At 44.1% G+C, this 64,821-nt stretch overlaps 1 protein-coding gene and 1 long non-coding RNA gene across 3 annotated transcripts; one reads left to right on the top strand and one right to left on the bottom strand.

The window, feature by feature from the left end:
- Positions 1-7,894: 7,894 nt before the first annotated feature.
- On the top strand, positions 7,895-24,890 carry ube2g1a (ubiquitin-conjugating enzyme E2G 1a (UBC7 homolog, yeast)). The gene is made up of 6 exons (XM_041886672.1): positions 7,895-8,100; positions 20,995-21,097; positions 22,117-22,214; positions 22,440-22,618; positions 23,079-23,201; positions 23,433-24,890. The coding sequence occupies exons 1-5, from the start codon at positions 8,055-8,057 to the stop codon at positions 23,163-23,165; spliced, it is 513 nt and encodes a 170-aa protein (XP_041742606.1). The 5' UTR covers positions 7,895-8,054; the 3' UTR covers positions 23,166-23,201; positions 23,433-24,890.
- An 18,437-nt stretch (positions 24,891-43,327) lies between these two features.
- Positions 43,328-57,043, bottom strand: LOC121574083. 2 transcript variants are annotated; one of them, XR_006002140.1, is made up of 4 exons: positions 56,961-57,043; positions 43,965-44,090; positions 43,759-43,835; positions 43,328-43,564 (listed from the first exon to the last, which is right to left on the bottom strand). It is a non-coding gene; the product is annotated as an uncharacterized LOC121574083 (long non-coding RNA). The 2 variants fall into 2 exon arrangements; XR_006002141.1 differs by lacking the exon at positions 56,961-57,043 and adding an exon at positions 56,857-56,921.
- Positions 57,044-64,821: the final 7,778 nt, after the last annotated feature.

The following is a 64,821-nucleotide window of genomic DNA, read 5'->3' on the forward strand; positions in this document are numbered from 1 at the left end:
GAACAGTATAACCTTATGTTGTCTGTTTCTCTGTAATGTGTCTGTATCTATGTAATTGTATATGTATTTATGTAAAACATAGGGACCAAAATGGAAATAAGTCCCCGTCTTTATTGTGCAATCCCAGTCACTTAAAAAAATATTTGTACTGTGTGTATATGTATGTTTTTTAACTGACAAATAAAATCAATCAATCCAAACTGTGCAGCAGCCATTTGATGAATGGAAAGAGACATTTGTTACAAAACACCAAAAACGTTAATGACATTCAGAGATTGTCAAGCCAAGCCTTCGATACTGGGTAGGCCTACAAGGTAGGGAGGTATGCATGTTCTGTTTGTCGAGATTGACATAGTCTATTTATTGTGGTGTTGAAAACAGAAACCATGATATTAAGGCGCCCGAAGTCGGTATGCTTTGTTTATTGGGTGTGTGGTGCATTAGCACAGAAACCTGTTGGTGGAAAATCCATTGCATATATTTTATATAATTATAAATATGGCATCAAATGTAAAAAATCTTATTTTCCCATAGCAGATCATTGTCTGCAGCTGGCTCTGATAATAGTGTAGGCCTAATGAAACAGGCAGGAAAAGTGAGCTCGTCTGTGGTGGTCAGCAAACCCTCAAACTTCTGTCCCGTAGCCCTGCGTGGCATCGACTGTGCCACAAAAGCATGCTGAAGTGGCAAAGTCGATATTCACATTTATAAACACAGGGTCGCTACAGTTATTGTTATTTGTGGTCGTAAACATTATTTAGAGTATATTCTATGAGGAGGGAGGTTGTGCAATTGTTTTTATAGTACAAGGGGAGGGTCATGTGAAGAAGAAAAATTATATGTTGGGGAGGGGGGTGCATTTTCTTTTAGGACACCGGGAGTTTGATCACCATAGTCCCCTCCAAACTCATCACCAAGCTAGGGACCCTGGGACTGAACCCCTCCCTCCACATCACTAAGAACTTAACATTGTCCACACACACCTGCACAGTCGTGAAGAGGGCACGGCAGCACCTCTTCCACCTCAGGAGGCTGAAAAGATTTAGCATGCCATGGTCCTCGGATCCTTAAAAAGTTCTACAGCTGCACCATAGAGAGCATCTTGACTGGCTGCATCACCGCTTGGTATGGCAAATGCACCACCCTTGACCGCATAATGCTACAGAGGGTGGTGCGGACAGCCTATTACATCACTGGGGCCGAGCTCCCTGCCATCCAGGACCTCTATAACAGGCGGTGTCAGAGGAAGGCCCGAAAAATTGCCAAAGACTCCAGCCACCCAAGCCATAGACTGTTCACTCTGCTACCGTCCGGCAAACGGTACCGGCTCTCGGAACAACAGGCTCCGAGACAGCTTCTACCCCCAAGCCATACGACCGCTAAAAAGCCAGACTGCTAAATAGTCAATTAATGGTACCCAGACTATCTGCACTGACTCTATCTTGCACTGACCCTACGTACACTCACTAGACAATATATGCACACCATATACACACTCACTCACACACACTACATTGACACTCCCACACAAAACCCACACACATTCACATACACTACATGCACACACACACACACACACACACACACCTTTACACTCATCATTTGCTGCTGCTACTCTGTTCTTTATTTTACTCTTAATATTATCTATCCTGATGCCTAGTCACTTTACCTTGCCTTCATGTACATATCTACCTCAAATACCTCAGACCTCTTCACATTGATCTGTTTTTGTGTATTTTATTTTATTCTTCGTATTTTATTATTATTTTTAAACTCTGCATCATTGGGAGAGACTCGTAAGCAAGCATTTCACAGTAAAGTCTACACCAGTTGTATTCGGCGCATGTGACAAATAAAATGTGATTTCATTTGATATTTTTACTACATTCTGGGAACGTTTGTGACTTAAACAATGTTCTCAGAACTTCCAGATAATGTATGGTTCTCTTTTATGTCAGTTCTTGGCATTCTGGGAATGTAAATTTTTTTTTTTTTTTACACATTAACATCAATAAGCTCTTTAAATTCTGTTCTCAGAACATTAAGAATAGTTCTGTAAAAACCACAACAAAACTTTTGTAACGTTCAGAGAACGTTCTAAGAATGTTGTTTAAAAGCATATACATTCTGTTCTCAGCATCAACAAAATTCCCTTTATTCTCTATCTTGTTAAGTGTGTTCAGGTGTGTCGGCCGCGCCCACTAGTTGGCTACACCTGATCTAATGAGTGCTTGTTTCCTTTGAAATGAGGTCTGTTTGAATAGACTAAAATGAACAACTTTGTATGCGCAAACAAACATGGTAAGCTAGCTCCATCGTGGTGGTGCAGTGGACTAATTTCATGGTTAGAGAACAGAAGATCATAGGTTAAAATATAATTGACTCTAGGTCACAATAAAAAAATTAATGTGTTTGCATGATTAATAGCTAAGGAAATGTATTTCCATGTGGCTCAGTTGGTTGAGCATGGTGCTTGTAATGCCAGGGTTATGGGTTTGATTCTCACGGGGGACCAGTATGAAAATGTATGCACTCTACCGTAAGTCGCTCTGGATAAGAGCATCTGATAAATGTTCCTGTCTGTAAAGTTAACCCCAAAAAGCTAGCCATGTTATTACAAGTCTTATTGAAACATTCAGTTATTCAAAAACCTCCAAATAAGCTATGATTTCCGTTCTCAGAGCGGTAATAAAACCTCCCAGGAAAATTTTAAAGGAACCAGACTAAAACGTTCTCAGAACCTCCCTGCAACCTAAAAATAAGCGTTCCCAGAACAGGCAAAATGTTCCCTTCTGTTCTCATAATGTTTAAAAAACGTTCTGTTTTACCGGTCAGGAAACGTATGGCTTCGCTCCCACAACCAATGTCAAACCAAAAACATACGTTCCCACAACTTCCAAGGAACCAGCCTGAAGGGTTCCCACTTGCGCTGCCTAATAGCTAGCGTTTTTCGTGGCACAACTGGTAAGATGCTTCTGGAGGGTGGTCATGTGTGCTAGCAAAGCAGAAGTCCTGGGTTCGAGCCTCTGTGTGAGCCAAATCAGGAAAGAAATTGTACTTGCTAAGCAGGCAGCGTGACATCCTTTACACCTGTGTGACAGAGAGCAAGAGCAGTAGATATTCTCTCTGGTTGATTACTTATATTTTGTGTCTGTCTCAGCTCAATCCCATCCTGGGTTCCCTGGGTCTGCTCCTGCTGGCTGTGCTGTGCCACAACTCCCCACAAGGAGCCTCTGATGCCCACAGAGGAAGCAACATAGAGCACTCCTCGTACCTGGAAGACGTCAAGTACCTTCTGAAGAAGTAGGAGTAAATGAGATCTATGTCCATGATTGAATACTGTTTCTGACCAATACATAGTTATCCTCTCTTAAAGTTGTAATGCAGTTACAATATCTGATGATGAAATCATTTCTGGGTAACAATTAAGTATGTGATGTCACCAGGCAGGCCAAACTCCATCCCACCGAAACAGGCTGAAATTTCAGGCTGTCTTTTCAAACCGCTGTTGTGGAAATTACCACCAGGGACACCTGAAGTCAATATTAAATTAATCATTCTTTATTATCAGCAAGCTGGAGAGGTTCCAACAAACTTAATGCACCATAATACACGTTGGTCGGGAGCTCTGTCGGGGCAGTCCCGTTAGTTCTCTTATACAGTGCCTTCGGAAAGTATTCAGACCCCTTGACCTTTTCCAAATTTTGATACATTACAGCCTTATTCTAAAATGGATTAAATAAAAATAATTCCTCAGCAATCTACACACAATACCCCATAATGACAAAGCGAAAACAGTTTTTTAGAAATGTTTGCAAATGTATTAAAAATAAAAAACAGAAATACCTTATTTACATAAGTATTCAGACCCTTTGCTATGAGACTCGAAATTGAACTCAGGTGCATCCTGTTTCCATTGATCATCCTTGAGATGTTTCTACAACTTGATGTGGTAAATTCAATTGATTGGACATGATTTGTAAAGGCACACATCTGTCACAGATCTGGGGAAGGGTACCCAAAAATGTCTGCAGCATTGAAGGTCCCCAAGAACACAGTGGCCTCCATCATTCTTAAATGGAGGAAGTTTGGAACCACCAAGACTCTTCCTAGAGCTGGCCGCCCGGAAAAACTGAGCAATCGGGGTAGAAGGGCCTTGGTCAGGGAGTTGACCAAGAACCCGATGGTCACTCTGACAGAGCTGTAGAGTTCCTCTGTGGAGATGGGAGGAACTTCCAGAAGGACAACCATCTCTGCAGCACTCTACCAATCAGGCCTTTATGGTAGATTGGCCAGACGGAAGCCACTCCTCAGTAAAAGGCACATGACAGCCCGCTTGGAGTTTGCCAAAAGGCACCTTAAGACTCTCAGACCATGAGAAACAAGATTCTCTGGTCTGATGAAACCAAGGTTGAACTTGTATGTATGTATTATAGGTACTTCATTTTATTGGTTGTAGGCCTATTAGTAGTTGTACACCTTTTTTATGCTTTTAATGTAATTTTTATTATTATTATTTTATTATTATTATTGGGCAGTAGTTCCCATATTATTCTTGTTATTAAGTAATGTTTGTTTTTTGTTTTTTTAAATCATTTAGACACTCTTGAAAACGAGATGGTGCATCTCAAGAGATTTCATCCTGCAAAATGTATAATAAACTAAACAAATTGTCAAATGGCTCTGAAACAAACCACACTGTGTCACTGCCCATTAAATCACTTCAGGAACTTCAGGCATAACGCCCACACCTGCTTTCATATATGGTTTTATCACTGACGGCTGGTTATTACAGAGACGGAAGAGGAAACGAAACATCCCATGCCCTCATTTATTCTGGTTCATGAACTAAGCAGACCATACCCAGCTGCTAATGCATTTGTGCCTATGGGAGAGCCACCCCATTAAGCAGAACCAATGTTGTTTTAATGGTAAACAGCCTGAGTAGGAAATCTTCATTTATCCACCATCTTTGGTTTTTATAAATTTTAGATGTTCACCACTAATTATAGTCCCCTGGGAAACATGGTTCCAACTCTGTCACAGATATTCATGAAGACCTTTCGATCAGGGCAGTGGCACTGATGAGCTTAAAATCATTTGTGTCTCAGAGCAGACAGGATGTATTGTATGAGGTGAAACAGATGGGGGTATTTGTGATGTTCCTCTGGGTACCAGCTCATGTGGGAGTAGAGGGGAATGAGGAGGTGGATGTTATCGCCAAGCAGGCTCTTAAACATCCTAATGTTGAGATGGAATTGTCAATCAGTAAAGCCAAAGCCAAGGGGTTACTAAGAACAGTGACTAAAAACAAATGGCACGAGTTGTGGAACAGGGAGAGAAAGGGAAGACACCTGTAAAAGATCCAGGAAAAAGTTGGGGCAGCAAGGTCCTCAGGCTGAGAGAGAAGGGAGGAAAGTGTAATCACAAGGCTGAGACTGGGCTCAATAGTACATTGGAAGTGGTGGGGAAACATCTGACTGGGAGGTGTGATCATTGTCAGGAGGAGATGGAGACAGTGGAACATGTTCTATTTCAGTGCCAGAAATATGGGAGGGATGGGGAGCGATTGTTTTTAGATTTGAGGAGTAATGGGGTTGAAGAGCCAGGATTAAGTTTGATTTACTTGTATTTTTAGGGGGTGCTGCAGCACCCTCAGCGCCCCTACTTCCCGCGGCTATGTTCAGGGGATGTACTATTTAATGATGTCATTTGATTCCTTAGGGAGACGAGAATATTGGGTAGGATTTAGACCTTCACTGTCTGGTCCACACTCCAGTCCAGTTGGTGGCTGTAATGCACCTTAAACTTGGTTGCCAACCGCCATATAAAATCCCCAAAAGAAGAAGAAGACTAAGAAGATCAGGGCTGTGCACAGACCTTTCAGCAGGGCAGTTGTCGATTAGGGCCTTACACAGACCTTTCAGGGGGCAGGTGCTCCACCTGAAAAAAATGTTCATAATTCATATCTAAAAAAACTGCCTCTAGTGAACATTTTTACTTTTTTGAGCATTGAAGTGTTGCAACTGTGGTGAAAATAAGGTTCCGACCGTTAAAGAAGGTGCTGTCACAAGTGCTGTTGCGCGCACTGATGATTGCCCTCAAAATAAGTGCCTTCACGCGGCTTTACTGGGGAGAGTAAAAGGGTTTGGATGTAATTTGAAGTGCGAAGGTTGATCGGCAGGTAGCGAAGAAGGACCGAAGTTGATTGCTCATATTTTATCGAAAGCGCTATGAATAAGTGTAGAAAGGGAGAGTAGGAAGGTAAATGGAATCAGATGTATGTCAGGAGAATGGAGGGAAAAAGAGAGGCAGAGTAGGTCTAAGAGAGAGAGGGAGGAAGACTGTGAGCTTGAGTGTTAAAAATTTTTGTTAATGAAGAATGGTAGGAAATGTAAGCAAAGTGTGCTGAAGACAGGAGGAGAAATGGAAGTGAATGAGGGTGAAGTATCGGAGGTGGAAGGTGTGGTGAAGTACTCAGAGCCCGAGGATTGCACAGAGGGTCAGGATGAAGATGAGTCTGTGACAGTAGGAGTGACGTTTTTGGAAATAGTGGAGCCTTGCCTTTTGGCTGATCCATTTGTGGTTTCAAGATGGGTGAAAAGAGCGTTGGGTAAAGTGGAATCGGTGAGAGTAACCAGAAGTGGTCTAGTGATAATTGTTTGTGTTTCTGTTGGTCAGAGGGAGAAGGCGCTCAGATTTAGACAAATGAGGGAAAGAATTGTGAATTGTTTCGTTCTCAAGAAAAGGGCGCCATTGAAAGGAGTGATTAATGGGGTAGCAGTAAATGTAAAAGTGGATCAACTGAAGGAGAAGATTCCTGGTGTGTGTGATGCTTGTCGTTTGGTGCGACACAAACAGGGGGGCGAGAGTGGGGAAACAGAGGAGTCATTGTCTGTTCTTTTGAGTTTTGAAGATGAGTCTTTGCCTGACAAAGTGAAGTTAGGATATATAAGTTATCCTGTGCGAGCTTATGTGCCGAGTACATTACGATGTTACAGGTGTCAAACTTATGGGCATGTGGCAGCAGTGTGTAGGAGGGAGGTCCCAAGGTGTGAGAAGTGTGCATGAGACAAAGGAATGTGTAGCATTGGGGAAAGTAGTGGTATGTGCTAATTGTAGGGGTGCCCATGGGGCTGGGGATCAGAAATGTCCTGTGCGAGAGAGGCAGGTTGAGGTTTCCAGGGTAAGAGTAGTGAAGAAGTTGTCATATGCTGAGGCAGTGAAGAAAGTAGAGGAAGATGGGTCAAGGGGGAGGAGTGGGGAGTAGAGTGGTCCTCTGTAGCTCAGCTGGTAGAGCACGGCGCTTGTAACGCCAAGGTAGTGGGTTCGATCCCTGGGACCACCCATACACAAAAAAAATGTATGCACGCATGACTGTAAGTCGCTTTGGATAAAAGCGTCTGCTAAATGGCATATCATATCATATCATCATATCATGTACCAATGCAGAGGGATAGGACAACAAGTGATATATGTTTCAGTAAGATTAGATTTTTTGCATTTATAGCAATGGTTATTAATTGTACAGCAGGGATGGAACGTAAGTCTAAGAAAATTGAGGTTGTGGTGACAACTGCAGAGAGGTATTTGGGTGTGCAAGACTTGACATCAGAAGAGTTACAGGGAGTGTTAAGTGGTGATGTTCCATCATCTCAGGGTGAGGGCATGAGGTAGGAATGAATATATTTAAATAGTGGAGCGGGGTGGTGTTAATTATTAATAATAATTTTGAATTTGTGAGTGTAGTGTTAGATGGTAGGGTATTTCTTTATTTTTCAAGCAAAATATAAGGGAGTTGTACACCAGTCTAGTAGGTGGCGGTAATGCAACAAATTGGATGGCAACCACCGTTAAACCTCATCGAAGAAAAATAATAATAAGAAGGCTTTGCTGGGGTTTTTCGTGCGCATGTGCGCCAGAATGAGAATGTTGAGCAAAACAGACTAGAAAATAAGCACTGGCGTTATTTATTGAAAGTTGCTAGCGAATTCTCTCTCCTCGCAATATTAGCTAACTAACATTTATCATTTTAGATTCCAAATTGTAAAAACATGACGGAGCCTCAGGCAGCACTGTTACTCAGGAGACAGCTGGCAGGTAATTTATAAACTGGTGGCTAACGCTCTGATTGCTTTTCGGGTTGCTATGCTAGCTAGCTAACGTTCGCCAACTAATCTTTGTTTCGGCTTTTACTTTATCTACTGTCCATGTATTGTGTGAAATGTTACATCTTTGCTTACTATAGTTTGATAGTTGAATATAGTAAAATAACATCTTAAAAGTTAGCTAGTTACGTTTCGTCTAAGCTCCCCACTGTCCTAACGTTACTAGCCAGCTAGTTAAATTAGCGAGCCCACCAGTGGCAGCGAGCTAGGCAGTTACTTAGCTAGCTACAGTAGGTAACATACAATATTTTGTAGCAATGTTTCCACTAAGTTTCGGGTGATAAAATAGTTCGGTGGCTAGCCATCTAGATGTGTGTTTGGGTAACGTTTTAGGAACGTCTACATTGGTTTTGTTTTGTGGACGCGAAACGATTCACCGGTAGCTAACTAGCTTGCTAACTAATGTTTGTGCTACCCCTTTGTTTTGAACGTCGTTTGGATGTCTAGCTAACGTTAGCGGATGCACAATTGTCAGACTTTATATTAACGTTATCGAAGGCGGGGCCGTGAGTTTAGCTGAACCACCCGTTAGCTAAATGTGTTCATTCTGGCAAGTATTTGACTTGCAGTACGATTCTTCTTTTGTACATGGCCTGGGTGATTCCTCACGAAACTAGAACAAAACAGGACAATTGTTTTTTTGGATTATCACGAAATTGTATCCATGCAAGGGACCTTTGGAGGAAGTATTTTTGACATGACATTTGTATCATAACGCATAATTGAGAAATCATTAATTGAAGTTGGAACATTTGACATTTTGGCCTTACCCAGGCCTTTAAACGTCCACACCAAGACGATTGCCAGAGCTTACCCATGATGTTGCACAACTATTTAAATCAATAAGTCATCGTTTTAGTCAAAGTATGATATTTGGGCTTGAAGTGACAAATCCGAACTGCCCACTTCGTGCAAATCAGTCTGAATGCGTTGTCTTTTCCTATGATATGACATACACATTATTTTCAGCCTATATTTCGTTTCAGGGTTATATTTGAATGTTGCCACCCGCATGGCATTGGGGAAGGGAAAGGGGATACCTTGTCAGTTGCACAACTGAATGCATTCAACCTAAATGTGTCTTCCGCATTTAACCCAACCCGGGTGCGCAAGGGCAGATTTAAGTTGTTCCTCTTCGTGACTGAGATGAGCCAAACAGCCTTGTGTCCACTTGGCCACCTGAACCATGGAGCAAATAAAAATAGGGGGTGCAAACTTAAACTAAAAAACTAGCAGAGATCCCACTATTGAACATTGATATGCCTGTAGAGTATATTATGTTAAACTATATATAGAAAAATGAACCCAATCAAAAATTGTATATTTTCAATATTCATGTTTATATTTTTCAATATTAATAAATGAATGTAAGAATTGTTATTGAAATCAAAATACTACTCATATTACAGAGAAAGCGGTAACGCTTCATATGACACCACAATTTTATTTGTATAATAATATAATAATAATATGCCATTTAGCAGACGCTTTTATCCAAAGTGACTTAGTCATGTGTGCATACATTTTTACGAATGGGTGGTCCCGGGGATCGAACCCACTACCCTGGCGTTACAAGCGCCAAGCTCTACCAATTGGGCTACAGAGGACCACACACCATTTGTAGCACATACAGGTGAAACATTATGGCGTCTGACTTAATTTTTTATGTAAATGTCATGTTATAGAAGGGTCCATACACTTTTTAGCGATTTTACTTGGTTTTGAGAAACTTAGACCACCCGCAATAGACTTCCTAATTGCTTGTTCTGCAGTATGGAAAAACATGAACAGAGCCCCTTTTAGAAACGATGAAGCTCTCATTATAGTAATACAGGTCTTTAGCTGTTGTACACATGAAATTGTGTAATTCCACATCTAAGATGTGCCAAATAAATGATCTCCAGTTCACGGCTCCAGCTTTGCATTTGGTTTGCTAACTTGCTAACTTTAGCTAAAAGTGATAAAGGGAAAAAATCGATACAGTTACATATCACATTTTATTTGTCATATGCGCCGAATACAACCGGCGTAGACCTTACTGTGAAATGCTTACTTACAAGCCCTTAACCAACAATGTAGAGGTAAAAAAAAGTCAGATAAACTTGCTAAATAAGCTAAAGGAAAAATAGTAACACAATAAAATGGGTACCGGTACATAGTCAATGTGCAGGGGTACGGGTTAGTCGAGGTAATTGAGGTAATATGTAGGTAGGGGTAAAGTGACAATGCATAGATATTAAACAGAAAGTAGCAGCAGCATGTGTTGGAGTGTCAGTGTAGTTTGTGTGAGTGTGTGGTTAGAGTCCAGTGAGTGTACATCAAGCCTGTGCAAGAGAGTCGGTGCAAAAAATGATACGAAATAAGAATAATATAAGGGGGTCAATGCAAATAGTCCAGGTAGCCATTTGATTAACTGTTCAGCAGTCTTACGGCTTGGGGATAGAAGCTGTTAAGGTGCCTGTTAAGGTGCCCGTTAAGGTGCGCGCCGGTACCGCTTGCCATGCGGTAGCAGAGAGAATAGTCTATGACTTGGGTGGCTGGAGTCTTTGACAATTATTAGGGCCATCCTCTGACACTGCCTGGTATAGAGGTCCTGGATGGCAGGGATTTCGGCCCCAGTGATGTACTGGGCTGTACGCACCACCCTCTGTAGCGCCTTGCTGTTGGATGCTGAGCGGTTGTCATACCAAGGGATGATGCAGCCAGTCCAGATGCTCTCAATGGTGTGGCTGTATAACTTTTTGAGGATCTGAGGGCCCATGCCAAATCTTTTCAGTCTTCTGAGGGGGAAGAGGCATTGTCATGCCCTCTTCCCCCTCAGTGTTGGTGTGTTTGGACCATGATCAAATCACATTTTATTTGTCACATACACATGTTTAGCAGATGTTATTGCAGGTATAGAGGAATGCTTGTGTTTCTAGCTCCAACAGTGCAGTATATCTAACAATTCACAACAATACACACGATCTAAAAGTAAAATAATGGAATTAAGGAATATATAAATATTATAAATGTTAGGATGAGCAGTGTCAGAGTGGCATAGACTAAAATACAGTATAATAGAATACAGTATATACATATGAGATGAGTAAAGCAAAAATGTGTCAACATTATTAGTGACTAGTGTTTCATTATTAAAGTGGGCAGTGATTTCAAGTCTATGTATATGGGGCAGCAGCCTCTAAGGTGCAGGGTTACATAACCGTGTGGAAGCTGCCTAGTGATGGCTATTTTAACAGTCTGATGGCTTTGAGATAGAAGCTGTTTTTCAGTCTCTCGGTCCCAGCTTTGATGCACCTGTACTGACCTCGCCTTCTGGATGATAGTGTGGTGAACAGGCAGTGGCTCGGGTGGTTGTTGTCCTTAAAGTTATTTTTGGCCTTCCTGTGACATCGGGTGCAGAAAAAAAAAAGTATACACTCACTAACTGTAAGTCGCTCTGGATAAGAGCGTCTGCTAAATGACTAAAATGTAAAATGTGCTGTAGGTGTCCTAAAGGGAAGGTAGTTTGCCCCCTGTGATGCGTTGGGCAGACCGCACCACCCTCCGCAGGGCTCTCCAGTTGCGGCGGTGCAATTGCCGTACCAGGCGGTGAGACAGCCCGACAGGATGCTCTCAATTGTGCATCTGTAAAGGTTTGAGGGTTTTAGGTGCCAAGCTGTTGCGCCTTCTTCACCACACTGTGTTAGTGGACATTTTCAGATCGTCAGTGATCTGTACGCCGAGGAACTTGGAGCTTTCCACTTGCTCCACAGCGGTCCCTGTGGATAGGGGCGTGCTCCCTTTGCTGTTTCCTGAAGTTCACAATCAGCTCCTTTGTTTTGTCGACATTGAGGGAGAGGTTACTATCCTGGCACCTCACTCCCTTCACCTCCTCTCAGTAGGCTGTCTCGTCATTGTTGATAATTAGGCCTACTACTGTTGTGTCGTCAGCAAACTTGATGATTGAGTTGGAGGCGTGCATGGCCACGCAGTCATGGGTAAACAGGGAGTACAGGAGGGGGCTGAGCACGCACCCTTGTGGGGCCCATGTGTTGAGGATCAGCGAAGTGGAGGTGCTTAATGATGAGCATGGAGGGTACTATGGTGTTGAATGCTAGGTATTCCTCTTGTCCAGATGGGATAGGGCAGTGTGTGCAGTGCGATGGCAGTAAGCAAATTAAAGTGCGTCTAGGGTGTCAAGTAAGGTAGGTGATATGATCCTTAACTAACCTCTCAAAGCACTTCATGATGACAGAAGTGAGTGCTACGGGGCGATAGTCATTTCGTTTAGTTACCTTTGCTTTCTTGGGTACAGGAACAATGGTGGACATCTTGAAGTAAGTGGGGACAGCAGACTGGGATAGGGAGAGATTGAATATGTCCGTAAACACTCCAGCCAGCTGGTCTGTGCATGCTCTGAGGATGCGGCTAGAGATGCCGTCTGGGCCGGCAGCCTTGCGAGTCCTTAATGATGTGGACACCGAGGAACTTGAAGCTCTCGACCTGCACCACTAAAGCCCTGTCGACGTGAATGGGAGCGTGTTCGCCCTCCGTTTCCTGTAGTCCACGATATGCTCCTTTGTCTTGCCCATGTTGAGGGAGAGGTTGTTGTCCTGGCACCACACTGCCAGGTCTCTGACCTCCTCCCTATAGGCTGTCTCATCATCGTCAGTGATCAGGCCTACCACTGTCATGTCGTCGGGAAACTTAATGATGGTGTTGGAGTCGTGTGTGGCCACGCAGTCGTGGGGGAACAGGGAGTACAGGAGGGGACTAGGCAACGAACCCCTGAGGGGCCCCCGTGTTGAGGGTCAGCGTGGTGGATGTGTTGTTGCCTACCCTCACCATCTGGCGGTGGCCCGTCAGGAAGTCCAGGATCCAGTTGCAGAGGGAGGTGTTCAGTCCCAGGGTCCTTAGCTTTGTGATGAGCTTGGAGGGCACTATGGTGTTGAATGCTGAGTTGTAGTCGATGAACAGCATTCTCACATAGGTGTTCCTTTTGTCCAGGTGGGAAAGGGCAGTGTGGAGTGCAATGGAGATTACGTCATCTGTGGATCTGTTGGGGCGGTATGCGAATTGGAGTGGATCCAGGGTTTCTGGGATGATGGTGTTGATGTGAGCCATGACCAGCCTTTCAAAGCATTTCATGGCTACAAATGTGAGTGCTACGGGGCGGTAGTTATTTAGAAGAAAGGTTACCTTAGCGTTCTTAGGCACAGGGGACTATGGTGGTTTGCTTGAAACATCTAGGTATTACAGACTGGGTCAGAGTACCCATCCTGGTAATCTGTCTGGCCTTGAAACCTTGTGAATGTTAACCTATTTAAAGGTCTTAGCCCTAGCCTTGTGTGGATGTTGCCTGTAATCCATGTCTTCTTGTTGAGATGTATATGTATGGTCACTGTGGGGACAACGTCGTCGATGCACTTATTAATGAAGCCGGTGACTGATTTGGTAAACTCCTCAATGCCATCGGATGAATCCCGGAACATATTCCAGTCTGTGCTAGCTAAACAGTCCTGTAGCTTAGCATCAGACCACTTCCGTATTGAGTGCATCACTGGTACAACCTGTTTGAGTTTTTGCTTGTAAGCAGGAATCTGGAGGATAGAGTTGTGGTCCAATTTGGCAAATGGAGGGCGGGTGAGAGCTTTGTATGCGTCTCTGTGTGTGGAGTAAAGGTGATCTAGAGTTTTTATCCCTCTAGTTGCACAGGTGACATGATGGTAGAAATAAGGTCAAACGCATTTCAGTTTTACTGCATTAAAATCACTGGCCACTAGGAGCGGATGAGCTTTTTCTGGTTTGCTAATGGCCCTATACAGCTCGTTTAGTGCCTGGTCCGGGAAAATCAATGTCTTTCGCCTCCGACTCATTGAAGTAGACGTACTCGTCCAAATCGATGTTAGTGATAGCTGTTCTGATGTCCAGAAGCTCTTTTCCGTCATAGGAAACGAGAGGGAGAAACATTTATGTACAGAAAAATTAAGATAAGTGCAAAAAAACACAATTGGTCAGGAGCCCGTAAATCAGCCACCATTCCCTCCAGCGCCATTTCTAGCTATTCAGCACTTTAATTTCCATGACTGATCAAAATTCATTTCTCATGATCTGTCTCTCTGTAGCAGACATATAGAGAGCAATATGTTTGGAACATCAAATCACAATAAAATCGCATTATCGAATCAAATCGAACCTACTAGCCAAGTGGCTAGCTTTAGACCTAGACAACCAAGTGAGGGGATTCCTTACTAATCAGTGACGTTAATTCATCAATCAAGTCCAAGAGAGGAGTGAAAATCCGTAGACACTCGGCCCTCCGTGGAATGAGTTTGACACGTGCTTTGGGGTGTCCACCCACTGCCCAGCGTGGGTGAAAACGCACTTTGGTGATTAAATTTTACTTCCTTATGTTATACATGTTACCAAGACACATTATAATGTTCTAAATCTTTCAGTGTGGTCTTTCTCTAACATATCATTAAAATGATATCAAAAAAGTCGGATTTCGTAACCTAATACATCCGATAATAAGCACCAAGCTCTGTTGACATAGCGGCGCAGGGTTCTCGTAACAACTTTTGAGGATTTTACATTTTGTGGTTGTCTTCAAAGAGTTTTCCACAGGTCGCAAAAAGTAAAATTTAGCATGACAGTGTAGTGTTTTCCCATCCCTGAACTAAATGTATTGAAAATTAACTTGAACAGAATGTATCAGTGATTCGTAGGTCCTGCAACTTTTTGAAGAGGCAATGAGAATGCCCCCGTCTGTGTGTGTGCGGTGCGCATGTCTACCACTTTGTGTTAGCGAGGATGCTAATGAAAACAGTCTTCTGGTAGATGGAAAGGCTTTCCCAAAAACCTTCTCAATTAAATGTTAACTACAAAGTAGCCAATGCTTACCTGGCAGAATGATATTGTGATTATTTTCATCAATCCAGTGGGTATTTGCTTTGCAAACTCCACCATCACATGTTCACTACAAAAACACTGCAAAAAACAGCCTCTTGCTAGGTGTACACTTGAATTAAAGGGTACCTACAACAACAACAAAAAAACATCTCAGAATTTTCCCAGACTGCAAAAGTGGTCTCCTGATGTGGTTTAATAATGTTTGTGGACTTAGAACATCAAATGTTGTTTAAAAAAAAAAGTGACTTCATTTTTCTGTTTTAATAAAATACATTATTTGAAGAACAAACATCATTGTGGCAATTCATATCTTGCAGTACAACTGCAAATAAGACTTTAATCTCAAGAGAAGACAAGTTAAATGTTAAAGATGTAATGTTTTTCTTACTTAGAAAGTAGTCCTGCTCATATAGGCCTAGACCTAGACAATATCCAAAACAACTAACACACTGAATTCATACATTTTCAGTGATTTAAATTGTAACATCTTTGAATTAAATGTAAAAGGCTTTGAAAATAAAAAGCTTGGTATACGCTCTGTGCTCCGTTGACATTCCAGAGATATGCTTGTTTTTGTGAGAAATCTTTGAAAAAGTTATGAAAAGCGTATACTAAAATATCAAAATCGATATCCATCTGTATTGTTTTATGTCCTGCGGATTCGATATGAAAGATGAGTTAACGGGAACGTGAGCCTGTCAGGTAGCCAGTAGCCTTAATTCTTGCACAGAATCCAGCCTGGCTGACGCGATGTAATTTTCCTGATTTTTGACCACTTCTCTGGCCTCCGTTCATTTAGTCACCCTAATTCTGGCCCTCCTACAAGGGTAGAAACTCCAATAACTTTTGAACGGATTATGACTGAGACAAACAGGTTTAGACAATTTTTTTTTTTAGAGAATTATCTACACAATTATATACACAACATATTATTTTACCCATTGGACACCTTTTTGTTTGGAAACTGTACTAGCTTGCAAGATCAAGCTTCTTGGTAACAACAGAGACAATCAAATCCACTCCTGGAACATGTCCCTGCTGCCTAAATATGCTTTGTGCGTCCACATTTAAAAAAAAGTTTGGAAAGAAATAGCACCCATTGTGTGCACTTCCAGTAGGGCTGGGCAGTTTACCGTATTTTACTATACCGGTATTGATCCATGGACCGGTTTGGGTTTTTACTCTACCTTCATTAACTGTATTTCAATGTTTAATTTGTTAATTGTGATACGAAACTCTGGCGCGTGTAATGTCCATTTTTATAGTTTACTCCATTTGCTACTTCTTTCTCCCCTCCTGCTGCATGCCGCTTCCCACACCAAGCCCTGCCCCCTGTCACTCAAGGAGAGAGCAGTTGCTCGATCACGGAGTCACAAGCAGCACTTTCTTTCCTTTCACTCTGCAGTTTTTATGGTCAGATAGATGTGACATGCTGCTTTCCACAAGCAATCTATAACTACACTATTAGTTTGTGTATCTTACTGCCTGCAAACTACTGTCTTTGCTAGTTAGTCTTTTTTCGCAAGTTGGGTAGCCGCTAGTTAGCTGGCTAGCTATCTTGCTAAATGTACTAAGTCGGTGCAAACGTAGCTGACTAATACAGCCTGGTACCAATGTTGGTGTAGGCCTAGAAAGCATGTTGTTTGTGCAACGGTATCTAAGACAGAGAGGAATAGGCGAAGCATGAATATGTCAGCTAGCTACATTAAAATTTATTGGAATGTTTGCTCTATCCAAAATTACAACCAACTGATTGCAGCATTACAACAAAAATGGAGGAGGCAAGTGGAAGGGGGAGAAGGTAGGGAACTTGTTTGTCTGCCCTTTATTAAAGATTGAAATTGGCCAAATAAAAAATCGACCAATACACCAGTTTCATTTGAGGACCAAAATGTTGATAGCGACACCTTACAGGTTGCAAAATGTTCCTTGTTTCTGGTAACAGGTTCAGGAGTGGCTAAAACATCTCATATACCTGAAACTAACCCAACAAATGGCACTGTTCCGAGATTTGGAAAGCCATAGTCAATCAACAATATAATAATACTCTTCATACAAATATTTCTTTAATTTACAATCTGTAGATGCCATGTGATTTAGAAAGGTTCCAAATTTGTGAAACAGCACAGTTAAATAAATATACTGAACAAAAATAAACGCAACATGCAACAATTTCAAAGATTTTACTGAGTTACAGTTCATAAACTCAGCAAAAAAAGAAACGTCCTCTCACTGTCAACTGCGTTTATTTTCAGCAAACTTAACATGTGTAAATATTTGTATGAACATAAGATTCAACAACTGAGACATAAACTGAACAAGTTCCACAGACATGTGACTAACAGAAATTGAATAATGTGTCCCTGAACAAAGGGGGGGTAAAAATCAAAAGTAACAGTCAGTATCTGGTGTGGCCACCAGCTGCATTAAGTACTGCAGTGCATCTCCTCATGGACTGCACCAGATTTGCCAGTTCTTGCTGTGAGATGTTACCCTACTCTTCCACCAAGGCACCTGCAGGTTCCCAGACATTTCTGGGGGGAATGGCCCTAGCCCTCACCCTCCGTTCCAACAGGTCCCAGACGTGCTCAATGGGATTGAGATCCGGTCTCTTCGCTGGCCATGGCAGAACACTGACATTCCTGTCTTGCAGGAAATCACTCACAGAACGAGCAGTATGGCTGGTGGCATTGTCATGCTGGAGGGTCATGTCAGGATGAGCCTGCAGGAAGGGTACCACATGAGGGAGGAGGATGTCTTCCCTGTAACGCACAGCGTTGAGATTTCCTGCAATGACAACAAGCTCAGTCCGATGATGCAGTGACACACCGCCCCAGAGCATGACGGACCCTCCACCTCCAAATCGATTCCGCTCCAGAGTACAGGCCTCTGTGTAAAGCTCATTCCTTCGACGATAAACGCGAATCCGACCATCACCCCTGGTGAGACAAAACCGCGACTCGTCAGTGAAGAGCACTTTTAGCCAGTCTTGTCTGGTCCAGCGATGGTGGGTTTGTACCCATAGGCGACGTTGTTACCGGTGATGTCTGGTGAGGACCTGCCTTACAACAGGCCTACAAGCCCTCAGTCCAGCCTCTCTCAGCCTATTGCGGACAGTCGAGCACTGATGGAGGGATTGTGCGTTCCTGGTGTAACTCGGGCAGTTGTTGTTGCCATCCTGTACCTGTCCCGCAGGTGTGATGTTCGGATGTACCGATCCTGTGCAGTTGCTGTTACATGTGGTCTGCCACTGCGAGGACGATCAGCTGTTCGTCCTGTCTCCCTGTAGCGCTGTCTTAGGCGTCTCACAGTACGGACATTGCAATTTATTGCCCTCGCCACATCTGCAGTCCTCCTGCCTCCTTGCAGCATGCCTAAGGCACGTTCACGCAGATGAGCAGGGACCCTGGGCATATTTCTTTTGGTGTTTTTCAGTCAGTAGAAAGGCCTTTTTAGGTTTTCATAACTGTGACCTTAATTGCCTACCGTCTGTAAACTGTTAGTGTCTTAACGACCGTTCCACAGGTGCATGTTTATTTAATTGTTTATGGTTCATTGAACTAGCATGGGAAACAGTGTTTAACTCCCGTTGTCCTAGGGTCAAAATGACCCGCCACTGTGTTGAACCAACTTTATTTAATTTGTATATTTTTGGGATCATTTGTGAGAAGGAGGCAGTGAGACTTTAAAGAATGTATCACTGCCTCCTTCTCACAAATGATCCAAAAAATATAATTGTCATTTTTGTCCTAGGGTCATATAATTGTCCTAGGGTCATTTTGACCCTAGGACAACGGGAGGGTTAAACCCTTTACAATGAAGATCTGTGAAGTTATTTAGATTTTTATGAATTATCTTTGAAAGACGGGGTACTGAAAAATGGACGTTTCTTTTTTTTGCTGAGTTTTATAAGGAAATCAGTTAATTTAAATAAATTCATTAGGCCCTAATCTATGGATTTCACATGACTGGGCAGGTGTGCAGCCATATGTAGTCCTTGGGGGACATAGGCCTACCCAATCAGATTGAGTTTTCCCCCCACAAAAGGGCTTTATTACAGACAGAAATACCCCCCCATTATTTCCATGATTCCAACAGTTCACCAACCAATTAACTAGGCCTAGATGTGTTGTATCATGCAGCTCTGAGTGGCATAGTGTGGAAATTATAACAGAAATGCAGAGATGGTTGAAAATGCTGAAAATATTTTTTGTTTGAAGTTGGATTGAACAGTATAAAGCAATCAGAATGGACAAAGCCCGATTGAAAGCACTTATAATGTATGTGTTGCCACCGTATGGTCATGAACTACTCATAAAGCATATTTATAACTTTTGTTATTCAGAAACATAAAATACCTTCACACTGTCCAAAATGTGAAAGATATTGTGATTATATTTTGGCCATATCGCCCAACTTCCGGTAATATCATATACCCAGGTATGGTACAGTAACGGCATGAAGGTATAAAAATCTAGATACCTCCCGACCCTACTGTAGTGCCCTGTAAAATCTGCGATACGAAGAACACGGACAGAATCACGGAATCCAGACAATAAAACGGAATTCAACAATATTCAAAAATATCTAGAACTTAGTAGGGAGTCAACTAAATGTATTGAAAATTAATTAATTTGCCCAAGTTCATCATACGACATGAACATCAGTGATTTGTATTTCCTGCAACGAGAATTCCCCATCTGTGTATGTGCGGTGTGCCCAGCTACCACTGTGTAGCCATTAGCGATGATGCTAATGAAAAATCTTCTGGTAGATGGAAAGGCTTTCCCAAAAACCTTCTCAATTAAATGTTAACTACAAAGTAGCCTAGGCTACCTGGCAGAATTATTTCATGATTATTTGCATCAATCCAGTGTGTATTTGTTTTTCAAACTCTACCATCACATGTGTGCTACGAAAACATCACTAAACAACAACAGTCTCTTGCTAGGTGTGCACCGGAATTAAAGGGTAACTACACCCAAAAGTCTAAGTTTCTCCGTTTTCCCAGACCTCGTCTCCTGATGTGGTTTAAACATGGTTGTGGACTTAGAACATCCCATTTAGTTTTTTTTCTATTATAACAAGTGTGATTTTTAGAGCGGAAACCTGGGAAAACGAAAACGGAATCAGGCAAACTCTCTGAACCTATGACCTCATTGACCTGCTCATCTGGATCGATTACCGGTCATGTGACTTAAAAGCGCTACTCGTATTTACCCATTTCTCTTCTGCATTGGTGGCACACTTTCAATGCCTCCCTACTTGACAAATTCTGGAATACTTAGAATTGAACTAGATAAACTTGATCTGGTCTATGCAAAATAATGAAACATTGCCTGAATAAATGTGTTATGATTTGAAAAGTAACTAGGAAAACCTAAACACACTTGTCAGGGTTGCTGTTCAAAGGGGGTGTAGCCTACTACTGCAGTTGCCGTTTGACTCCTCACTCACCCCCATCAACAGCAGTAGTGGTCACTGCTCCTGTGCTTTGAGTTGGAGGTGGAGGTTGAGTTGCACAAGGCCTGATCAAGTTAGTGAATATTTGCTTTGCACTTCTTCACTAATTACTTACACAGTTAGAGGTGCATTATTGGGACCATTCACGTCTCTTTTAGTTGACTTCACTTTTGAGATGGTTGTTTCGAGAGGAAATGAAAACCACACAAAGTTGATTATTTTAGGACCAGAGCCCATGGTGTGACAGATTGGTGCAGTCCTTTGACTGTGCTGCTGTTATAGCACAGCAGGGGACTGGCTGCCAGTGTGACAGCACATCTAAACCACAGTGAACTTTTGAGTTAGCGGTTTAAATGTTTGAGTTGTTTCAATTGCTACTTAGGAAGCTGTTTATTTATAATGGTATTATACACACCATTTTCTATTGAAAAACCAAATGATGTTAAAATGTTTTCTCTTTATTTCCCAGAGCTGAATAAGAACCCAGTGGAGGGATTCTCAGCAGGTTTGATAGATGATAACGACCTCTACAGATGGGAAGTCTTAATCATCGGCCCACCAGACACATGCTAGTAAGTCTGCCAGCACAGTTTCACTCTGATTTTGCTGTGTGGGTGTGTTGATAAGCCAGCTGGGGAGTATGTGGATGTGGGGAGGAATTTGCTATTTGTCATGTACAACAGTTGTCCGTTCATGTCAAGATTTCGGGATCTTTTCAACTATATTCCAATTAGTGTGAACGTTTAAACGAAATTGGGATCATAACGTTAAGGGAAAAAATTAATAAAAAATATCTCCACACTATTGAATTCAAAGGGCAGTTATCTCAAAACTACCACTAACAGGTACCGATCATCATCATCATCATCATCATAAAGGGAAAAATAACAATTCAATAAATTCCTAACGCAACAATGCTCTAACGTAATTTAAAAAAATTTTTTTGCTACTTTATTAACCGGAGCCATGCAGTGTGCATCTGTGAATGATGAGGGGAGCAGGGAGGGGGAGAGAGGGCTAGTTATTTATCATCTCATCTGATTATAGTATCTGTCTTGACTGCATCAAACTAAGAGAAGCTAATTTAGCTAGCTAACGTTAGCTAGACTGATTTGAGACTACATAACTTTAACTGTGCGCTTTCTCCCCTTCCAACTCCAGATTATTAAGTAGCAGCCTACCAGTTGGCTCTTGGTGTCGTATGTAGCCTGTCCTTCTCATTACACTTTTAGTTGTGTCATTTGAATTCCATCTTTCATTGATTAGCGTAGATATCTCCTAATAACCACACGGAGGCTCTAGCTCTGACTGTAGCCTAGTGCCGGTTTGATGACTTGTGATTGGACGACAACAAGCTACACGCACCACTCCCGTGAAAAGCAAGAGCAGCAGCATAAATTATACAATTTTCTCTAGACCATCTGCATTGTGATCATCACTGGAATTATATGCATTTTTCTTATTGTTTTAATGAAAAAAATACGATTTTTAAAAATGGCTGTTTAAACATTTAACTTTTTCTATTTGTCACATCCCTATATTCCAACCCCTGATATTTTAGCATAATGAAACACATTTCTCTCTGTCACAGTGAAGGTGGTGTGTTTAAAGCACATCTCACGTTTCCCAAAGACTACCCTCTCAGGCCACCTAAAATGAAATTTATCACAGATATATGGCACCCTAATGGTAAGTATGAGTGTAAATTCTCTTGAAATTATGAGCACTTTTTGTGTCTGTTTACTGTTGGGGAAATGTAGGCTATCCCTCAGGAGGATCAGTAGTGTTTCTCAGTAAAGTAATGATTTTTTGGAATGCACCAAAATCTTTTGCTCTGGCAGTTGTTTACACGCATGCACACAGAAACAAGTAAATCAATCTGTTCTAATTTCATGTCTCTTGTCCTGTTTGCAGTTGACAAGAACGGTGACGTATGTATTTCTATTTTGCACGAGCCGGGTGAAGACAAGTACGGCTATGAGAAGCCTGAGGAGCGCTGGCTGCCCATCCACACAGTGGAAACCATTATGATTAGCGTTATCTCCATGTTGGCGGACCCTAACGGAGACTCGCCTGCCAATGTAGATGCTGCAGTATGTCTCTTTTTTACCTGAGGGGCCAAATCAGGGGTTTGAACTCACTCTGATTAGGGTTCTTTATAAATCAACAATCTGTGGATGGTTATTTAGGACACAAGGAGTTAAAGGCACAGTGCAGTCAAAAATGTGATTTTTCCTGGGCTTTATATACATTTCCACACTATGAGGTTATAATAATATTGTGAAAATGCTGATGATGCCCTTTTTCTATAAGAGCTGTTTGAAAAGACCCTCTGAAATTTCAGCCTGTTTTGGTGGGATGGAGTTTTGATACTTAATTGTTACCTAGAATTGATTTGATATTGAGTTTAAAACGACTGCATTGGGCCTTTAATGGTATATTCCATCCTGTAGTGCACAGAATTCTGAATGTTCCAGGTTCCCAAACATCAAATGTGCCTTTGTGGAGAGCAGAAATCTGTCATCTTTCAACTAAAATGTTTTCCCCCTGCAGAAAGAGTGGAGGGAAGACCGACATGGGGAATTCAAAAGGAAAGTGGCCCGTTGTGTAAGAAAGAGCCAAGAGACTGCCTTTGAGTGATATTTATCAAACGGCTTCTAGCTTCACTTTTTCAGGGTAAGTGTAGAGGACCTTTGCCCCTTAGATCTTGTAAAAACCAAGTGTTATGATTTTGAGGAGGTCCCAATGCTATTATACTGCATCTCTGAGTAACTTATCACGCTGTTCACACTTCAAATCATATCTGTGGATGGTTAATTCATACCTGTTGCAGTCACTGAAAGACTGCTGGAATTGTATTACAGTATATCCAATATGTGCTAAGTTGCCTGTTCTTGTCATACACAGGTCTCCAATTGAGAAACAACATGGCACTGTTTTCCTGCACTCCACCAACCTATTGCTCGGCTGGTCTTCATTGACTTTGTCAGAAACCGTCTGGCGACAATAGGCTGCAATAGAACATAACAGCTGTTACCAGATCCTGACCGAAAACTGCCAAGCAAGTGTCAACTGAAAAACAACAACAAAGCAAAAGATGAATAACACGTTTTTTTTAAAGTCTATGAACTGCTACAACTTTTCAGGAAGATATTGTAAAAACCTGTATATAGCACAGACATAAAACCGGATAATATATCAATTGTCCCTATCCATCCAGCAAGACACTTAGTACCAAATAAATAGCGTTTCTGTAGGTAGAATCTGAATCCTGTAGACTCTTGTACGTTTTTATTCCACTTCCCCCTTCAACATCTACTCTAGTGTGCATGAGTTCAGTTCTGTTACAGGTTGCTTTGACGGACAGGAGGTCTTGTAGTTGGCAGAATGGTAATAATGCAATGCTGTTGTACAATCCCTCTAATGGAGGAGAGCTGTGTTGGTTCTAGAATGACTGAAGTATCAGGCCAAAAATGCATGTATGGCAGAGGGACGTAAGGGTGCATTACACATACTGTAGCATGCTTGTCATGTTGGGTTCCGTCACCTCAGCACTTCAGGAAAAGTTGCTGTAAGTCACCATTTAACTTATGAATAAGGTTATAGATACAAGTCTTTATTTCGGATTTTAACACCATGCGGTGCTCCCCCTACCATGACGGACATTACCCCATTTGTCAAGTTCAGGTGTGTTTCTTCGGAGATGGACATAACCATTACAAGTCATGCATGCACAAATTGAACTCATAGTTTTTAATTAGTATTTTTTTCTCCAAAAGTGCCTCCTATAAATTGCCTGGCAATTGCCCCCTGTATTGAGCCAGAGTTAGTTTCAGAAAAATCTGAGAAATTGCTAAAACACACCCTAAATGTGTGTACGACGTGTGCATAAGTTATTCTATAACATCAGGACAATGTATAATTTAAAATATTGGTTCAAATTTGGTGTAGCAATAACTTTCCCCCGGTGTGTGGTGTACAGTCTTATGTTTGTTAAATATTCTGATGAGATTCGGGTGATATGGGGAGCTATTTCTCCTATATTCACCTTGATAAAGCAGATTAATTTGCAGCACCCTATTTCCCTTGTGTGGTGTCCTAGGTAGGATTTGTTATGCATGCTTTTAACTTTAGGTTTTCTTGCTGGTAGTTTTGGGGTTTTGATTTAAAATGTGTGAGAGTGTGTGCCCTTTTCTTTTCCATCCCTCTATTCCCCTGATCCTCGATTTCCCCTGGTTTATTATTTTATACTGTCTCTGATGGACTATTGCAGTTTACTTGCCTAATGTACAAAGACAAAATACTGATGTATATTTTGTGTGTTATGTAGTGAGTTCTTCGAAAATAAGATTTTTTTCCCAATAATTGTTGGGGTGTTTTTCTTTTTAATGAAATTGATATGCAGTGTTTTGTCATACAATCAGGCATGATTGATACACACATCTTCTTTCCTAGCATGTCATTACCTGGACCTGACCAAAGCGCCCTGCCTTGTATCATGTGGTGTCTGGCCCCTAGGTGAAACATATCATGTAGTTGTCACGCAACACATTAAGCTAGATTTAACAAGTATTAGTGACTCGTTGACATGTCCATTAACGATAGGATACTGTCATTTGGCACAAAGGTGAGACAGTAGTGTCCAATATTCAGAAGAAAGCCATGTAACAACATTACACCAAGTGAGGTTTTGGTGTTTTGATTGCCAAAGACTTATGCTGCGTTCAAGAATACTCAAATTTCTGACTCAAGAGTTTCCCAATTGGAAAGTATCAGAATCAACCAATAGGAAGCTCTACGCAAAAAAGCTTATGTTAATTTTAACTGTTTCCGAGTTGTCTCACAATTAGCCCTATCCCACATGACCCACTGGCCAGGCAGAGATCTTTGGAGAGCAGATCTGTCTATTTTTGGATGCGTTTCAGGGAGCTGTGCCAAGAACAGGCTCCAGTCTAGACAGGGCAAGGACCACTTAACCTTACTCCAGCGCAGCTCGCAAATGTCTCACCCTCTGCAACCAACCACGTATTATTATGAACGTCATTTATAACATGTAGTTATAGCTAAACACCTAATGCATGTATTTCCATAACTCTGTACAAGTGGAACTGATCTGAAACAATATTCAGGGTAGAGTATTAATATTTTTCTTTTTGAGTCTTTAAGAAAAAAATACTGTATCTTTGTCCATCCATTCAATATCAACCCCTCTATCAATGTTGATAACCACTTCTTGTATTATCACACACACAGATTTGGAAACTTCTGTGTATTTCACAATGCATATCAGTCAAACAGGGCTCCAGGCCTAAGCGACATCAGCGGTCATTAATTCTCCTAACCTGCCACGTTAATTCTCCTAACCTACCACCTTCCTAACCGGCTTAGATAAAATGCTACAAGGAAGCAGTGAGCAGCCACGCAAAAACGGTCTTGAGTGGAAACCAATCTGCCCAATTAGCTGTTATGTTTCCATACACCCACTTATGTTGATCCTCCCACTTATTTCAAAACGCCCACTTTTAGACACTCCACGTATGCAGTTACCCATACCCCCCTCCAAAAAATATATAATAATAATAATACTGTTGAAAGTTAGAATAGTAGAATACACAAGGTGCAATTTAGAAATTTGGTTGTACATCAGCAGTTTTTATCTTATGTCAGTGACTGACAGTCACTCAATTAGCCATGTCAGCTAGCAATTTTTAGATTGCTGGCAAGACTAATTTACCAATCTAAACTTGTACTAATCATTGCCGAATACCGACCGGGCACACAGTACATGTACCCAGGGGCCCTGACCTCCTGGGGGCCCCCATTGATTTTTTTAGTCACTCTCACTCAGATATAATTTACATGGCATAAGTCTTGCCAAAATGTGTAGAATTGCAGGATATTAGCTGTACGTTTTCTCTCTCTGCCCCATGACAACATTTGTAGATTTGCATGACATTTTTTTATTAAATTGCTAAACTTCTCTCCGCATAAAGTGTAGAATTGCAGAAAGTTTGCTTTAAAACTGCAACATTTTCTCTACTCCCCATGGCAAAATGTGTAGAATTGCAGGAAATTAACTTTTAAACTACCATTATTTTCTCTGCAGTCGGGGGGGACTACTTAGGGCCCCCAAAAGGCTAGGGCCCGTAAGGGCTGGCCCTGCAGTCAAAGAAGCCAGTCACTTTTTAGAGAAGCCCCGACCCCGCCCACCACACATTTTTCATTTGCGGATGCTTTCCAGACAGATGAGCGATGGGCAGATTGGTGTTCGTATTGCTCAGTGGGTTTGCCTGGGCATGTTCAGTACAAAAACATTGCAGATAGGAATTTATTTTATTTTATTTCACCTTTATTTATGCCATGAATAGAACTGACATGATTCCTTAGAATCAGAGAGGCATGTTTGTTCTACGTAATACTTTTCTATCTGAACGTTGGCCAATGATGTGTCTGTCCTGCTTTGGATCTTGGGTCCATGAAATGGGCACAGGAGGTTGGTGGCACCTTAATTGGGGAAGAAGGGCTTGTGGTAATAGCTGGAGAGGAATGGCTAGAATGGTTTCAAACACATCAATCATATGGAAACCACATTTGAATCGGTTTCATTTATTCCATTCCAGCTATTACAATGAGCCTGTCCTCCTATAGCTCCTCCCACCAGCCTCCTCAGTGACACCAACAGAACACAACTTTGAAGAGTTTACACAAATATGAGCATTGTATCTTATATTGCAGGACTTTGACTGTGGGAAAATCGCCTCACCAGCGTATTGGACATTCATATGTACAGCCTTACATGATCTTGGGTGAAATGAAATGGGGTATCGGCCACAGTGCTTAAATGTAATGGCAAAAATGTAGATTTCCGCCTAAATAGACATATCCAAAAGTAACTGCTTTTAATGAGCAGTTATATGATTAAGGACATGCATAAACGTTGTATCATTGGAAATAAAACACCTGGGAGATAACAAGGAAATGGTCAGAACATACAGTTGAAGTCAGAAGTTTACATACACCTTAGCCAAATACATTTAAACTCAGTTTTTCACCATTCCTGACATTTAATCCTAGTAAAAATTCCCCTACTTAGGTCAGTTAGGATCACCACTTTATTTTAAGAATGTGAAATGTCAGAATAATAGTAGAGAGAATAATTTATTTAAGCTTTTATTTCTTTCATCACATTCCCAGTGGGTCAGAAGTTTACATTCACTCACTTAGTATTTGGTAGCATTGCCTTTAAATTGTTTAACTTGGGTCAAATGTTTCGGGTAGCCTTCCACAAGCTTCCCACAATAAGTTGGGTGAATTTTGGCCCATTCCTCCTGACAGAGCTGGTGTAACTGAGTCAGGTTTGTAGGCCTCCTTGCTCGCACACGCTTTTTCAGTTCTGCCCACACATTTTCTACTGGATTGAGGTCAGGGCTTTGTGATGGCCACTCCAATACCTTGACTTTGTTGTCCTTAAGCCATTTTGCCACAACTTTGGAAGTATGCTTGGGGTCATTGTCCATTTGGAAGACCCATTTGCGACCAAGCTTTAACTTCCTGACTGATGTCTTGAGATGTTGCTTCAATATATCCACATAATTTTCCTTCCTCATGATGCCATCTATTTTGTGAAGTGCACCATTTACATTTTACATTTTTAGTCATTTAGCAGACGCTCTTATCCAGAGCGACTTACAGTTAGTGATTACATATATTTTTTTATACTGGCCCCCCGTGGGAATCGAACCCACAACCCTGGCGTTGCAAACGCCATGCTCTATCAACTGAGCTACATCCCTGCCGGCCATTCCCTCCCCTACCCTAGACGACGCTGGGCCAATTGTGCGCCGCCCATGAGTCTCCCGGTCGCGGCCGGCTGCGACAGAGCCTGGATTCGAACCAGGATCTCTAGTGGCACAGTTAGCACTGCGATGCAGTGCCTTAGATCACTGCGCCACTCAGGAGCTAGTCCCTCATGCAGCAAAGCACCCCCACAGCATGATGCTTCCACCCCCGTGCTTCACGGTTGGGATGGTGTTCTTTGGCTTGCAAGGCACCCCCTTTTTCCTCCAAACATAACGATGGTCATTATGGCCAAACAGTTCTATTTTTGTTTGATCAGACCAGAGGACATTTCTCCAAAGAGTACAATCTTTGTCCCCATGTGCAGTTGCAAATCGTAGTCTGGCTTTTTTATGGCGGTTTTGGAGCAGTGGCTACTTTCTTGCTGAGTGGCCTTTCAGGTTATGTCGATATTGGACTCGTTTTACTGTGGATATAGATACTTTTGTACCTGTTTCCTCCAGCATCTTCACAAGGTCCTTTGCTGTTGTTCTAGGATTGATTTGCTCTTTTCGCACCAAAGTATGTTCATCTCTAGGAGACAGAACGCGTCTCCTTCCTGAGCGGTATGACGGCTGCGTGGTCCCATGGTGTTTATACTTGCGTACTATTGTTTGTACAGATGAACGTGGTACCTTCAGGCAATTGGAAATTGCTCCCGAGGATGAACCAGACTTGTGGAGGTCTACAATTCTTTTTCTGAGGTCTTGGCTGATTTATTTTGATTTTCCCATGATGTCAAGCAAAGAGGCACTGAGTTTGAAGGTAGGCCTTGAAATACATCCACAGGTACACCTCCAATTGACTCAAATTATGTCAATTAGCCTATCAGAAGCTTCTAAAGCCATGACATAATTTTCTGGAATTTTCTAAGCTGTTTAAAGGCACAGTCAACTTAGTGTATGTAAACTTCTGACCCGCTGGAATTGTGATACAGTGAATTATAAGTGAAATAATCTGTCTGTAAACAATTGTTGGAAAAATTACTTGTGTCATGCACAAGTAGATGTCCTAACCTACTTGCCAAAACTAGTTTGTTAACAAGAAATTTGTGGAGTGGTTGAAAAACAAGTTTTAATGACTCCAACCAACTTCCGACTTCAACTGTAGATAGGAATGGCACAGTTCAGATCACACAAGATCAAGCACACACAGTTTTCAAAGTCATCTTTCATGGCCAAGCTATAAGTCAATTATTGATGAATAGAGCTAGAAACTCATCAGATGGCTTCCAGAAGTCAAAAATGGGACTGATAGACACAACTTTACAGACGTTTTAGTAAGGGGTGTCAAGGGACCGCACCTCAAGTGTCCCCTCAACCTCTCCAAAGTGTCCTAAGTATGTAAATTAGGTAATTCCACTGCTATTACACATTGAATATGCCTAAAAGTTATTGGTCACTATAAAAACAACATTTCTACAATATCAACCTCTCTCAAACATTGTGGTGGTATCAGGAGACATTCCAAGTGTCCTTTCAACATCTCCAAAGTGTCTGAACGGGGTAATTCCATTGCTATTACACAGTGAATGAGCCTAAAAGGTATTGGTCCTACATTAATAAGAACTATTTGAAAATAAAAATAATGAGAACAGATACACATTATAAATGTAACCGGGCTTGACTCTTGCGAGACGATCATACCATGCAGTCCCCTTCTTCTTGTCATTCATGTGAAGAGTAGGGTTGATGGCCAAGAAATGGTTTCCACATAACCAGGGAAATGTACAAGAGCATGTTGCCCATCTTGACATGTTTCCAGTGCATCTTCTTTCCCCCTTGCTGCTTCATGTCCCCATACTTGTTGGTATTGGAAACTAGTGTCCCCAGCACAGAGGTGGTGAAGTAGAGCTGAAACAGCTAGGAGGTGTATGTTTGAGTACTGTCCAACTGTGGGCCTACAGGTCGTTTGGGTCTGAACTTGGGTGGCAGTGTTGTAGTACTTGAGACCGAGTCCGGTCACCAGACCACATATTGAGTGTTTCGGTCTTGTCTCGGTGTAGGATACATTTTTACTCGGTCTTGACTTGGTCTCAGACTCCTAATTTCCTCCCAAGACCAGCTGAGATCAGCGGAGTAAAAAACTCATAATTATCAGCTTCCATTCAGTCCGCGCATAAAACCGCTTTGCCAGGCCAAATACACTCCTTTCTTGAAACAATATCTTATCGCCTATTGCAACCTGGGATAACTACTTTACTCATAACATTACTGTCCTTTACTTAAGTTGAAAAATATCCTCAAACTTTTGTCAGAATTTCCTTGGTAGGGAAGAGTCGGGGAAATTGTTAGAAAGTTGGGCGCTCACTATTATTAAGGGGAGACGGGAAAATTGTAACAGTCTTTATATCTATTATGGACATGTTTGCGCAGTGGTGAACTTATTGGACCTAGGCCTTCATTGTGTGACAAGCTCGTGATGCTGAAAGGACAGCAACCATAATACCACCGCAGGAGAGTGCACTTTTTGTAAAACACAAAGGGCCAATGGTGTAGTGGAGGCTATATGCAGGTATATGCCATATACCCACTTTTTTTTCAGTGGGCATTGCCTTTATTCACTTCTTAATCCCTACTGTTGCGTATAAAAGTAGTGTAGTGGAGGTATACGACTTATTCATTATGTAGTAAAATAGAGAAATCATGCACAAAGTAGCCTACACAATCGCAAAGCACTTGAAATATATTCACGTGCGCGTAGCACACAGCCTAGTTTCAGCTGAATATCATCTGCCGGCAGCAAGAGCGTGGAGCTCTCAACTGGTTGTCGCATGGTGCAGCTCACAGAAGAATGACATCGGTAGCCGGTAGGTAGGAATGACATCTCAACTTAGATCTACCAGTAAATGCAAACTAGTAAGCAAACCAGGTATTGAAAAAGGTTGGTCTGTAGTCTTGGTTAGTGGGCTATTTGCGATGCGCAATTCAGTCATCATGCGCTGTTTACATGAACATTTCTAAAGGCTTTCCCAAAAAAACTTCCCAATTAAATGTTGACTGCAATGCAAGGCCTACCTGACAATTATACAATGTTGATTTGTATCAATGGGGAGGGCATTTGTTTTGCTCAATTCAATGAAAGGGCAACTACACCCTCCCGAAATATTTGTTTTGTATTTTTCCCCAGACCTCAAAAATGTTCTCCTGGTGTGGTTTAAGCATTTTGTAGGTTTTCTATTTTAAAAAGTCTGAGTTTGAGTGTGAAAATCTGACACATTTATAAGAAAACATAAGATTTTTCACACAGGGTGCCTTTCCTTCACACAGGATCCACTTCTCCAGGCACCAATACACCACTGCATAGGGCCGATGGATAGACAGCAGTCACACACAGCATGAAGTTAAAGGATAAGCAGTCCATTCACGCTGACATAATAAGCCAGTAGGTCCCAATCATAAGAATACAAAAACAATCATTAGGCTAAGCATTTCCCAATCGAAATGTACAACTATCACTTCCCATTGCAAAAAAACATTTCATGTTTAGCACACAAAGTAACTGGTGATCTAAAGTCTAAATGCAACAATGTTTCAAAGAGATGGCTAACAGCAGCATAAGAGCCGCAATAATAAATAAATAAACTTTCCACTCACCAAATGATGATAATTTGAAACTTAACTTCTTGTTGAAAGTTATTCTTGAAAAGTGAGAAGCTAACAAATTGGCAACAACATCCTCTTCGATAACACCTGCTGCAGCCGCTGCAAACTAGCCAACAACAAAAGATAGCAAGCTAGACTGTGGGAAAACTACTGCTCCCAATTGCCCAGTGACCTGTTGGCGTTCGAGAAGGCAGAAGTTTCCCTATGTTTGTGTAAAAACGGTCCCACCCATTACAAGTCAATGTGATTGGTTTATTCCACTGTCACTCCAAAATGTTGCCCTAATACAATTGAATGGCAGATGCCTTCTATCAAGCTTCTGAAGGGAAGCACAGCCGCGAGCTGCCCAGTGACACAAGACTTCCAGACGAGCTAAACCACTTCTATGCTCGCTTCGAGGCAAGCAACACTGAAGCATGCATGAGAGCACCAGCTGTTCCGGATTATTATGTGATCACGCTCTCCGTAGCAAATGTGAGTACAACTTTTAAGCAGGTCAACATTCACAAGGCCGCAGGGCCAGACGGATTACCAGGACGTGTACTCCGAGCATGTGCTGACCAACTGGCAAGTTTCTTCACTGATATTTTCAACATGTCCCTGACTGAGTCTGTAATACCAACATGTTTCAAGCAGACCACCATAGTCCCTGTGCCCAAGAAAGCGAAGGTAACCTGCCTAAATGACTACCGACCCGTAGCACTGACGTCTGTAGCCATGAAGTGCTTTGAAAGGCTGGTCATGGCTCACATCAACACCATTATCCCAGAAACCCTAGGCCCACTCCAATTTGCATACCGCCCCAACAGATCCACAGATGATGCAATCTCTATTGCACTCCACACTGCCCTTTCCCACCTGGACAAGAGGAACACCTACGTGGGAATGCTATTCATTGACTACAGCTCAGCATTCAACACCATAGTGCCCTCATAGCTCATCACTAAGCTAAGGATCCTGGGACTAAATACCTCCCTCTGCAACTGGATCCTGGACTTCCTGACAGGCCGCTGTAGTGTCGCGATAACGATGCTGAGATGCTGTGACAACAAGAAATCCGCTGACACTGTCCTTGATTATAATAGTTTATTACATCAAAGATTTCAGTGTCAATTTACAGACTCCTGCAGACATCTGGAGAACAACTGACCCAATCTCTAATATGTTGTTCCTCTCTGTCCTTTGTTCCAACCATGGTATTTATAATCTGTAACATGATATGGGTGGTTTTCCCATAAACCAATCCCTGGCCTCCACATAACAGACTTCCTCTGTTTTAGGAGGCCCCTATAGTAATGCTTTCCAGATGCTTCCGCAAGCTGAGTCAACTTCCTCTAACACACCATTTGCAAACGTCAGCAAAGTCATAAACTGTTTAGACACTACACCGCCCCCAGGTGGTAAGGGTAGGTAACAACACATCTGCCACACTGATCCTCAACACAGGGGCCCCTCAGGGGTGTGTGCTCAGTCCCCTCCTGTACTCCCTGTTCATCCATGACTGCATGGCCAGGCACGACTCCAACACCATCATTAAGTTTGGCGACGACACAACAGTGGTAGGCCTGATCACCGACAACGATGAGACAGCCTATAGGGAGGAGGTCAGAGACCTGGCCGTGTGGTGCCAGGATAACAACCTCTCCCTCAACGTGACCAAGACAAAGGAGATGATTGTGGACTACAGGAAAAAAAAAGAGGACTGAGCACGCCCCCATTCTCATCGACGGGGCTGTAGTGGAACAGGTTGAGAGCTTCAAGTTCCTTGGTGTCCATGTCACCAACGAACTATCATGGTCCAAACACACCAAGACAGTCGTGAAGAGGGCACGACAAAGCCTATCCCCCCTCAGGAGACTGAAAAGATTTGGCATGGGTCCTCAGATCCTCAAAAAAGTATACAGCTGCACCATCGAGAGCATCCTGACCGGTTGCATCACTGCCTGGTATGGCAACTGCTCGGCCTCCGACCGCAAGGCACTACAGAGGGTAGTGCGTACGGCCCAGTACATCACTGGGGCCAAGCTTCCTGCCATCCAGGACCTCTATACCAGGCGGTGTCAGAGGAAGGCCCTCAAAATTATCAAAGACTCCAGCCACCCTAGTCATAGACTCCATAGGTCCAAAATACTTCTCAACAGCTTCTACCCCCAAGCCATAAGACTCCTGAACAGCTAATCATGGCTACCTCCCTACTGTTATTTTATTTTACTTCTGCTCTTTTTTTCTCAACACTTTTTTGTTGTTGTTTTATTTTACTTTTTTATTAAAAAATAAATGCACTGTTGGTTAAGGGCTGTAAGTAAGCATTTCACTGTAATGTCTGCACCTGTTGTATTCGGCGCATGGGGCCAATACAATTTGATTTGATTTGATGGCTTAGCCAATGGCTGACTTAGCCAGCTAGATTTATCTCCTCAGAGACCACCAAAGAAAAATCCTGATTGGATCTTTTTTTCCTCTTCAATGTTAACCCTTTCCTTTCTAACAAAAACTGAAGAGATTAAATAATAACATAATTGAAAATAATAATATTATTATGTTTTTTTATTTTATAAATCCTTAGCCTTTCTCTGAAAGTGTAGAAAGCCCTCATTGTTCTCCACTGTGTTTGGGTTAGTAATTTGTAGAGTAGCTATATTTTCCCTCTGCATGCATTTTTTTCACCATTCTGAATGTCTAAAGAATTCATGTTCTTCTGAAATATGAACACAGAAATACTGTTCTATTTTTGTTTTTTTTCTCCCCAATTTTGTGGTATCCAATTGGTAGTCCCAGTTTGTCCCATCCCATCACTGCAACTCCCGTACAGACTCGGGAGAGGCGAAGGTCGAGAGCCGTGCGTCCTCCGAAACACAACCCAGCCGAGCCGCACTGCTTCTTGACACAATGCCCGCTTACCCCGGAAGCCAGCCGCACCAACCGTACACCTAGCGACCGTGTCAGCGTGCACTGCGCCCGGCCCGCCACAGGAGTCGCTAGTGTGCGATGGGACAAGAATATCCCAGCCAGACAAACCTTCCCCTAACCTGAACGACGCTGGGCCAATTGTGCGCCGCCCAATGGGTCTCCCGGTCGCGGCTGGCTGCGACAGAGCCTGGACTCAAACCAGGATCTCTAGTGGCACAGCTAACAATGTGATGCAGTGCCTTAGACCACTGTGCCACTCGGGAGGCAATACTGGACATTTTGAACTCTTATTATGGTGGTGATTTGACAAAATTACAATCATGGTCTTGAATGTTTCTGGTCTCGGTCATGACTCGGTCACACCCCACCTCCGGTCTTGGTCTTGACTCGGATTAGATTTTCTCCAGTCTTGAATCGATCTTGCTTTAGGTGGTCTCGAACACAACACTGCTGGGTGGTACTGGCTCCACATAATTGTCAATGACCATGTGCCATCTGTCCTCAGGTTCATCTCCCTCTGTTGTGCTGGTTCCAATGCTGGTTCCATTGCCCCTCTGCTCCTCCCTCTTCTTTGTTGAGGCCTAGGTGTCCTCCCTGCCCCTGCACCTCTAGATGAACTGACTGAGAGGGGAGTGGAGCCAGGGCCTGCAATGGGGGTAGTAGGAGAGGAGTGGGGCCTTTTTGGATTGGTGGAGCTGGAACCATCAGTAGAGACAGCATTAGAGACAGCAGTGGGGGGTTGTGGATCTGGCAGTGGAGGGTGAAGACCTTTACGGGGGGTTGGCTCCCAAACATCATCATCATCATCATCTTCTCTGTGGGGAATAAAATAAAGGAATATAAAGGGATCAATATTGCTGTATGATACACATCATTACAGTTGACAAATTTTACAAAACTACACTACATTATTGTAATGTTAAAGCAATATACTAAAAAGATATCACCCAGCCTAAACTTTGTTACAAATTCCCTGCTGGTGACTTTTAGCACACCATCTCACAACCCTCTCTCAGACAAAGTCTTTAAATGTCTAACTACCCAACGTTTATTGACTTGATTAGCTAAGTGTGGTATTGTCGTTATTCGTTCTAAATGGACATTGTAAGATGTCTAGCTAGTAATTTGTAACGCTAACAAGCTAGCAAGAAGATGCATAGCAACAGCATTAACTTCCGGTAGACAGGCGAAGCGCTAGCACACTCAACTGAAAGGATACCGTTCGTTTACAGTATACTAAAATGAACTAATAGTATGTAGTATATACTCATTAAGTATGTAGTATACATTATGTTAGTATGGGTATTTGAACACAGCTATAGTAGGTTGACTGGTGAGCTAATGTTGCTAATTTCACAGTGGCGTCAAAGTCCTGCAATAAGGCAGCAGCTACTCTTCCTGGGGTCCAGCAAAATTAAGGCAGTTATACAGTTGAAGTCGGAAGTTTACATACACCTTAGCCAAATACATTTCAACTCAGTTTTTCACAATTGCTGACATTTAATCCTAGTAAAAATTCCCTGTCTTAGGTCAGTTAGGATCACCACTTTATTTTAAGAATGTGAAATGTCAGAATAATAGTAGAGAGAATGATTTATTTCAGCTTTTCTTTCTTTCATCACATTCCCAGTGGGTCAGAAGTTTACATACACTCAATTAGTATTTGGTAGCATTGCTTTTAAATTGTTGGATCAAATTGTTAACTTGGGTCAAAGGTTTCGGGTAGCCTTCCACAAGCTTCCTACAATAAGTTGGGTGAATTTTGGCCCATTCCTCCTGACAGAGCTGGTGTAACTGAGTCAGGTTTGTAGGCCTCCTTGCTCGCACACGCTTTTTCAGTTCTGCCCACAAATGTTCTATTGGATTGAGGTCAGGGCTTTGTGATGGCCACTCCAATACCTTGACTTTGTTGTCCTTAAGCCATTTTGCCACAACTTTGGAAGTATGCTTGGGGTCACTGTCCATTTGGAAGACCCATTTGCGACCAAGCTTTAACTTCCTGACTGATGTCTTGAGATGTTGCTTCAAAATATCCACATCATTTTCTTTCCTAATGATGCCATCTATTTTGTGAAGTGCACCAGTCCCTCCTGCAGCAAAGCACCCCCACAGCATGATGCTGCCACCCCCATGCTTCACGGTTGGGATGGTTTTCTTTGGCTTGCAAGGCACCCCCTTTTTCCTCCAAACATAACGATGGTCATTATGGCCAAACAGTTATATTTTTGTTTCATCAGACCAGAGGACATTTCCCAAAACATTCATGTATCTCAAAGTTTGTTCAATAACTAATGTTTGCTCCGTTCAGTGGGTGTGCCGGGGTGTGGCTTTAAGCAACGAGTGACGTATTTAACGGCCAGCGGTGCATTTTGAACCCACAACTCAACCCTTTCCCGTTTTTCAAGTGGTCGTTCTATTACGTTATGTACTGAACGCAGCCCTGACCAACTACGCTAATTGATCAGTTCAGTGATTGCCTAAATTCAACACACCTGGTCTTCCAGGTTTGTTAAATCAAAAACATGAAGTACCTGTGGCACTCCAGGACCAGGGTTGCCTACCCCTGCCCTAGAGGTATTAGTCCAGAGTGTCAAACTCATTTCATGGAGGTCCTAGTGTCTGCTGGTTTGAGGAGTTCCTTACTAATTAGTGACCTTACTTCATCAATCAACTACAACGGAGGAGCGAAAACCTGCAGACACTCGGCCCTCCATGGAATGAGTTTGACGCGTGTATTAGTCAATGCTTATAAACTGAATATTGTGTGTGAATTTCCATATATCAATGACCCTAACAAAAGAGTTGAATTGTTCAGCTACATGTGCAATAAATGCAAACATGGCTTTGGTGATGGTATATAATGTATTTATTGTCATCTTCCTATCAGGCCACTGCATGCTGTGACATGGGCCTGGATGGTGACATTCTCCAAGCTACCTGACTGAATACTGGGGCCTTCAGTGGTACCGGAAGCAAGGGCCTTACCTGGGAGTACAGCAAAAGTCTCTGTCTCGCAGCTATTCTGTCAACATGTATTGTATTCAACCACTCAAATTCATACAAACTGCTACGGACGCAAGCACAGACTTATATTCACTTTGTCTACTTGTCCCATTCTTCAATCTTGTCTGTGTCACGGTTTCGGCCGAGGCTGCTCCTCCTCCTGGTTCGGGCAGGCTTCGGCGGTCGTCGTCCCCGGAGTACTAGCTGCCACCGATCGATGTTTCATGTTCGTTTGGTTTTGTCTTTATGTTATACACCTGTGTCTTGTTAGTCCTCGTTAGTGTCCTATTTAGTTCTCGTTGGTTGTGTTTGTCTTTGTGTGTGATTGCTCTTCTGTTTTCGTGTTGGAGCTACGTACTTCCCTCCAGTGTTTTGGAGAGGGTTTTCGCACATGTTAGTGCGCCGTTTGTTTGACGCCTGTGTGCGCCGTTATTTCGCCTTCGGGCTTATTGTGCTTATTTTCTACGTGATTATTGCACTAAAGTCTTTTGGACTGAGCTTCTGCGTCCTGCGCTTGATTCATGCACCACACCCACCTTCAGCACCCCTTGACAGAATCACACACCAGAATGGAATCAGCAGGATCTGTAGTTACGCCTGAGTCGCTCGAGGAGCATGTCCGCGGCCAAGATGACCAGATACGACAACTGGGGACCGCTCTACAGGACGTCATCAACACCTTGCACCGATGGGAGGCCAGCGGGGTACCCACGCCTCCACCTACCCTGCCAACCCCATCGGCCGGTCCACCAGTCCCAGGTCCGGAACCCAGGGGGATTCGGCTCTCGCTCCCGAGGGCGTATGATGGAACAGCTGCCGGGTGTCAGGGGTTCCTCCTGCAGGTGGAGCTCTACCTGGCCACTGTACACCCGGTGCCCTCGGGACACGAGAGCGTTTCCGCCCTCATCTCCTGTCTCACGGGCAAGGCGTTGGAGTGGGCTAACGCCGAGTGGAGGAAGATGGACGCCAACACCATCTCCTACGCCGAGTTCTCCCGTCGCTTCAAGGCCGTGTTCGACCATCCGCCTGAGGGCAAAGCGGCGGGGGAGCGTCTAGTCCACTTGAGACAGGGGAGGAGGAGCGCACAGGCGTTTGCTCTAGAGTTCCGGACTCTAGCGGCGGACGCAGGGTGGAATGAACGGGCCCTCATCGACCATTTTCGATGTAGCCTACGGGAGGACGTTCAACGTGAGTTGGCCTGCAGGGATACCCATCTTACCTTCGACCAGTTGGTCGATATGTCCATCCGTCTGGACACCCTGCTGGCCAACCGTGGACGTCCAGAGGGGGGTCCGTCCATTCCGCCCTCCGGCACCTCCGAGCCGAGCCCTATGGAGCTCGGGGTGCCGGGCGCTAGAGAAAGGAGGAGGAGGAGCCCGAGGGGGCCTGTCTCCCTGCACCAAGTGCGGTCGTGGAGGGCACACTGCGGCCAGGTGCTGGGGAGGGTTCTCCGGGGAGAAGACAACAGGCCACGCACTGGGGGGCCTCCCAGGTGAGTAGACGTCCCACTTACCCAGAGCTTTCTGTTGCGCACTTTTGTATACCTGTTTGTTTTCCACAGGTTGCACCTCATTCCCAGCATAAGGCGCTAGTAGATTCAGGCGCAGCTGGGAATTTTGTTGATCGGAAGTTGTGTGTAGATTTAGGGATCCCTCTCCTACCTGTTGACAAACCTTTTCCCGTTCATGCCTTAGATAGCCGCCCGTTGGGGTCGGGGTTGATTAGGGAGATCACAGCGCCACTTAGGATGTGTGTCGCAGGGGGGTCATGAAGAGACTATACAGCTGTATCTGATCGACTCTCCTGCGTACCCAGTGGTGCTGGGTATTCCCTGGTTAAGCACCCATAACCCTGCTATTTCGTGGCAACAGAGGGCTCTCGATGGGTGGTCTGCTCAGTGCGAGGGGCGATGTCTGGGTGTTTCCGTGGGGGCGACTTCGGTGGAGAGTCCAAACCAAGTGCCCGCACTGCACATTCCGCCTGAATATGGGGATTTAGCTCTCGTGTTTAGCAAGACTAGGGCGACGCAGTTTCCTCCTCATAGACAGGGGGATTGTGCGATTGATCTCCAGGCAGGAGCAGCGCTCCCACGGAGCCATGTGTATCCTTTGTCTCAAGAGGAGAGAAAAGCTATGGCGACTTACATAACCGAATCTTTGAGACAGGGATACATTCGGCCCTCCACTTCTCCCGCCTCCTCAAGCTTCTTTTTTGTGAAAAAGAAAGATGGAGGGTTGCGCCCGTGCATTGATTACCGTGGTCTCAATCAGATTACTGTGAAATACAGTTATCCACTCCCTCTGATTGCGACCATGACGGAGTCATTGCATGGAGCGCGGTTTTTCACAAAACTGGATCTCAGGAGCGCGTATAACTTGGTGCGCATTAGGGAGGGCGACGAATGGAAGACAGCGTTTAGTACCACGTCAGGTCATTTCGAGTATCTTGTCATGCCATATGGGTTGATGAATGCTCCATCAGTCTTCCAATCCTTCGTAGATGACATTTTCCGGGATATGCAGGGACAAGGGGTGGTCGTGTACATTGATGATATTCTGGTGTACTCGTCTACCCGAGCCGAGCATGTAACCCTGGTGCGTCGTGTATTGAGGAGGCTGTTGGAGCACGACCTATATGTCAAGGCAGAGAAATGTCTGTTTTTCCAGGAGTCGGTCTCCTTTTTGGGTTATCGGTTGTCCGCGTCGGGTGAGAATGGAGGTGGATCGTGTGTCCGCTGTGCGTAATTGGCAAACCCCAACCACTGTAAAAGAGGTGCAGCAGTTCTTGGGCTTTGCGAATTACTACCGGAGGTTTATCCGGGGTTTTGGACAGGTGGCAGCTCCCATCACGTCCCTTCTGAAAGGGATTCCGGTGCGCCTGCAGTGGTCAGCTGATGCGGACAGGGCCTTTGGGAGACTGAAGGACCTGTTTACGTCGGCTCCGGTGCTGGCGCATCCGGATCCCGCATTACCCTTTCAGGTTGAGGTGGACGCGTCTGAGGCAGGTATAGGGGCCGTTCTCTCTCAACGGTCCGGCTCGCCACCTAAACTCCGCCCCTGTGCTTTTTACTCTAAAAAGCTCAGCCCGGCGGAGCGTAACTATGACGTTGGGGACAGGGAGCTGTTAGCTGTAGTTCAAGCCCTTAAGGTGTGGAGGCATTGGCTTGAGGGGGCTCAACACCCTTTCCTCATTTTGACTGACCATCGGAACCTGGAGTACATCCGGGCAGCGAGGAGACTGAACCCTCGCCAGGCTCGATGGAGTATGTTTCTCACCAGGTTCGTATTTAAAATCACGTACATCCCTGGGTCCCAGAATGGTAAGGCAGATGCACTGTCCCGGCGGTATGACACGGAGGAGTGGTCCGTTGAGCCTACTCCCATACTACCGGAGTCTTGCCTTGTGGCACCGGTGGTGTGGGAGGTCGATGCCGAAATCGAGCGAGCGTTGCGTACCGACCCCAGCCCTCCACAGTGTCCTGAGGGTCGGAAGTACGTTCCGCTCGAGATTCGGGATCGACTCATTTACTGGGCTCACACGTCACCCTCCTCTGGACATCCGGGTATTGGCCGGACAGTGCATTGCCTTAGCACTAAATACTGGTGGCCTACTTTGGCTAGGGATGTGAGGGTTTATGTCTCCTCCTGCTCGGTGTGCGCCCAGTGTAAGGCGCCCCGACATCTGCCCAGGGGTAAGTTACAACCCCTGCCCGTTCCACAACGACCATGGTCACACCTCTCGGTGGATTTTGTGACAGACCTTCCCCTCTCTCAGGGGAATACCACCATCCTGGTCGTTGTGGACCGGTTCTCTAAGGCCTGTCGTCTTCTCCCTATGTTGGGTCTTCCTACTGCCCTACAGACCGCTGAGGCCCTATTTACCCACGTCTTCCGGCATTACGGGGTACCCGAGGATATAGTGTCTGATCGAGGCCCCCAGTTTACCTCCCGTGTTTGGAGAGCATTCATGGAGCGTTTGGGGGTCTCGGTTAGCCTTACCTCAGGGTACCACCCGAGAGTAACGGGCAGGTAGAACGTGTCAACCAGGATGTGGGTAGGTTTCTGAGGTCGTATTGCCAGGACCGGCCTGAGGAGTGGGCACGGTACATTCCCTGGGCCGAGATGGCCCAGAACTCTCTCCGCCACTCCTCTACCAACCTAACCCCCTTCCAATGTGTGTTAGGTTACCAGCCGGTTCTGGCACCGTGGCAGCAGAGCCAGATCGAGGCCCCTGCGGTGGATGATTGGATGAGGCGCTCGGAAGAGACGTGGAACGCTGCCCACGTCCACCTGCAGCGGGCCGTCCTTCGTCACAAGGCGAGCGCCGATCTCCACCGCAGTGAGGGGCCGGTGTACGCACCCGGAGATCGAGTCTGGCTCTCTACCAGAAACCTACCCCTCCGCCTGCCCTGCCGGAAGCTGGGTCGGCGGTTTGTGGGGCCCTTTAAAGTCCTGAGAAGATTGAACGAGGTGTGTTATAGGTTACATCTACCTGTTGAGTATAAGAATATTAACCCCTCGTTCCATGTGTCTCTTCTCAGGCCGGTGGTAGCTGGTCCACTCCAGGACAATGAGATAGGAGAGACTCCTCCGCCCCCACTGGACATCGAGGGGGCTCCGGCGTACACCGTTCGGTCCATCTTGGACTCCAGACGCCGGATGGGGGGGTCTCCAGTATCTCGTGGAGTGGGAGGGGTACGGCCCGGAGGAGCGGTGCTGGGTGCCGCGGAGGGACATCCTAGACCCATCTCTCCTGTCGGAGTTCCACCGGGACCATCCTGCGCGCCCTGCTCCGCGTCCTCCTGGTCGTCCCCGAGGCCGGGGTCGGCGCACGGCTGGAGCCGCGCGTCAAGGGGGGGGTACTGTCACGGTTTCGGCCGAGGCTGCTCCTCCTCCTGGTTCGGGCAGGCTTCGGCGGTCGTCGTCCCCGGAGTACTAGCTGCCACCGATCGATGTTTCATGTTCGTTTGGTTTTGTCTTTATGTTATACACCTGTGTCTTGTTAGTCCTCGTTAGTGTACTATTTAGTTCTCGTTGGTTGTGTTTGTCTTTGTGTGTGATTGCTCTTCTGTTTTCGTGTTGGAGCTACGTACTTCCCTCCAGTGTTTTGGAGAGGGTTTTCGCACATGTTAGTGCGCCGTTTGTTTGACGCCTGTGTGCTCCGTTATTTCGCCTTCGGGCTTATTGTGCTTATTTTCTACGTGATTATTGCACTAAAGTCTTTTGGACTGAGCTTCTGTGTCCTGCGCTTGATTCATGCACCACACCCACCTTCAGCACCCCTTGACAGTCTGGGATATATAATTTAGTTCACACCTGTGTGATGTGTCTGCTATACATGAATACCAATGTATTCACTCTGGACATGAGACTTGCATTTACTTTAGACCTTTTGAATCATAAGCCCTCAGTGTTATCTTTGTGTTTAAGTTACCACAGAAGTTAGTAAACGTTAGTGTGAAGGCCGACGTGACAAATATGCTATGAAAAAGTTTTTTGTAATAAAAAAAATTAAAAAAGAGTTGTTTATACAAAACGTCATTGCATTTGGTCATCCCCAAAATGTGGCCTTTGAAAGCCTTGATAGTTGCATCCTTCCTCAGGGAACTGTCTGCAGATAGCTGACAACAGGGTGGCAGGTTTCTTTGATGTGCTGCTCTAGAGTTTCACAACCCAACAGACTCACCTGGGGATAGGGGGATGGACACCTGTTAGTTTTGATAAAAGTCTGAGACTTTTACAGGGTGGAGAGAGCATGAATGAGTATAATAAATCTAACCAGTGGCCCTGGATAATATGCTATGTTGTCAAAAAGGCAGACTGCCATATTGAAGGAGGTTTAAATAGTGCATCAAGTATACTATTATGAGTGTAGCTTACTTCTCTGCTCTGGAGAGATTGCAGGTAGTTGGTCAGAAGGCTGTCGAGGTCCTTGGCCCGTTCTGTGTCTGTAGCACCTGGAGAGAGACAGACAGAGGTAGTGAGTGTGCTAGAAAGAGAGTGAGCCCTGACCCCTGACCTGCCACTGGCCCATGGCCTCCTGCCTAGTATCATGCAATGTAAAGGAAAACAGTATCATGACTTACTGACATTACTGACACAGAGTGCTCCATGTTCCTGCTGGTAGCAAGCCTCAACCTGGATGCAGAGAAATGTCCTGCCTTGTAGTATGGTTGCATCTCCACCAGGCTCCACGAGATCAAATGACACACCTGCAGAGATTAACAAAATAAAATGGATTTCATGTCTCAGTTTGCCTACTTCACATTTGTCTGTAAATGACGACAATAGAGCTGATTAAAATGATGCATGCCATTTTGTGATAACGGCTACAACAAATGACATGGCATACATGTGAATTTGTAGCTAGCTAAACTGTTATTTATATTATTGCACCACGTCTCATCTCACAAACAATTGCTAAGGCAAAAAGCAAATTCCACTATTGTGGCTAATGTTGATAAAACAAGTTTACTGGAGAACGGAGACCAAGTAGAGACTTTTGGACGAGGTGGATAATTGTATAATATAAGGCAGTTTATTCAGAGGTAAAGATATCTGGAAATAGCGTGCACGGACCCGTTCGTCAACCTCGTAGGGAGATATCTGAGAGCGCGCCCCTAAACATTGTGTGCTGACATTTTATACAATAAAATAAAGTAGGTTGATTCTAGGAGTTCTGATCTTCTGATTGGTCCTGATGAGTTGGGCGAGGTCCCCTCCAGGTTAGCATCACTGTTGCATTGGCTCTGAGTCGGGTTCTCCGTCTTCAGATGTTCAGCCTAGAGAAGGGATTTTGTGTGTGCGTGTGTTATCAGTAATAATGTGTGTGTGTGTAATAATGTGTGTGTGTGTGTGTGTGTTTTTGGGGAAAATGTTCAGCCGAAAGAGGGGATTTTGTGTGTGCGTGTGTTATCAGTAATAATGTGTGTGTGTGTGTGTGTGTTTGTGTTTGTGTGTGTCATGGGAGAACTCGTGAGTTGGAAGGACTGAGAGACCTATGGCGTGGGTGTTGTTCTTAGCCACCTGCTGACAAGGCCGACAAGATAGAAGTCTTTGTCCATTGTATTAAATCCGAAGGCCCAACACAAGATGGGTCATGCACAACATTTTAGCCAGACCAAGCTATAACATAATATATTTACTACGACAAATCCCTCTCTTCACGTCTCCCCAGAGACGTGACCAAGTAACAGTAAAGAAGGAAAACTTAAGACGTGACACAAGCTAACAGTGTAATTGGCAAAATAGGGAAAACTTTATCAGAAGATAAAGTTTTACATTCCCCCTCTTCACGTCTCACAAGAGACGTGACATAAAGCTTAAATGCTGCAATTTGGCAAAATAGGGAAAACTTTATCAGAAGATAAAGTTTTACATTCCCCCTCTTCACGTCTCACAAGAGACGTGACAAAAGCTTAGATGCTATTCATCATCCAGATATCCTTGGTCAGCATCGTCAATAGCAAGCAAAGGAAACATCTGACCGTTATCTGCAGGATGCGGATCAATAGCGGTGGTTATAATCCTGGTTGTCAGCGTCCGTATGCATGGAATGCAACAGCATCCACAAAGCACTAGAATTGCAGCAAAAACAGAGATGGATACAAGTATAGAAGAAACAAGCGTTTTATATTTACCAAACGCATCCATCCAAGAGTCCCACATTGAAGTATCCACCCCTGAGTGGCTCTTCATTTTGCCATTAAGAGTTCAGTAACCCTTCCAGGGCGACAGTCAAGCTGCCATCTGTGGCTGTATTGTTGGGAATAAAGGTACAACATTGTTCACCAAACATAGCACATACTCCTCCTTTTTCAGCCAGGAGCATGTCGACAGCAATACGATTTTGGAAAGCCATGAGAGAGGTCGCAGCCAACTGGCCATGCACCGCCTCAAAACCTTGTTGTGTCCAATTGCCTAATTTTTGAACATTAAAATGGACATAATTGATTCTGTCAACATTTTTATTAATTGTGCACCACCAGCAAAATGAAGATTCAAAACCTGCGGCTACTTGGTCAATCAATTTATACTCATCTGGTACCCCCCTAGGGACCCCAATTGCATCAATGTAGGTTGGGTCCCCATGAGTAGGGCCCACAGCGCGCCTGGTCCTGGTAGGAATTAAGTCAGACACATGGGTCACCAGCTCCTGAACACCTGTTGGATACACAGAAATTGGTAGCAAAAGAGAGACTAGTGCACAGGTGCCTGTGGCATTTCCAGGCAGTCCATCAAACAGATGAACGCCTCCACACCACCACCAGACATCAGCCCTGGAAACAGGTTTAAACTCAGCATTAGGCGTATAGATAAACTGACACCATCCAACAGGTACCATACCCAACAATGGTAGACCTTTCGTGAGATTAACACAGGTAAAGTTAGCTCTAGCCACCTGATAGGAAAAAATGGTTTCTTAGTTGCTTTAGTAACCAAGGGATGAACTACGTCCCATAGTGTACAATTGGCGGAAGGGTTGTCATGTTTCATGACAGACAGGAAGCATTCTGGCGTAATGGCGGCAGGGATAATGCGAAGCAATGGCCGTGCCCCCATACAAACCACACAACTCTGATGAGTCACCTTTGCCGCTTCCTCAGTCAACAAGAGCCAGTTGTTAGAAAGGCCGGAGACACCTGTAGCGGTCAGGATTACATCATCCAAAGTAGGTGGAGTGGTAAGTAAAATAATAGAATTATTCTTATTACCATTTTCATTAATAGCCTGTGCTTTTGTGTTATTAATATGACAAATTCGAACCTTCCAATGGACTGGTGCAGTGGTACAGCTTACATAAGGAGCAAGTCTAAAGTCCTGGCAGCCTAATGCAATACCAGGATAGATAGTAAATTTGAGTCCTTTAGAGCTTTTTGTCAAAGTCAAGAGTTTCCTCCATTGTTTTCCTAATGTAGTAGAGGTGCAACTGGACCAGTCATAATTAGTCTCACATACCAAGTTTGTCCAAGTCCAATCGCTATGGGTGTCCCCCACTGTCATATACCAGTCCCAGTCACGGTAGTAGGAAAGGTCTCTGAAGTCTACCCACGGCACTGTCGCAGTAGTGGTAACATTAAAGGGTATACATAATGTGGTGCTTCTATACAATTGTCTGGGCCCACAGGAAAGGGTGTTAGAGACAACTTGTCGTTTATTTACGTGGTGGCTGTGGCTTACATTCTGATCTGGGCTCAATGTGTCGGAGTGCAGGTTGGTCGGACGTATGGTTGTGGCATTGAATGTGTCGTTAGGTTTACTAGTGGGTGTAATGGGTGTCTGTGTCATGTGCTGTACTGACCAGAGTATGATTCCTAGAGTAACCCCAATAGTTACAATCAGCAAAACAAGGAGTGGAGCAGAGCACCCCAGTCTCTCCCATGGTGGTCTGTCCCTCCTCTGTCTTTCCCCTCCAGTATCTGAAGATGGGAGTCTCCTCCACATATTCAGATAGTGTTGGTGTCAAGAATTTGATCCGAATTTAATGTGATTAAATCACTTCTGACTTCAGTCAGGGTTCTGGAAGGAGTTGGTGCTGGTGTACAATGTGTCAAGTGGTGCCAAGGTGCGCCTGATTTACCTTTGACCTGGACTGAGTGTGAAGTAACCTCCTTCACTTCGTACGGTCCAGTCCACCTGGGATCTTGCCACTTTCTCTTGTGAACCTTGATCCTTACCCAGTCGCCAACTTTTACCTTCAGCAGCGCCGGATCTCCCGTCAGCTCCCCCTCTTGGACCTTGTGAATCTGTTTGGAGAGAGCTGCAGAGAGTTCCGTTAGTTTTCTCACATATTCAGACATTACAATTTGTTGTACATCAAGGGCGGGCATATGACCTCCCTCCCTTGGTGGACCAGGCATGACTCTACCAGTCATAATCTCATGTGGAGAGAGATGGGTGCCTGCTCCTGGAGAGGCTCTCATGGCCATCAACGCCAGGGGCAGAGCTTCAACCCACGTCAACTTTGAACCTGCACATACCTTGGCTATCTTAGCCTTCAAAGTTTGATTGGCGCGTTCCACGAGGCCCTGAGATTGCGGCCGGTACACAGACCCAAACTTGTGCACAATGCCGAACCTCTCCTCCACCTGTCTCAGGTGTTGGTTACTGAAATGGGACCCGTTGTCGGATCGAATTTGTCTTGGAACCCCATACCTTGGTATGAGTTCAGTCTGCAGCCACTTAATAACTGACCTAGCATCCTCACGTGCTGTTGGTATTGCCTCAACCCATTTGGAGAATCGATCTACCATTACCAATAAGTACCTTTTCCCATTAGTTACATTATCAGCCCCCATGTCAGTGTAATCTATGCTAATGTCCTGAAAACATGCATTAGGTACTGGGTATGAACCCATGGGTGTTTGGAAAGGTTTCTTTGGGTTGTGGCTGCCACAAATGCTGCACTCATCACAAAACAAGTCTGTCATGTCCTTAATGTGTGGGTGCCACCAAATATGGGAAACCTTCTGTAAAGTTTTGAGTTTCCCTTCATGGGTGGGCCCATGAGCCTCACGTATCAGCTCGGGGCAGAGATTAGCTGGGGCCACCAACCTGCCGTCATGGCATCTCCAAAGTTCATCAGGTCCTTTGGTGGCTCCCATCTGTCCCCATACCGAGTGCTCATACGGGCCCGCTGTGAATTGTAGTTCCTTTATGTGTTGGTCTGTGAGTTCTGTTCTAGCTGGTTGAGTCTGCAGCACCATCTGTCTTGGAGTGTAGCCCCCAGCTTTCTTGGCTGCTTTGTCAGCTGCGTCATTTCCCTCGCTGACTTTGTTCTTGAGTTGCTGATGTCCTTTGCACTTCATGATGGCCACCTGCTCAGGTAGTGAGACTGCTTTTATCAGTCTCTCCATTTGTGCCTTGTGTTTGATCGGAAGGTTTCCTGTTGTGGTGAAGTTACGTCTGACCCATTGTGGTCCATCTGTATGGACTGCTCCATGAGCATATGCTGAGTCAGTGTAGATGTTCACAGTCTTTCCTTCAGCCTTTTCCAGGGCTTGAGTCAAACCAATGATCTCGGCTAGTTGGGCTGAGGCAGGTTGTGGGATGATGTCTGATTCCAGGGTCACGTGTGACCCGGTCTGGAAGCTGCTGTACCACTGCATATGCTGCTATGTTCCCTTCTTCTCCTCTATAGCAGCATCCATCGGTGTACAACCATAGATCAGGATTGGTAAGGGGGTTCGTTTCCCAAGTCTGGTCGCAGTTTCAGTTCCTGTGCCGCTCTCTCTTCGCAGGAGTGTGCCAACCCTTCTTCTGCATTGAGTGCGTCTGCCATGTTTTTGTCGGTGTTGACAAAAGTAATGTGTGATTGGGTGCATTTATTCTGGATTTTGTTCTTTCTTTCAGCGCTGAACGTGAATTCCTTGCTCATCAGATATGCTGCAACCCCATGGTGCGTATGGATTTCCAATTTGTGGCACATTACCAGGTGGGCGGTTTTTTCAATAGCTTTTGCCACTGCAGCCACGTACCTGGAACATGTTGTCTGACCTGCTTCAATATGGTCCAACTTAGAGGAATGATACATCAGTACTCTTCTCTCCCCCTCTTGTTTCTGAAAAAGGATGGAAGAAGTGAACCCCTCCTTTTCAGAAACATCAAGATGAAATTTGTTTTTGTAGTCGGGTGCTGTCAGAGCTGCTGCCACCGAGAGATCGGTTTTTAGGAGAGCAAATGCTGTTGATGCTTCAGGTGTCCAGGTAAGTGAGGAGTGTAAGTTTCTTGGTCCTGCTTCTCTCACTATTTCTCTCAGTGGTTCAGTCCTGGATGTGTAGTCAGGGATGTGGGTACGGCTGTACCCTGTCAACCCCAGGAAGGACAACATGCCTGACACTGTGGTGGGACGTGGATGATGGAGTATGGAATCTCGGTGGGATTTCGAGAGACCAGCACCTTCTCCTGAGATTTCTCTGCCAAGGAAAAGGACAGTTCTGCGACAGGACTGGACTTTGCTCATTTTGACCTTGTAGCCTTTGACAGCCAAGAAGTCAAGTAGGGTTTTTGTCATTTGTAGACAGAGATCAGATGTGGGAGCCCCCAGCAAAAGGTCATCTACATATTGGATGAGTATCACTCCTTCAGGGATTTTCAATTCAGCCAGGTGTGTCTTTAGGATATGATTGAAGATTCCGGGAGAACACCTGTAACCCTGTGGAAGAACCGAATACGTATACTGTTGATGTTCATATGTGAAGGCAAAGAGAGGCTGTGAAGCCTCATCCAGTGGAATGCTGAAGAAGGCATTAGCCAGATCCACAACGGTGAAGTATTGGTGTTTTGGTGAGAGATTACTCAGTGTAATGTGAGGGTCAGGGACAGGTAGGTCAATGGGTGCAGTGACGTCGTTCACTGCTCGGAAGTCTTGTACCATCCGGTATGTTTCACCTCCTGTTTTCAAGACTGGTAAGATTGGTGTGTTCCATGGAGACACAGTGCGATATATGACACGAGCTCCCAACAACCCATCTATGGTTGGTTTGATCCCCATGGTCTGTTCAGGTTTCAGACGGTACTGTGTTCGGTAGATAGGAATTTGATCAGGGTTGAGTAAGGTGATGGTGACTGGTGCCACCTGTAGTTGTCCAACATCAAATGGGGTGTGTGTCCATATGCCTTCATCAATGGTGGAAAGCAGTGCTTGTGATGAGGGGGTGGTCTGTGTAAGGTTTACCATGGTGTCTTGGGAGCGTCAAACGTTCAGGAAGGCAATGTTCCTCTGTGTCAACTGTCATAAACCTCCACATGTTCTCAGTGGTGGCTTTGGTTATTCCTGGAGTTTGGGTGGGTTCCCACTGGAGTTTGGATGCTCTTCTGATCATAGGCCCAAGGCTCCTTGCTTCAAAACCGTTTCCAACTGCCAGTGTAACATGGGGAGCAGATTCTTCGCCCAGTAGGTACCAGGATTTCAAATGGGAAGGTAGGATAACCGGAGCAGCCACTCCTTCCTGTCCACACACTATGGTACAACATCTGATTGTTGGTGTCAGGTGCATCATGTTTTCATCCCAGTCATCGGTATATGGGTTGACATCATTATCAGTCACATTAAGTGTACAGTGGATTTCAGCTTGAGGAGTCTTGTATGGGTGAAATGTGTAAATGAGTTGTCTCAGCTGGTTGAACTTGAATTGAACCTCAGGGGTTCCTTGGCCGGATTCGATGCACTTCAACCAGTATATTTCTTGGGTCAGGGAGAGCACTGGGGTTGGGATGATGGGTAGCATCAGCACCCTAACTGGATGAACTGGTGTGGAGGTAATGGGATCAATGGAAACCTCCACACCCTTTTCGGTAAGGTAGATTGAACATTTCAGTTTGCACAATAGGTCCCTTCCTAATAGGTTGATTGGACAGTTGGGACAATATAGGAATTGATGCTTCATATTGGAAGGGCCCCATTGGAAGAGCAATGGTATGGTCTTGTTTTGTGCTTCGGGTGTTCCTGATACCCCCACCACCTGTATTGATTCCGAAGAGAGTGGTTGACGAGATCTTATGGCAGAGTACGTACATCCTGTATCTACCAAAAATTGGTGGGTAACTCCCTCCACTTCACACATGACAGTTGGTTCAGTATGGAGTGGAAAATGCTGACCCCCATTCCCGTTCTGTGGTGGTGGGCAGCTTCAGGGCCAGGGAGGATATTCGTCTGACATGCCCTGGAAGGTAGGAGCTGGCTGCTGGTTAGGCTGTTGGTTTGGGTCTTGTTGTGGGTGGTTATATGCTGGTAGGGCAGCATGTGGCTGGTACATCGGTCTTGGGCCTCCTCTTGATCTGAAGGCATAACCTCTACCCCTGTTTGCCAGCCAGTGTTGCTGTTGCGGACTAGGTGGTAATGGACACCATCTGACAGAGTGGCCATATTGATGACAATTGTAACAGGCCCCCCTATTACCTTGTGGCCTTGGCTGTCCCCATTGAGTCTGGTATGGTGCCACCGGTGGCTGATACGGTGGAGTTGGTGCTTGATAGTATGGCTGAGGCACCATTGCGATCGTTGGGAGTGTTGTTGGAGGCGGCTGTTGTGTTTGTATCATTTGTGAGACAGTTTTTTCAATTATTTGAGAAATGTCAGGTTGGTCTTCAGCCACCATCTGTTTCTTTGGCTTATCTCCCTTCTGTGCCTCTTTCAGTTGTAGTTTGAGCAGCTGCACCTGCAGGGATTGGACATGTGTTTCCGCCCCTCCCTTGTCTTTGTTGTATTGGGTGATGTGATGATGAACATGGGAGTTAAACTGCGCCCTAGGGAGTGCCATTAATCCCACAGTTCCCCTTAGTTTGGTTCGAACGTCACTTGGGGTCCCGCTCACCACCATCTCTTTCCACATGCTGCACGTGGTGTCGGAGTGATCATATGGTTCGTCATGGACCGTTCTCCAGGTGGTTTTGGCCCTGTCCAGGTAGGCAGCTGGCTGTTCCCCAGGACCGATGGTAAAGAGGTCAGTGTTGCATGGTTTCGTTCGGTAGGATATGCCCTCCTCAGAACTTCCCACAACACAGTTCTATAGACTTCCGGTGGCGTCACACCTCCGCTCTTTTCCAGACCTGCCTCTCTTGTCAGTACCATCATGGTGGTGTGATCTGTGGCCCTGGCCAAGAGTGCCTTCATGTCTGCCAGAGCAAGCCTAAATCCAGATGTAAGGGTTTGAAGTTGCAACAGCCAAGCAGACGCTCCACCATGGAGGCTGGGCATCTGATCCATCAGGGCGGTCAGGTCAGTCATCTTCCAGGGTTGGTATTCTTCATGTTGTCGGTCTGCTGTTGGTCTAAGTGGCATTTGGGAGTTCAATCCCCTTTCCCTAAGTCTGGCAGATTTTCTGATGGGTTCATGCAAGTCAACAACTTCCCCCACCATCACCCCTTTCAAGGCCCAGGTCTTCCCCTTCTCTGCTTCTTCTATTATGGTGGTGTTATGTGACGCCTGTCCCTGACACGCATCCCACTCAGCCTCATAGGTTTTTTCTTCCTTCCTTTGTTCTCCTTCATCATCCTCACTTTGTGGGTCCCCGATTGAGACCCCCGTGAGCTTCTTAATGAGCCAGACCCTATCGACCCCCAAAGCTCATTGTCCCCTGCACCCCCCTTCTGTCATGGATTGGGTACTTCCCCTTTCGACAAACCATTCTGAGAGTCTGGGTTTAGGCTGATTGGGTGCAGCTGCTTGTCTTAGGCCAGATGCTCCCCCTTTCCTGTATAGATCTGACGGTTGGTTTTGAGTCATCATTACCAGGGACTCTGGGTTGGAACCCCCACTTGTGGGACTGGGTCTGGGTTGGGTTCCGCCGGCCGGGTGTGGCTCCTCTCGTCCTTGTGGCTCGCTGTTGGCTCGGACTTCCACACAGTGAAGTACTCCTTGCCCTACGCTTAGTGCCATGTTCCCCTCTAGGTGTCCTCCTTGCACCACGAACACAGGCGCTTGTACCACTGCAGGACTTAGGAATGGGTTATAAGGGTTAGTTGGAGGAGTGGGTGTGTATGCGGGTGGTGTGCTCTTCGCTTCCTGTGGCAGGGTCGGATACAGTGGTGCTGAGGGCGCTGGTATGTCACTCATGGACTGTGTCCCCACTATTGGTGTTGTCTCAGTTGTGGGTTCAATCACCACACCCATCATGTCTGGTTTCTTGTATGGGTGTGCTCGTCGTGTTTCCTCAATTGCCCACGTACCTATCCTTAGCTCAGCCTCTGCTCTCTCTCTGTGTTTAGTCCCTTCCTTCTTGAATAAGTGAGACTTATTCCTTTTCACTTCACTTTCTGTTCCTTCCCTCACTGCCTCCCCTAGCTCTATCTCCATAGAGATGAGTTGCCCTTTAGACGGGGCACCCCCGCTAAAGTAACCTGCCTGTGTCCATTTGAGTTTCACTCCCTCCCACACTTTCTTTACTGTCTTATACTGTTCTTTCCCTCCCGCTCTATCCTGTATTCTTTGATCTAGATATTCATTAAATTTGAGTTTTGGGACGGTAGTGGTTGCCATGGTTATACAGTTTATTAGACTATCTTGGTGCTCTTAGCCCGTCACTGGCCGAATCCAGCAATGTATTCTTGGCGCTGACTGAGATTTATCTCTGATGTCCCACCCTCGTACACAAAAAATGTTCAATGCTTTATTATTAGGAATTATTTTGCAAAAGGTATTATTGTTTTTCAATTATTCGAATTATTATATATTTTCCCAAAAGGTATCAGAACCGCCCTTTTGGAACAATATATTAACAAACCCGAGCGCTCCCAAAACAATCATCAATTTAATCCCATGAATTATTTTGCAAAAGTTATTATTGTCTTTCAGGTACTCGAGCTATTATATACTTTCCCAAAAGGTATCAGAATCGCCCTTTTGGAAGAATACATTAACAAACCCAAGCGCTCCTAAAATAATTATCAATCTAATTCTAGGGATTTATTTAGCAAAAGTTATTATTGTTTTTCAGGTATTCGAGTTATTATATATTTTCCCAAAAGGTATCAGAATCGCCCTTTTGGAACAATATATTAGCAAACTCGAGCGCTCCCAAAATAATTATCAATTTAATTTTGGGAATTATTTTGCAAAAGTTATTATTGTTTTTCAGGTATTCGAGTTATTATATATTTTCCCAAAAGGTATCAGAATCGCCCCTTTTGGAACAATATATTAGCAAACTCGAGCGCTCCCAAAACAATTATCAATCTAATTCTAGGAATTATTGAAATACCAACACCCCAAGAGGGAAAAAGTTCAAGTCAGCTTTTAGCGCAGCGGCTACATAACAGGCAAAATAGGACTCGGTGGTCCTCTTAAAAGTTATCAACTAGTTAGTCTCATGAAACGGCCAATCTTACACAACATTCAGGTTATCATTTCAACAATTACATTTTTCATTACATATCAGCATCAACACACGAATTCAGTTTAAGTTCCTCACAGTACATATAGTTGAGTGCCACGTCAACCAAATTGCCCGACTATCTGAACTTGTATTTTTTATTATATATTTTTTTGATTCTCCTCAAGGAGACTCCCAGTCGTTTAAACCATTCAACTGGCGTCTAGTCGGGAGAACCTTTTCTGGACTTGGATTCTCACGGAATTAACTCAACCCGACTATCTGAATCTTTTTATCAAGTCACCAGATCCTTCTCTTGTGGATCAAATAAAAGGGTCCATCGCTTGTGAACCAAAAACTGTAATAGGCTTCTCACTAGAAAGCCGCATTTCAACAGGAAATAAAACCACTGTAACTAGACTTCTTCTCTTAGAGTCACATTTCAACAGTAAAAACCTAAGATTTCAGATATCAACAGCAAAAAATAAAAGGGTCCGTCTCTCGTGAACCACAACCTGTAACTAGACTCCTCCCCTAGAGAGTCACATTTCAACAGTAAGAACCTAAAAAATTCAGATATCTTTACATATGTGCCTTTTGAGTCATAATAGATATGTTATAAATTTATCAGTAATCCATACTCACGCCCAGTACTACTGATCATAATTTGGGTTTATCCTACAATACAATATGCAGATTTTGTTTTAACAGGTTCTGCTTACCTTTGTATTGACGGCCGTCTAGATCAGTTTCCTGAGGCGAGCTGGATTCCCGGCTGCTCCTGCGGACAGGTCACCCGTCCTTTCAGATCCGTCTCTTACTTGTCTCCTGTCTCTATCAACTTTTATGGACCGAATTCAGAGTTAGAAAACCATCCTCTGCTACCAAGTTTTGTTGATAAAACAAGTTTACTGGAGAACGGAGACCAAGTAGAGACTTTTGGACGAGGTGGATAATTGTATAATATAAGGCAGTTTATTCAGAGGTAAAGATATCTGGAAATAGCGTGCACGGACCCGTTCGTCAACCTCGTAGGGAGATATCTGAGAGCGCGCCCCTAAACATTGTGTGCTGACATTTTATACAATAAAATAAAGTAGGTTGATTCTAGGAGTTCTGATCTTCTGATTGGTCCTGATGAGTTGGGCGAGGTCCCCTCCAGGTTAGCATCACTGTTGCATTGGCTCTGAGTCGGGTTCTCCGTCTTCAGATGTTCAGCCTAGAGAAGGGATTTTGTGTGTGCGTGTGTTATCAGTAATAATGTGTGTGTGTGTAATAATGTGTGTGTGTGTGTGTGTGTGTTTTGGGAAAATGTTCAGCCGAAAGAGGGGATTTTGTGTGTGCGTGTGTTATCAGTAATAATGTGTGTGTGTGTGTGTGTGTTTGTGTTTGTGTGTGTCATGGGAGAACTCGTGAGTTGGAAGGACTGAGAGACCTATGGCGTGGGTGTTGTTCTTAGCCACCTGCTGACAAGGCCGACAAGATAGAAGTCTTTGTCCATTGTATTAAATCCGAAGGCCCAACACAAGATGGGTCATGCACAAAATTTTAGCCAGACCAAGCTATAACATAATATATTTACTACGACAAATCCCTCTCTTCACGTCTCCCCAGAGACGTGACCAAGTAACAGTAAAGAAGGAAAACTTAAGACGTGACACAAGCTAACAGTGTAATTGGCAAAATAGGGAAAACTTTATCAGAAGATAAAGTTTTACACTAATCCGTATTGTGGCTAGTTTCACATCAATTATTTATTCCATGACGACATCATTCTCCTCCTTATTTGACTGTAGTTAGCTAGATGCTAGTTTAGATGCCTGTGATTGTTGAGACCTAATTGTGCAACCAAACTGCTTCAAAAATGGATTATGTTGATAATTAGCCTAGGTAGCTAGCTAGCTAAATGACAACCCTATTAATTAAGTATCCACTATATTGCTTAATAAGTGATCTAGCTAACGTGAGCTAGCCAACTTGCATTGCTTCTGACACATTTCACGGTCCTGCTTGCTTTAATATCTAACAGATATTTGGCTAGTTTTATATTGCAGTTTAGTTCATTATCTAGCTAAGTGTAAAACAGAGTCTGGCTGTAAAACTCGACTTTATCAGTTCAGTTATAGCGAAGCTAGCTAGCTTGATTCTCACTCAGTAACTAGTTTACCATGACTTTCTGGCCAATCCCGGTCAACTCCTTCTTGCCTACTCCCGTCCCTTCGTCTTTTTCTAGGTTCAAAACAACTATATGGCTGTAGTCCAGTGCCTTACCGTCAAAAGCAAACCACTCTTAACTAGGGCTGCGGCGGTCACAAAATTCCGTCAGCCGGTGATTGTCAAGCAAATAACTGTCGGTCTCACGGTAATTGACCGTTAATTAACATAAACACATTTAGCATCTCCTGGCTTACACACATAGCCTACTGCCACTGATGCAGACCTTTGGTATATCTACATTTAAAAAAGTCTAATAAATCCATATAATATAGCCTACACCTTCACAATAAATCCATTATGTATTTTAGACAGGTATAAAGAAGCATGATATGATGAAAATGTAGTCTATTTCAGAAGAAAATAATAGCATACTCTGAGTTGTCCTTATGTTAGGTCCTGATCTGGCTATGCCAAATGGCTGTGGGCTACAATTGTTCATTTAGCAGACAAGATTTGCTTAGAATTCCGTGGCATTATTTTATAGCATGAAGAATACAATTGAACATAGCTGAATAAAATATAAATATTTTCTCCAAACGATTTGAGGGAGTGCACACATGCGGCTATTCTGTGTTGAGCGGTTAACAAAGAAATAGGTACTCCTATGTGCGTAATTTAGAGTTATTAATGTAACTTTAGTTGTTCTACAAACGTTGGGCTATATGTTTTGATTTTTAATACATTGTAAAGCTGCATGATGAGACTCTAATGATGATTTGAAAAAAGTTGCTTGAAAGGCACGAGCTCGGCTTTGTTTTTTGCGCAGGCTGTACACACTTCAATAGTCTCTCATTCACAATTTGTCAAGCACTCGAATTTCACGGCGGCATCCCCTTTGTGGCTGTAATGCACCCTAAAAAATGCATGCCTTTTGAGGCCCGGAGTGCTGCGTTGTGCCCTTCTCCCTGAGTGATGCGCTATCCGAAGCGCCTCTCACTCACATGGCTCTCCATCAAGTGATCGGGTCTTTCTCACAGGCTAAATGCGAAGAGAGACACATCAGGGATGCAACTGCGCGCGTCCTTATCCGAGGTGCATGTTGAAGATATTGGAAGAACTGTCCACATTAACTTTTCGTCAGCCAACAAGATGAGTAGGCCTAACGAACAGCAAAAGCACTAGCCTATGCCAATCTACTATCCCCCATAGTACAAAAGTAGTAGTAGTACAAATATTCCTAGCATCAAAAAAAACTTTTTTACGCAATGTGGCTGACGCAACAGATCAGAACGTTTAGCTTAAAATGTTGATGAACAATTAGGCTATTTCTTCACATAAGCGTAGCAATGCGCACATGGCAGTAGACTATTAAGCGCCAATGTTCCATTAACGGAAAACACCATTATCAAAAGTGACCGCAAATGCCATTATGCATGTAATGATTTTATTATAAAGGTGCATTTTTATGGTGAAAATGTTCTTCCCCAAACTTGAAACTCATTTGTTTTAATTTAGAATGAACCATTATCATGCACCTGTCTCAAAACGGGCAGAGAGAAAAAATACTTGTCATCTATGCACTTAAAGCGAATGGGGGAGCTTTTCCTGTGGTTCATTTTCATGCCAGCCAGGTAGACTATACTCCTGTTGTAAAGATAAACAATGTGCTTAATATTAGGAAAGTTGAGAAATAAATATAGTAGGCCTAGTCTATAGAAAGCTGATGGGATCCTCCTCTTTTTAGTAGAGGCCATCACTCTGTTTTGTCGTGCAATTGCATAGCCTATAGAAATGTTCGCAACATGAGCTCATGGGCTCTCATGAAGTGTTTGATTAGATTTATGTATGCACACATGACTGTAAGTCTCTTTGGATAAAAGCGTCTGCTAAATGGCATATTATTATTATTATTATTTTTGGTGACATTTGCATTGATGTCAGAGTGATTAGAGGGACAATAGCGTGCTGAGTACCAGGCAGTTAGCAAGTTTGACCATCTACTAATGACCATCAGGAGCATCAGAGCTTGGAGAAGCCTAATTACCGTGACTAAACGGTCACGTGGAATTTGACTGCCTTCATGACTCATGACCACCGGTGTGGCGGTAACACAGTCACCGCAACAGCCCTAGTCTTAACACAGCCACCTGGTTCAGTCAATGGCTCAGTGTTCCAGAACTGTTTACCTGTTTCTATGTCAAGCAAGGACAATGTTCATTTTGTGTGTTTTTATGGCGCGTGTGTGGCACAGCAGCATATAATACATTTTATCTAAAATTTCCACCCAAAGAAAGGTGACATGTCATAGTCATATTGATACATAACTATATGCGCTACACATTATTGTTTGGGGGGGGCGCTTCTTCTTCTTCTTCTTCTTCTTCTTCTTCTATGATATCATGGCGGTCCGCAAACAATTGTTTAAGTGCATGCCTGCCACCTACTGTGCTGAAATGTACGATCAATCATGATCTGCCCAATTCTGTACTACCATGACAAAATACAAATAAATTCAAAACCAAATAAATCCCCAACTTCTACCACACCCTCCCCCCTCCCCCCAAAACCCCTCCCCAACCCCATTAAACTTGATCTATATCATGCTGAAACACTACACCCTTAGGATTGTTCAGCATGTCCACAACCATTTCAACAGTAACATCTGTTACCCCCAATATCTCTTTTACCATCTCCACAATAACCTTCAACCTGGCATTTCTGCTTTCCACAACCCGAGTCGTATTGATAACCTTACCAATAAAAGCTATGAAGTCAACTTTATTCATGATCAAAGTGTCCTTTGACACCGCACATTCATGAGCACAAGATTTCGGAACAGGCCTCTAAACCATGCCAGGACCATCAGAAGCACCAGCCCCAGCAGTAGGTCCACTTACTACAGGTACATCCACGTAAGCTCCACCAGTCCGCGCTGTAGTTCTACCAATCTGTTTTACAGCCTCTGCATATGATACATCATGACTGATCCTATATCTCTGAGCCTCTCTAGTCGCTCTCTGGACCTGGCATCCACCAAATGCTACACTGTGTTCTCCCCCACAATTACAGCACTTAACCTTCACATTGCTTCCACATTCACCGTAATCATGTGCCCCTCCACACTTGGCACATCTTTTCTTTCCTTTACACTGAGCAGCTACATGTCCCATTCTTTGGCATTTAAAACACCGCAGTGCATATGGGACAAATTCTCTAACATTGAAACTAAGGAATCCTATCTCTACTTTTCCCAGCAAGACTTTCCCAAACCTCAGCATCCCTGATAAGCTTTCACTTCTTTGACCCGCTTTCCTACTGATCAACCTTTTGGCCTCAATACCTCTGCCTCCCTTCACATTTTCTTTAATATCATCTGTGGACATAGATATTGGGACCACAGTGATGACCCCCTCAACCTAGCATAAGCACCAGGGACATGGCTTTTAATCTTCTTCCCATTAAGCTTTTCCATTTTCAGAATCTTCTCTTGCTGAGCCTAGCTACCAAACAATATTAACAATCTACCATTTCCAATGAACCGAGCAAATTTTACTTCACCTACCTCTTTCTAAATAATAAATAATATGCCATTTAGCAGACGCTTTTATCCAAAGCGACTTACAGTCATGTGTGCACACATTTTTACGTATGGTTGGTCCCGGGGATCGAACCCACTACCCTGGCGTTACAAGCGCCATGCTCTACCAATTGAGCTACAGAGGCATTAGTTAGTTAGGGTGTAAGTGAGGCCCTGTGTTCTCATCAAACACTATCACCACTTTCCACTCCAACACATCATTACTCTTGCTTCTTACGTTGGCCCTCTTTATGCTTTCTTTACTAGACACTCCAATGCTTTCTGTATCATGATCTCTCTTCTTACATTTTAGTCATTTAGCAGACGCTCTTATCCAGAGCGACTTACAGTTAGTGAGTGCATACATTTTGATGCTGGCCCCCCGTGGGAAACGAACCCACAACCCTGGCGTTGCAAGTGCCATGCTCTACCAACTGAGCTACAGGGGACTGTCTTTCCACCACCGGCCATTCTGGTCCTTGACCCTCATCCTCCCGCTCCATACCATCAGAACTGACACCCATATTGTTTGCATTCCAGTACAGCTGTTGCTTCACTAACTTTTTCTCCATTTCGTCCGCACTACTCGCCGCCATTTCCCCCTCCTTTGGGAAACATGGCCTTTAAACGTTGAACACCGCTCTGTCATACTGAACGCAGCCCAGGCAAATGCAGTTGATCAACGCACTATGTGGCATTGATCAACAAATGGTGTGTTAGATACCACCCACACATGTTCGTTTGACACCCCCTCAATATCATATTGGAGGAAGAAATACAGAAATAAATAGAATAATAAATAATATAAATGAATAAAATGAACGAAAGTGGGATTAATTATTTATCTATTTATGTGTGTATTTATTTATTTATTCACTTATTTCTAATTACGGCAGATTTGGTCCTCCATACATTCCAACCTTGTTTAGCATTATCTAGTCCAAATATGACATGATTCCACTATTTGTATCCGTTTGCATCACTGTCAATTAGGGACTTTTATTTTGAAGGCGAGCCCACACACACGAGGATGACAGCCGCCGGTAACCGTAGCAACAGAATAAACAACGTTTTCGACTTGTGAAAAGGTGAATGTTATATCACCATAAGCATGCATAAAAATGATTTACAGGCAACAGATAATTATTAACCCAAAAATTGATTAGAAAATAATGATTTTTATTGTTAGACATGACTCCGTAAACCTATAATGTTAGCCAGCTAACTAGCTTATCAGTTACATGTACCTACGACCCCGTTCTATGTGCTGCAGCAAGGGGTACTCATGGTGAATGATAGAGTCCTCTAGTGGCCAAAAGGCCATATTAGCATTGGCAGCGCCATTGAGGGCTTCCACCATTTTAAATTAGTCAACTGGGTGGGACTTCAAACTTCATTGGCTGATCCCTCCTGTTGACCCTGTTGGAGTCATGTCCAACCGGGTCATCAGGAGGGATCAGCCAAATCGTGAAGAAGAAAATGGACTACTTCAAAATGGAGATAGCCTCAATGACTCAGCCCATGCTGTCACAGACGCTATAATGGCAGAGATACAAAGATGAGTCCTCTGTCTATCTCCATGGGGGTACTTGACTTTTTAGGACATTTGTTGGAAGGATGTTGAGAGAGGGAATTTAGCTGTGTCGATGAGGTAAACGATGAACTAAGGGAAGATGGAGGGGAAAAGAAACCGCATGCGATGGCAGAGCGTGGAGGTCAATGAAAGTATGTTGAGCATGGCAGTAAAACAGAAAAGCAAAAGATGGAAGAAAGCAACATCTACCACTACACCTGACAAAAGTAAGGATGAATGACCTGGTGGCAGGTGCAGTGAAGACCGCCGAGATTGAGTCTCGTCCTGATGATGACAAAGATGATTCTGGCCCAGTGGGAGTGAGATTTTTTGAGAGAATGGATCCTTGCCCTCTGGCGGATTCAAATGTGGTGTCAGGTTGGGTGGAGAAGAGGTTGGGGACTGTTGAGTTGGTGAAAGTAACTCGAAGTGGACTCGTAATGATTTTTTGCGGTTCTACCATCCAGAGGGAGCGGGCGATTCGTACCAAGCACCTAGGGACAAGTCCTGTTACTTGCTTTGCTCTCCGGAGCAGAGCGCCGTTGAAAGTAGTGATAACTGGAGTGGCGTTAAGTGTTGAGGAGGAGCAATTGAAATGGAAGATTCCCGGTGTCTGTGACGTCCGAAGTTTGCTGCGACGTAGACCTGGTGGAGAGCGTGGTGAAAAAGAGAAGACATTGTCTGTTCTGCTGATTTTTTTATGCAGCGTCTTTACCCGACAAAGTTAAGTTAGGATGTGCCTTGAGAGCTTTTGTCCCAAACTCATTACGGTGTTTTAGGTGCCAAGTTTATGGTCATGTTGCAGCAGTGTGTAGGAGGGAGATTCCTACATGTGAGAAGTGTGTAGGAGGGCATGAGACAAAGGATTGTGTAGTACCAGTGGAAGAGGTTGTGTGTGTTAACTGGATGGGTACCCATGGTGCTGGGGATCAGAAGTGTCCAGTGAGAGAAAGGCAGGTTAAGTTGCCAGGTTCAGAGTTGTACAGAAGGTGTTCTATGCTGAGGCAGTGAAGAGAGTAGTAGAGGCAGATGGGTCCAGGGCGAGGGATCCCTGTGAGTAGGCTGAGGCCAATAGAGAGTGATAGGAATAACATGTACTTCAGTAAGGTTTAATTATTAGCATTCATAGCTATGGTTATCAACTGTACCGCAGAAATGGAACGTATATCACAGAAAATAGCTATGGTGGTGGCAGCTGCAGAGAAGTACTTGGGCATACAAGATTTTACTGCAGAAGAGTTAGATGCTGTCTTGAGCAATAGTGTCCCGTCGTCCCAGGCTGCCGGCCTGGTTTAGGATCATAACTAGCGAAATCACAGGTAACGAAAATCTACGCTTAATCCAGTATAAACAAATGTATAGAATGTATTATACAAGAGCCAAAATTTTACAATTTATACAGCACAACGGCAGGATCATGTCTTAAGTGTAAAACTAACAATGACTCAATAATCCATGAATGCTATAAAGTCCAAAAGTTATGGGCAGAGTTAGAAAGTTGGCTGTCAGAAGTATTACAATGTACATTTACTTTTAATCCCTCTGTCTGCATATTTCAAGACATGGCACATGATAAAACATATACTTAAAAACTGGAAATCAACCAATCCTCCATTGTTAACACAATAGAAAGGTCAAATGCTTTTTTATCTGGAAATGGGGGTGTGAGCAGGTGGGTCTGGGCAGGGTGATGTTGTTGATGTTTGTATGTGTATGTTTTGTATTGTTGAAAAAAAAAACGTAGGCGGAAAACACAGAGCTACATAAGAGAAATGGATGAATAGAGGCCTCCCGAGTGGCGCAGCGGTCTAAGGCACTGCATCGCAGTGCTAGAGGCATCACTACAGACCCGGGTTTGGCCAGGGGGGGCAGGGTGGCTTTACTTGGCTCATCGCACTCTAGCGACTCGCCAGCGAGCACAGTGGATCTGGGCCGATTCCGGCTGAGACTCAGACTCGGCCGACGTCATATGGCCCGAGTCTGGCTAGCCTTCGGCAGTATTACTTATGGCTAGGATGCGGGGATTGAGCTCGGAACGATACCGGTGTGAGTTATCTGGCCCAGATGTATTACTACTCTCTGGCAGCTGACAACACGGGCTGCTTTATATAATTAACATTTCATTATTTATTTATTTTTTCCATAAAATGGTAGTTCAAATAGAATTGATATGGAAGACAAACTCAATTTAGATTTCAGCTTTTGAAAGTTATTTTGCGCGGTCGTATTCCGCGTTGACCACCACCTGCGCTTGAGCAGATCTACTTCCTGTCTACCAGTGCTCAAATGAGGCACCTGCTATTCCAACTGTCATAAACTGTCACTAGAGCTCGACCATCAAGACCGTAGGTAGAAAGATCAAATGCTTTTTTATCTGGAGATGGGGGTGTGGGCAGGTGGGTCTGGGCAGGTAGGTAGACCCCTTTTGTTAAGATGGAAACAAAATAGCTAGCCAGCTAATTATTGTTATTTTGTGACAGTTTTAACGTTAAAGGTCATCTATTTATGATATTTTGTTTGTGGTATCGTTTGCTAAATGGTCTGGTAAAATGATTGGGAAATCAGAGTACGTTCACGTTATGTGTTTCTGTGATTGTGTTTACAATATAACGTTAAACTTCAACGGTAAATAATATTTCTCATCCAATTTGGACATTAAGTAACTGGATAATTTTTGTAATAATATTCTGCAGAAAAGTATGTTAAAGTTATTTTACTGCCGTTTAAGTTACCAGTGTGAAAAGGCAGGTTGCAGTAGCCTAACGTTAATTTATAGGACTGAGTAGGATATCAACACATAAAACGACTAACGTTAAGGGATTTCT

This window comes from Coregonus clupeaformis, chromosome 9, assembly GCF_020615455.1.
Source record: "Coregonus clupeaformis isolate EN_2021a chromosome 9, ASM2061545v1, whole genome shotgun sequence".
Classification (NCBI taxonomy): Eukaryota; Metazoa; Chordata; class Actinopteri; order Salmoniformes; family Salmonidae; genus Coregonus; species Coregonus clupeaformis.

Coding starts and splice junctions, on each gene's coding strand:
- ube2g1a (XM_041886672.1), top strand. CDS start 8,055: ATGACGGAGCCTCAGGCAGCACTGTTACTCAGGAGACAGCTGGCAG. Junction 21,098..22,116: donor GGCCCACCAGACACATGCTA/GTAAGTCTGCCA, acceptor TCTCTGTCACAG/TGAAGGTGGTGTGTTTAAAG. Junction 22,619..23,078: donor CTGCCAATGTAGATGCTGCA/GTATGTCTCTTT, acceptor TTCCCCCTGCAG/AAAGAGTGGAGGGAAGACCG.